Source organism: Pleurodeles waltl, chromosome 3_1 (assembly GCF_031143425.1).
Source record: "Pleurodeles waltl isolate 20211129_DDA chromosome 3_1, aPleWal1.hap1.20221129, whole genome shotgun sequence".
In the NCBI taxonomy this organism is placed as follows: domain Eukaryota; kingdom Metazoa; phylum Chordata; class Amphibia; order Caudata; family Salamandridae; genus Pleurodeles; species Pleurodeles waltl.
In genome coordinates this window covers 147,332,258-147,404,346 of record NC_090440.1, presented here as the reverse complement: position 1 = coordinate 147,404,346, position 72,089 = coordinate 147,332,258, and positions in this window count along the sequence as shown.

Sequence of the window (72,089 nt, the reverse complement as noted above, 5' to 3'; positions counted from 1 at the left end):
GTAACAAATCACCATTACTGATTGTTTATGTGCAGGAAGGTGCCCCTTCCTGCACATAAACAATCATTCCCTGCAACGCAGGCGCCCTTGCACAATGGTGCAAGGCTGCCTGGGTTGGCGCTAGGTACCCTAATTGATGACAGTATGCTTTACAAATACACAATACATAATATAAGAACAACAAAACCTCCCTTTTGGAAATAATTAATCAAAATACAAATCTTGACTTTAGTATATTGGGCAACTGCCCCCTCCATTTGAGATACAGGACCAATCGTCATAGGAAATTAAGGATTATTCATTTGGTAATTTGATAAACACTATGGGCCTGATTCTGACCCCGGCGGTAAGGAACCGCCGGGGCCAGGGTCGGCGGGAGCACCGCCAACAGGCTGGCGGTGCCCCGCAGGGCATTCTGACCGCGGCGGTTTTGCCGCGGTCAGAAGTGGAAAACCGGCGGTCTCCCGCCGGTTTTCCGCTGCCCAGTAGAATCCTCCATGGCGGCGCAGCTCGCTGTGCCGCCATGGGGATTCTGACAGCCCATACCGCCATCCTGTTCCTGGCGGTTCTCCCGCCAGGAACAGGATGGCGGTATGGGTTGTCGTGGGGCCCCCGTAAGAGGGCCCCACAAGGAATTTCACTGTCTGCATTGCAGACAGTGAAATTCGCGACGGGTGCAACTGCACCCGTCGCACCTTCCCACTCCGCCGGCTCAATTCTGAGCCGGCGTCCTCGTGGGAAGGGAGTTTTACACTGGGCTGGCGGCCGGCCTTTTGGCGGTCGCCCGCCAGCCCAGTGTAAAACACAGAATAGCCGCAGCGGTCTTCCGACCGCGGTGCGGTATTCTGGAGGGGGGAAGTCTGGCGGGCGGCCTCCGCCGCCCGCCAGACTTAGAATGAGGCCCTATCTCATTTGGGCCCTCATTACAACACTGGTGGTCGGTGATAAAGCGGCTGTAATACCGAATATGAATTATGACCACGGCGGAAACTGCCCAGGCAGACAGCCACTTTAACACACCGACTGCCATGGCGGTAGCAACAAGTACCATGGCGGTAACTGCCAACAGCCAGGCAGAAGATAATGTACCACTCACACTATTACAACAGACCTATCCTCCACCTTTTCCGGGGCAGTCCCAACAACATCAAAAGCATGGCGGAAACAGAACACAAAAGGCAAAGAATTGTATACCTCCTCATTCACTACAAACAGCAACGCCGGCGAAGATGACCATGGTGAGTACTGCTGCCTAGCACACAAGGGAGGGGGAGGAAAAAAGAGTGCCACACACATGCAACACACAACACCCCCACCCCCACCGCTAACACCATACACACAAACAGATGCAGTAACATTACATTTACCCCTCAGGAATAATGCAAGGACAACAGGAATTGATTAAAGTGAGTGTAATAAGATAAAATACGAGAAAATCATGATTCTAAATCAAAACAGTATATACATATATACAAATGGAGGGGCACTGCCCAGTCCTCAATGTCCATGGGCCACAGGGCCACATCACATAGGCCAAGGCCCCACTTGACTCCTGCAACAACACCAAGAGAACACTGCAGGGGCATCCGGTCGAAAATACACAGGCACCTCAGGGGAATCGGGGGGCACCTCAGCAGGAAGATGGTACAACACCACTGGTCCTGGAGGGGGCTACATGCTCTGTGCGATGTCCTGGGGAGTGCAAGGCCACAGTCTCTCAAGTGGGTGGTTTGCCCACTGGTTGGTCCTGGGGAGTGCAAAGCCACAGGCTCTCAAGTGGGTGGTTTGCCCACTGCTTGGTCCTGGGGAGTGCAAAGCCACAGTCTCTCTAGTGGGTGGTTTGCCCACTGGTTCTGGAGGGGGCCTTGTGCCCAGTGTGCTTCATCCTGGCAAGGAGGGAGTGAGTGGATGGCTTCTTCCACTGGTTCTGAAGGGGGCTTTGTGCCCTGATGCAGATCTTGGGGAGTGTAAGGTCACAGTCTCTCACCTGGGTGTCAGATCCACAGGATTTACAGGGGCCAGGACACACTACAGCCCATGGAGGTAGGACTACACACTGCACGCCGGCGGTGATGGCTGCACAGTGGTGGCAGTGGCGTGGCTGCTGTCGGGGCTGGCAGTGGTGGGGGGAGGCTCCAGCCCTTCCCCTGCAGCCTCGGACGGCTGCCCACTGGGGCTGCTGCTGGCAATGGTGCTGATGGCGGTGCAGGCAGTGGTGGGGGGAGGCTCCAGCCCTTCCCCTGCAGCCTCGGACGGCTGCCCACTGGAGCTGCTGCTGCTGCAGTGGTGCTGGTGCCGGTGCTAGTGTCAGGGATGCCACTGGTGGGGGTAGGCTCCAGCCCTTCCCCTGCAGCCTCGGATGGTTGAACCACCATGGTTGGTGGTGGGGGCTCAGAATCAGTCCCAGCATCGTCCTGCCTGAAGGTGCATGCCCTTTGCCCTTCCCCTTGGCAGGTGGTGGTGCCTCCCTGCCCTTCCCCTTGGCAGCTGGTGATGCCTCCTTGCCCTTCCCCTTGGCAGCTGGTGGTGCCTCCTTGCCCTTCCCCTTGGCAGCTGGTGGTGCCTCCTTGCCCTTCCCCTTGGCAGCTGGTGGTGCCTCCTTGTCCTTCCCCTTGGCAGCTAGTGCAGGCACACTGTCAGTGCTGATGGTTGGTTCCCTGGAGCCTCTCCCACCTGCAGTAGCTGCCGACACTACTATGGCCGTGGACTGGGTGGCTGAGGTGCTAGCCTGGGTTCTGACCACCATAGCCCGACGTGAAGGATGGAGGGGAGGGGTAGGGAAGAGGTCAACGGCGGAGAGGAAAAGCTTCTTAGGGACACTGGGGCGGGAAGAGAGTGAATGTTTGGGAGTGGATGAACAAGGAGTGGTTGTTGGAGGTGTCTGTCTGCTGTGTTTGGGTGCAGGCGCATGGGCTGGATGCTGTTGTGAGGTGGATGGCTGTTGGGTGTCTGAGTGCTTGGTTTGTGTAACTTAGGAGGAGGGCACAGACACATTGGGAGAGGACACAGGGGATGTGTGCATGGATTCGGGGGTGGTGACTGACAGTGAGGGGTGTGTAGTGATAGGTGTGCTGGTGAAGGTGGTAGTGGATGAGGATGTAGTGCATGCAGGTGTGAGTGGAGACACTACTGGGAGGGTGGTGGACGAGGAGGGGGACACAGAGGAGGCAGTGGGTGTTGTTATGTCTGCATCTGGATGGTGTTTGTGTGAGTGCCTGTGGGATGATGTGTGGTGCTTGTGTTTGCCTGAGCCACTCCTGTGTGTTGTCTTCGGTGCATGCTGGTCTGCATGTGTGCTTGGGATAGGTTGGGGTTGAGGGGAATGGGGCTGGGCAGAGGAAGTTGGAAGGGGGAGGATAGAGACAGGGACAATGGCTGCCATCAGGGAGGAGGCCAGAGCCTGAATTGATCTCTGTTTGGCCGCCATGTCAGAATGAATGCCCTCCATGAATGCATTTATTTGTTGCAAATGGGCTGCCAGCCCCTGGATGGCATTCACTATGGTTGACTGCCCAACAGAGATGGATCACAGGAGGTCTATAGCGTCCTTACTCAGGGCAGCAGGGCTAACTGGGGCAGGGCCTGAGGTGCCTGGGGCGAAGGAGATGCCCACCCTCCTGGGTGAGCAGGCACGGGAAACTCGCTGAGGGCTGCTGGGAGGGCGGTGCTGGTACGGGGGTGGCGGCTGTACCTGTGGTTGGGGTGGGCACAGAGGTGTCCGCCACCACCAGGGAGCTTCCATCGGAGGAGGTATCACTGTCCGAACTGTCCCCTCCTGTCTCCGCCGTGGTGCTCCCCTCGCCCTCCATCCCACTGGTGCCCTCACCGTTGGTGGATTCGGCCCCCTGGGCCCTATGGGTTGCAGCTGCCTCCTTCGCCAGTGCCTCTGCTCCTCTGCCAGATTATGCCAATGCACAGAAGGACAGGGTGACAAAAGAAAAAGGGGGGGAAGACATAGGATACACTTGGTCAATGGCAGCAACAACACCACCATTGGCGTACGTGACACACACACACACAGGGAACAGCCCTACACATTATGCAATGCACTACCAGTCACAATGCTAGTCACCAGACCATGGACAGGAATACCTAACGCCAATTGCAGCATATCTGAGACCCACACACCCTGCCCAGTAGTGGATGCCTACTAGCTTGGTTGGAGGTGGTGTTCATCAGCCCCTTCCCAACATGGAACCTACCCTGCAATGGCCTGGCCTAGGGGCACCCACATGCCCACATCCCCCACCCGGAGACCACCCCACCACGCACAAATATAATAATGTGAAACTGTACTCACCCCCTTCTGGCTGCTGTGATGCCCTCAAGCGCCCATCCAGCTCTGGAAAGGCCACCGCCAGTATGCAGGCCATCAGGGGGGTCAGGGTTCGACGGTGGCACCCTTTCCTCGTTGGGAGGCCATCCCCAGCTGGGCCTCCGCCGTCCTCCTTGCCCAGCGTCTCAGGTCCTCCCCCCGTTTGCGACAGTGGGTGCTCCGCCTGTCGTAGATCCCCAGGGTCCGCACGTCCTTGGTGATGGCATGCCATATACCCTTTTTCTGATGGGTGCTGACCTGCAGAAAAAGATACATTGGAAAAGGTATCAGTCACACCGTCCGGCCTGTTACACTCATGGACCACCATAACCCTCACATCCCCTCACGCACAGACATTGCCCACAATACATGCATCACGCTGCCCAGAACCCTTCCACCAATCCCCCCACGTGAGGCCCTCACACACAGCACTCCATGCATCCATGCCCCTTGCATTGTGCTCACAGGATACTCACCTGTTGGTCTAGAGGCCATACAGCATTCCGTACTGTGGGAGGACCCCATCCACCAGTCTCTCCAACTCCACGGCGGTAAAGGCAGGGGCCCTTTCCCCAGTGACTCGAGCCATGGTCGATTCCAGACACAGGTCACAGCAGCACTTGCAGTTTAGGTTGTCTCCTGCTGAAGGTCAGGTTGCAAGTGAGTGAACAGATAGAAAATGGCGGTCATGCCCACGCCGGTGCGTACCATCACCACCGGCATACATCACCATTGCCCACTGTAACCCATAGCGCCCATAGACAACCCATGAGGTTTTGCACAGCGGTACCCGACCGCCTCCCGCAACAGTGCACAACGTCAGCGGAATTTACCTCATTTCCATGTCCCTCCAAACAGAACAGGTGGATGCCATTTAAGGGGGGGGGGGGCAGGCCATGGCACATAACTGCATCACATAACACATAGGCACCATTTGGGCCTATCTAATGACATACTGTTACAATCACAACATGCAATGCAGTGCAGTGTTTGGAAATGTGCAATACTGACCAGCTGCTCCCCATGTTGCCCCCTAGATTACAACCGCTGCGGATGAATAGGAGATGGAGACATCCCACCATGTACAGACCGCTGGTGGACTTGGCAACACTGGAGGACAGGCACATTATCCTCACCTATAGACTTGAAAGGGTCACAATCACAGAGCTGTGTGCCCAATTGGAGCCTGACCTGACATCTGCAATCTGTCACCCCACCGGGATCCTCCCTCTTGTGCAAGTCTTATCTGTGCCTCATTTCTTGGCAACTGGCTCTTTCAATGTGACAGTGGGCTTGGCAGCAGGAATGTCACAGCCAATGTTCTCAATAGTGCTAACCAGAGTGATCTCTGCTCTGATTAAACACATGTGCAGCTACATCGTTTTCCCCCAGGAGGAGGATTTGGCCACAGTGAAAGCTGACTTCTATGCAATGGGACATATCCCCAACATTATTGGGGCAATTGATGGTACACATATTGCATTTGTTCCCCCCACCCTGGAAAAATGAACAGGTGTTCAGAAATCGAAAGAGCTTTCACTTGATGAATGTGCAGATAGTGTGCCTGGAGGACCAGTACATCTCCAAAGTCAATGCAAAGCATCCTGGCTCTGTGCATGATGCCTATATCCTGAGGAATAGCAGCATCCCATATGTGATGGCTCAGCTCCAGAGGCACCGAGTGTTGCTAATAGGTGAGCCCTGGTTCCCACCCAGTGGATGTTGGTGTATGGGTATGATGTGGGCCCTAAGGGTTAGTGTGTGTCTAACAGGTGTCCCTCAATATTTGCAGGTGACTCTGGTTACACCAACCTCTCATGGCTACTGACCCCTGTGAGGAATCCCAGGACAAGGGCACAGGAACGTTACAATGAGGCACATGGGCGAACAAGGAGAATAATAGAGAGGACATTCGGCCTCCTGAAAGCCAGGCTTCGGTGCCTCCATCTAACAGGTGGATCCCTGTGCTACTCACCCAAGCAGGTGTGCCAGATTATCGTGGCATGCTGCATGTTGCAAAACCTTGCCTTGAGACGCCAGATGCCTTTACTGCAGGAGGATGAGCCTGGAGATGGGCGTGTGGCAGTAGTGGACCCTGTGGACAGTGAAGATGAGGAGGCAGAGGACGAGGATAAGGACAACAGAACAGCTATTATACAACAATACTTCCAGTGACACACAGGTAAGACACTGTAATTTCACTTTGCATTGACAGTTTTGTATTTGACATTTTACATGGCATGCAGATTTTCCTACTTCTATGGCCACATACTGTACCCTTTGGCACCTCTATTTTCAGATATCTATGCCCCACTCTGACACCTGCTATGTTGACATTTCTATGTATACATTACTGTACAGTTGTATTGCAGTGTTTAAACCTTGTTAAAAGAATACATACTTAAATCATTTGACATACTCCATACTTGTATTTTTTTCAAAGGGTGTTTATTTAAGTGCTAAGAGGAAGAAGGGGATGTGCAATGTGCTGGGGGATGATGGAGGAAAGTCCAGGATAGAGCCCAGTCTATTTGCATCACAGGTGCATTGTCCAAGAGGGCATAGGAAGGGGAGCAAGGGCAGTTTAACGTGGACAGGGTGACAGAGTGGGACACAAGGGTGACAATCAGGAGAGCCTTGTCTCCTGGGAATGGTGGTATGCTCCCAGGATGTTGGTGAGTGCCTCGTGGAGAGTCGGTTCCCTGGGCCTGTCCTCCCCCTGTCACACAGCAGTCCTCCCAGCTTCCCTGTTATCCTGTGTCTCTGTTCCCTGAACTGTGTGCCCAATGCCACTGACCCCAGGTCCCTGATCATCCTGTGTTTGTGGGGTTGCCTGAGTCCCTGTAGTGGTGGACACACTGCTGATTGATGTGTCTTGGGGACAGAGGTATGGGCCCGCTGGGTGGGTGCTGTGGTGGGAGGGAGGAGGCTTTGTGGTGGTATGGGACTGTGCCTGGGTAACTGACTGATCCCTGATGGGCCAGGTTGGTCATCCAGATCCAGGCGAGCAGAGCTGTTGTCATCACTGTGGGACTCTTCTGGGGGGGACTGGATGTTGCTGGCACCTCCTCTCCGGTGACGTTGGGTGGGAGACCTGTAGGGATGTAAATACAGTGTTATGCTTTCTGCGTGTGACATCTTGTGCATGGGTGTGTTGCCCTGTATGGTTGTGATTGCCCTGTCAGCTTTGTCTTGTGTGAGTAGTGATTTTGTGGGCTAAGTGATTCTCTCTAATGTGCATGTGTTAGTGATGTGTGTCCATGCAGGTCTGTGATGGGGGTCCTTGCATTGGTGTTGCATGCAGGGCTTGGTATTTGGATGGGTGGGTTGTGATGGTGGGGAATATGTGAGGTGGTGGAGTGATGGGGGTGAGTTTTGTGATGGCATGCAGGTAGGAGGTGTGATAGTAATAGAGATTGTGTATGGGTGAGGGTGTCCAGTGGCTCTGATTCTGTGGGTGCTCTTGGTTTCTCTCTCTCTCTCTCTCTCTCTTTCTCAGTTGTCAAATTTACTGAGTCGTAAAGGATTATGGGTAATGTGTGTGTGTGTTTTATAGTGGTGTGGATGTGTGGGTGTGGTGTGTGTATGTGTGTCAGGTGTGTGTAGTTTGAATTGTCCAATGTGGTGTTGTTTTGTATGTGTGTGTGTGTATTTTGAGCGTGGCAGTATGTACCGCCAATGGTTTATCATGGTTGAATGTCCGCCGTGGTGATTCGTGGGTCATAATGCTGTGGGCGTAGTTCTGTTGGCGTATTGGTGTGGGTTTTTGTACCGCCAGTTTATCACTGACCTTTGGGCTAGCGGAGCTGTGTGTGTGTGTCTGTATAGTATAGTGTCTGTATAGTGACAGATTGCTATGTGTGGGTCATAATATGGGTAGCGGTACACCACCGCGGTGGCGGTATGTTGGCGGCAGACGGTGTGGTGGTAAGTGGGAGTTACCGCCAATGTCATAATGAGGGCCTTAATTTCTTAACTTGACTAACACCAAAGCCGGTTAACAGGTTAAAGTTTGCAGGTGAAAAAAGCCAGGTTTTCGATGCGACTTTAATTTAAGTAACTAATGATGTATATTATTCCATGTCTCCAAATCTTCTAGGTCCAGTTTCAGAGGTTCAATGTTCCACAGAAGCAGATTGTAGGATGCAGAATTGTTTCCACAAAAAAGTGCTTACCCTCCGGCAGCTGTGGTTATTTTGTTTATTTATCCAACTGTTGGGGCCCACAGCAGTATGGTTGCTTGAGCTTGAACCTGTAGGGGCACACACATGGTACTGTAATGCTATTAAAGTATTTGAGAATTGATAATTTACTATGTTCTTTTCTGGCAGCAGCATTATTGGGAGGAGGGAGTCATCAGCCCACATGGATTTGTATGTCTGGCTTCACAGTGCACCTGTCACCTGACCTTATGTCATAAAAAAATAACTTTCAGAGTCCTACTGCGAGAGGGACTTAGGCTTCACTGACATACTGGTCCCTCTGAGTACAGGATTTGATTGGGTACACTTTGTGCTTTTGCTAACAAGACTGCATATATTGCACTTTTTTGGTTGTGGCAAAGTTTATACTCAAGGCAGCAGGACTGAGTTTGTTATAGTGGCAAACTAATGATCATGGCTGTAGGCCTGATCTGTTTATTATGAAATGTTACAATAAAGGCACAAGGCCTGACATATTTATTGTGAAAAGCACATGATAAGAGTCCATAAGCATTTACGTGTGAATAGTTAATACTCTACATTAAAGCCTACACATAGTTATTTTGTTGCATGGAATATCACAGATTAGTATAGAAATCAAAGGTTTTGACATTGGCCACCCACTCTGACAAACTTTGGGGGGGGGGAGGGGTGGTTGTTGAAAGGTGGGGAATTTCACTGTGATGATTCTTGAAGTGCTTAATTTTTACTATCATGACTGCCTGCCGCCCGTAGCACTGCCCAAAATATATTGTCCGTTGCTATTAGATGTTCCTGGGCCAAATACAAAGGCGGCCTAGTCCTCAATCTACCTAATTTCTCCTTAAGCCATTGCCAGACACTCCCTGCCCCTTCATTTCACCCTGACAGGCTCCTGCTTTCTTCATTATTGATGTTTTTTCCATCTTCTCTTCCTTCTTTCCCATTTGTGTGTTTTCTCCTACTTGCTCTTCAGGAATGTCTGATAATGAAAAATAAATGCCAGTGAACCCCACTCACCCCAACTATGAGTGCCTGTGGGCCTTATCAGTCACCAAAGGTTAAAATTAACTACTGGATTCTTGTTAGACCCTGTTTGGTGGGATTGTTTATTGTTTTGCAACCTGTATTTTATAACATATGTGTAGTTTTATTTAGGGGTGGGTTGGCAGAGCTAAGAGTGTTTTTGGTACTCCACGCTCTGCTTGGGGCGCATAGTCCAACCAAAAGCTCTGCAAGCCCTTCTAGCGGAGCAGAGCTCACTGCATGCGCACTGCAGCCTAGTTATCGACCAGACAGCGCAAGTGCAGACAGTCTCCGCTTGTGCTATGGGACCCATAACTGGGCTGCAGTGTGCAGACACTGCTTCTAGGTCTCCCTTGGACAGTGACCGCCAGTGCCAGTCTGGGCGCAGGGGGCAGAGAGCTGGCAACGAGGACCCTCTGGGAGAACCCAGGTAAGTTCTCATTTTTTCTCTTTGTTGTGCACACTGATGCACAAGAGGCCTGAAATGAAAGCTTTCTCTGCCGACAGCCCTGGCCTGAATTAAGGGCCAGAGGCAGTGAAAGCTGCAGTTTCTGGCCTTTTGTGCACCGGCCTGCACAGGCCTCTTGTGCTCCGACCTGTCCTGTGTGCACTGACTGCACATGGGGCAGGCCGGTGTACAAGAGGCCTGAAAACTGCAGCTTTCACTGCCGCCTGCCCTGACCTGAATGCGCCCGATCTCAGAAACACTAAGCAGGGCCGGCCCTGCTTAGCAGTTTAGAGATCGGGCACATTCAGGCCAGGGCAGGAAGCACTTTTTCAAGCGAGGAAGTCTGAGGAATTTCATGGAGTTGTTTACTAACTCTGCAGAATGCCACAAAGTAGAGCTCCGTGAGCTCTGCCTACCTGTAGTTTTATTACTGTATGCATGAGAGTTGCCAATTTATGGGCACTTGAATAGGCAGGTGTTCAGTGAACTGTAAAGCTAATGTTTAAGGGTAAAGGCTCAACCGGGTCATTGAGTAAAAGCATACCAGATTTCATATGTTTGGTCTGTTTATTATGACTAGGCCAATAGGCCACATGGTGACTTCCTCTAAACGGAATGCTATTGTCCAGAGAGTATCATTGTTTTATCATTGCAAGATGGCCAACACTTTGGTTCTAAATGTGTTGGTCATACTTGAACTTTAAAACAATAATAGATCATTTACAATACCGTTATACCGTTGTAAGATGGACATCCACTGCTATGTTTAGTTTTGCCATTGCAAACATATGTCCTCCATGTTTAAAAGGCACCAATATTTATTTTTCTACTTGTATTCATTTACTTTATCTTGCATATGTTGTTGATTTGTTTACGTTTTATTGGTGGCCTGACTGTTGGAACTGGCCCTCTGTACAGGGACACCCCAGCTTTATGCCTTTCTCTTCCTACTTTTTGCTGGATTTTTGCTTATTGGCCTTAGAATTATTTGCACCTTACCACTGCTAACCCATGCTAAAGTACTGGTGCTCTCTCCCTAAAAAATGGCTTTATTGGCATATACCTCAATCAATCAGTGCTTGTAAAGCGCAACTACTCACCCGTTAGGGTCTCAAGGTGCTGGGGGGCTAGGGGGAGGGGAAGAGTAGTATATACCAATGAGGTGGTTATTGAAAAAGCCATGTCTTCAGTTCCTTTGTGAAGCTGAGGAGGGAGGTGGTTTGTCTGATGTGGAGAGGAAGGGCGTTCCAGGAGGTGGCTGTGAGGTAGGAAAAGGAGCGTCCTCCTGTTCTGGTTTTCCTGATATGGGGTACTTCTGCGAGAGAGAGCTGGGCTGAGCGTAGGGCCCTGTGGGGTACGTGGAGGTTGAGTCGCTGGTTCAGGTAGGCTGGTCTGGTGTTCTTGAGGGCTTTGTGTGCGTGGGTGAGGATCTTGAAGGTGATTCTTTTTTCTATGGGAAGCTAGTGCAGTGTACGCAGGTGTTGACAGATGTGGCAGTGTCGAGGTAGGTCGAGGACCAGTCTGGTGGTGGCGTTCTGGATGTTTTGTAGTTTGCAGGTGAGTTTCTTCTTGATTCTGGCGTAGAGTGCGTTGCCTTAGTCCAGTCTGCTAGTGATCAGGACGTGTGTGACGGTCTTTCTATGTTCAAGGGGGATCCACTTGAAGGACTTGCGTAGGGGGCAGAGGATGCAGAAGCAGGTGGAGGTGACTGAGTTGATTTGATGGTTCATGCTGAGGTTGGAGTCCAGGATGATTCTGAGGTTGTGGGCTTGGCTGGTGGGGGTGGGCATGTTTCCGAGGGTGGGTGGCCAGCAGGAGTCATTCCATGCATTAGGTTGAGGGCCCATTATGAGTACTTCTGTCTGAAGGCAGCTGTATCTCATCTAGTTGGTGACTTCTTCCATGCCTTTGTTGAAGTTGTGTCTGGCTTTGTCGGTTCGTTGGAGAGGGAGAGAATGAGCTGGGTGTCGTCGGCGTAGGAGATTATGTTGATTCCATAGTTTCTGACAAGGGTGGCTAGCGGGGCCATGTAGACATTAAACAATGTGGGGCTGAGGGAGCATCCCTGGGGCACTCCGCAGGTGGTGGGTGTGGGGTCTGGAGGAAGGGGACGAGTCTCACTCGTTGAGTTCTGCCGGAGAGGAAAGATTGGATCCAGTCGAGGGCCTTGTCTCTGATGCTGGCTTCATGGAGTCTTCTTATCAGGGTGTGATGGCAGACTGTGTCGAAGGCTGCCGAGAGGTCTAGTACGATGAGTGCTGCAGTTTCTTCCTTATCCAGCAGGGAGTGGGAAATGTTGAGGATCTTGTGGTCTTCTATAAATGTGGCGAGTTAGCTGTTGACTGCTTTTTTGATGACTTTCGCAGGAAATGGGAGTAGGAAGGTGGGTCTGAAGTTTTTGAGGTCAGTTGGTTCTGCCGAGGATTTCTTGAGGAGGGGGTTGATCTTGGCATGTTTCCAGTCGTCGGGGAAGGTGGCGGCAGCTAGTGAGCGGTTGATGGTGAGGCAGAGCTTGGGAGCGATGGTGTCTGCGGCTCTGTTGAAAATGTGGTGGGGGCATGAGTCCTTTGGGACCCCCGGGTGTATGGATCTCATTGTTCTCAGCATATCTTCGGTGGTGAGGGGGGTCCAGGTGGTGATTATTCGCTTGTTGGTGTCAGATTTTGGTAGAGGGGGTTCTGTGCTTAGGTTGTTTTTGTTGAAACGGTCTTGATTTTGTGGTGGAAGTCGGTGTTGAGTCTGTCACAGAGGTCCTGTGAGGGTGGGATGTCCATTGTTTCACCTGATTGGCATATTTAATTTGTGTAATTAAAAGGCAGGTATGTACTTTTAAGTTTTACATGTATTGTAGTGAATAACTACCAAGTTCGTTTTTAACTATTGTACAGCCTACCCCTCCCATGGGATCACATTGGGGTTTCCTTATTATATTTAATAAGCTGTAATTCCTAAACCAGAGGTGGTAGATATATCATGTTTGGTATCTATGAACTTACATAATGATAAACCTTCTTTAATGGTGAATTCAGATTAATAATTATAAGTTTGAAAATGCCACTTTTTTTAAAGTTGGGATTTTCCTGCCGTTTGCCCTCTGTGCCTGTAGCCTGCCTTAGGTCACATGACTGGGTGTAACTGACAGTTGAGACTTTGTGAACTCACCCCAGACAGTCACACAATAGTGAGATTAGCAGAGCCTGACTGGGCCAATAACTGTCTTGATGGGGGGCACAACTAAGCACCGTCCCACTTGCACTTGAATAGGGTGTGCTGTGCTACAACACAATAGGCTGTATTGTCAGTGCAGCCAGCTAGGAGCCAGGGCATGGGAGGCAAGAAAACTCCTGGAACTTCAAATACCCTTCTGGAAACATCTCCCATCTTCGAGGAGATGGGCACCAGGGTATAAAAATAGCACTCTCAGACCCACTGTTCATTGTACTACTCAACCTGCAGAAGGACTATCAGAGGACTGCTGGCTCCTGTGACCTTCTGTGCATTCTACCAGACTATTGATGTACCTGGAAGGATTTGTTTGCTGCCTGGAACCTGCCTTGAACCTTCAGAGGCCAGCCCTGCTGTGGAGCCCTGCATCTTCATCTGTACCCACGACTTCAGAAGTGACACCTAGGGCAGGTTTAGCTGGCCTCTTGTTCAGAGTCTCAGGGATATAACAGGCTCCCACCATTTTGAAACCATACCTGGACCCATCCACTCCTGGACACTTGCTTGTGGTGCTAAAGGTACCCAGGTGACTATTTTCAAAAACTGAGGACTTGTTATTTTGATCCTTAAACTTTAAAAATCCATATCTCCCGTTCTACTAGTTAGATTTTGATGGTTTTGGTGTCAAGTAATTTATTAAACTGTTCTCTATTTTCCTAACTTGTTTTGAGATTTTTATTTTGTTGTGTTTTTATTATGTTTTCTGTGTGCTGCATAAATACTTAATGCATTGCCCCTAAGTTTAGCCTGACTGCTTTTTGTGCCAAGCTACCCAGGGTTAAGCACAAGTTCAATTAGTGAATTTTGTGGGTTACACTGGAAGGAATTGTGGCTATTGCTTGACCAGGGCTCACACTCCAGTCAACCAACCAACTAATTTCTCACACTGACTTATTGTGAAAAGCATGACTTAAAGACAATCGGTTTTTAAGGATGGGTACTTATTGCACTGTGCTAAAAAGCTGTGGACAAATACTTTGTTAGATGGAATTTCACACCTTAGAGCAATAGGCAAGGATATTGGTGTTGGTGATTTACCTGAACAAACTGTGGTAACAGAAGATATACAGTACATTAATCCTTATTAGGCTCTCTTAGAAGACATAGGTGGTCATTACAACCCTGGCGGACGGTGTTAAAGCAGCGGTAAGACCGCAAACAGGCTGGCGGTAAACATTTTGGAATTATGACCGTGGTGGAAACCGCCAACAAAGACAGCCACTTTAACACTCCGACCGCCACAGCGGTACAGACAAGCAGCGCGGCGGTCACCGCCAACAGACAGGTTGAAGACAATGTACCGCCCATAGTATCACAACCCGCCAATCCGCCACCTTTTCCGGGGCGAATTCTCCGTGGATAAAAACACGGCGGAAACAGTTTCTGCAATGGGAAAACGCTCACCTGAACACATCCCACGAGGAAGGAGGACTCCATGGAGCCGGAACTCCAAATCCTACCGGCCCTTGTATTCCTACTCATCTACGAAGACCAACGCCAGCGCCGGCGACGACAACGGTGAGTACTGCACCTATGACATAGGGGAGGGGGGAGGCAAAAGTTAGGGACACACACACGCAACACCCCCACCCCCACCCCACCCTCGCATATTACAACTTACACACCAAAGCATTCACAAAAATCACATCAACAACCCACAACCCCCCCGGAAGAAAGCAAAGACAAAACGAAATCAGTCCAAACATTGTAATGTATCAATATACGTGTCTCAAAAATATACAGATATATTAGCAAACCATACAAAAGTACATACATTCCGAGAAGTAGTGCAGATATGCACATATAAATGTCCGTGCACCACTAGTCCAAAAATGCATGGGCGAGGCCCACAAAAGATACCTGTCCACACACGGAGAGAACACTGCCAGGGCATCAGATAGAAATACTACAGGCACCTCAGGGGGAAGGGAAGGGAGGGCACCTCAGCCGGAGGAGTGCAAAGCCAGATCCACGACGTGGGTCCATGCCCACTGTTCCATCCTGGGGAGTGCAAAGCCACAGTCTCTCAAGTCTCTACAGTGGGTGGGTTGCCCACTGAACCATCCTGGGGAGTGCAAAGCCACAGTCTCTAAAGTCTCTACAGTGGGTGGGTTGCCCACTATTCCATCCTGGGGAGTGCAAAGCCACAGTTTCCAAAGTAGATAACAGCCTCCACTGGTTCTGGAGGGGGACTGGTGCCCAGACTGGATTAGTCTCCCCGTGGAAGTTCCTATACCGTTCCTGTCCCACCCGCACATGGGATAACGATGCTTGATGTGGCGGACATTTCATTCTTCCCCGGTGCATGCCCTGTTCAGCTGTGCTTTGCCATGGCGGTCTCTGGACTGTTCAGCGGTGCTTTGCCATGGCGGTCTCTGGACTGTTCAGCGGTGCTTTGCCATGGCGGTGCATGCCCTGTTCAGCGGTTCTTTGCCATGGCAGTCTCTGGACTCTTCAGCGGTGCTTTGCCATGGCGGTGTCTGGACTCTTCAGCGGTGCTTTGCCATGGCGGTGTCTGGACTCTTCAGCAGTGTTTTGCCATGCCGGTCTCTGGACTCTTCAGCGGTGCTTTGCCATGGCGGTCTCTGGACTCTTCAGCAGTGCTTTGCCATGGCGGTCTCTGGACTCTTCAGCGGTGCTTTGCCATGGCGGTGTCTGGACTGTTCAGCGGTGCTTTGCCATGGCGGTGCATGCCCTGTTAGCGGTTCTTTGCCATGGCGGTCTCTGGACTCTTCAGTGGTGCTTTGCCATGGCGGTGTCTGGACTGTTCAGCGTTGCTTTGCCATGGTGGTCTCTGGACTCTTCAGCGGTGCTTTGCCATGGCGATGTCTGGACTCTCAGCGGTGCTTTGCCATGGCGGTCTCTGGACTCTTCAGCGGTGCTTTACCATGGCGGTGTCTGGACTGTTCAGCGGTGCTTTGCCATGGCGGTCTCTGGACTGTTCAGCGGTGCTTTGCCATGGCGGTGCATGCCCTGTTCAGCGGTTCTTTGCCATGGCGGTGTCTGGACTCTTCAGCGGTGCTTTGCCATGGCAGTCTCTGGACTCTTCAGTGGTGCTTTGCCATGGCGGTGTCTGGACTGTTCAGCAGTGCTTTGCCATGGCGGTCTCTGGACTGTTCAGCGGTGCTTTGCCATGGCGGTGCATGCACTGTTCAGCGGTTCTTTCCATGGCGTTGTCTGGACTCTTCAGCGGTGCTTTAACATGCCGGTTCTGGATTAGGCATTGGTGTGTGGCATGACGTTCTCTGGACTGGGCATTGGTGTGTGGCATGACGTTCTCTGGACTGAGCATTGGTGTGTGGCATGACGTTCCCTCATTGCCCAGCGGGGCTGTGGCAGCCGGGGCCCTCCTGGGCACTGACTCCGGCGGTGGCGGTGGTCTCCTGACCAGTGACGATACTTGGGCCCTTCTGGGCACTGACTCTGGCGGTGGTCTCCTGACCAGTGACGATACTTGGGACCTCCTGGGCACTGACTCTGGCGGTGGTCTCCTGACCAGTGATGATATTTGGGCCCTCCTGGGCACTGACTCTGGCGGTGGACTCCTGACCAGTGACGATACTTGGGCCCTCCAGGGCACTGACTCTGGCGGTGGTCTCCTGACCAGTGACGATACTTGGGCCCTCCTGGGCACTGACTCTGGTGGTGGCCTCCTGACCAGTGACGATACTTGGGCCCTCCTGGGTAATGACTCTGGCGGTGGTCTCCTGACCAGTGACGATAGTTGGGCCCTCCTGGGCACTGACTCTGGCGGTGGCGGTGGTCTCCTGAACAGTGACTATACTTGGGCCCTCCTGGGCAATGACTCCGGCGGTGGCGGTGGTCTCCTGACCAGTGAGGATACTTGGGCCCTCCTGGGCACTGACTCTGGCGGTGGTCTCCTGGCCAGTGACGACGGTGCTGGCGGTGGCGTCCCGACCGCCGGGAAGGATGCCGCCCTTCTCTGCCGTGCTGCTCACACTAGGCTGTGCAGACTTCCTCTGGCCCTTCCCCACCTTTGGAGGAGTCACAGCTGACTCTGCAATCCCCCTGGAGCCCCTGTGAGTTGTTTTGCCACCAGGAGTCTTCACAGGGTCCCGTCAGCCACTTTCCAATTTCAGAGCCTTTACAAGGGGTGGGCTGCCAGTGTCTTGGCTCCGGGTCACACTGCCAGTCCTGGTGGCCGGTGCACTCCACACACCTTGAACAGGCACCACTGGTATTGGAGGCTTTTTGGCTGAGGCGCTACGACGGGACTGATGAATTGGAGGGGGGGGGGCAAAAAGGTCAACTTTACACAAGGACAGTTTCTGACGAACAATGGGATGGGTAGTTGGAGGGGGTCTGGGAATGGAGGAAGAGGAGGTGGTTGTAGGAGGTGTCACTTTAGGTGTTTTGGGTGCAGGTGCAGGTACTGGAGGCTGTCTTGAGGTGGATGGATGTTGGGTGTGTGGGTGCCCGCGTTTGTGTACTTTGGGAGGGGGCGTCACAGACACACTGGGAGAGGACACAGGGGACGTGTAAATGGGAGTGGAGGTGGTGAGTGCAGGTGAGCGTGGTGTGGTCCTGGGTGTTGTGGTGCGAGTCCTGGTGCCTGTAGATGTAGTGCATGCAGGTGTGAGTGTAGACGAGACTGGGAGGGAGGAGGGAGACGACGAGGAGGGGGACACAGTGGAGGCAGTGGATGTTGCTGTGTCTGCACGTGGGTGGTGCTTGCATGTGTGCCTGTGGGTTGTGTGGTGCCTATGTTTGCCTGAGCTACTTTTGTGTGTAGAGGTGTGTGCATGCTGGTCTGATGGTGTGCTTGGGATAGGCTGGGGTACAGGGGATTGGGTCTGGGTGGAGGAGGTTAGAGGGGGCAGGCTAGACACAGGGACAATGGCTGCCATCAGTGCTGAGGCCAGAGATTGCAGGGTTCGCTGAAGGGCAGCCTGACCAGAATGAATGCCCTCCAGGAATGCATTACCGTGTTGCAACTCCCTTTCTACACCCTGGATGGCATTCACAATGGTAGACTGCCCAACAATGAGGGACCTGAGGAGGTCAATGGCCTCCTCACTGAGGGCAGCAGGGGTGACTGGGGCAGGGCAAGAGGTGCCTGGGGCGAAGGTGATGCCCACCCTCCTGGGTGAGCGGGCACGGGGCGAACGCTGAGGGGCTGCTGGGAGGGCGGTGCTGGTAGGGGAGGTGGCGGCTGTACCTGTAGAAGTGGGGCGCACAGATGGTGCCGCCACCACAAGGGAGCTCCCATTGTCGGACGAGTCCGTGTCGCTGGTTGGTGATCCGGTGGCCGACGTGAAGCTCCCCTCGCCCTCCGTCCCACTGGTGCATTCAGAGTCCGTGGTGTGGCCCTCCAAGGCCATGTGGGATGCAGCTCCCTCGTGCTCCGGTGCCACTGTACCTCCGCCTGATGATGCTGCTGCACAAAAGAACATGGAGAGCACAAAAAGGGGGGGGGGAAGACAGAAGAAAGACAGATTGAGTGCATGGCATACCGCGACCGTTGGCAGACACTACAGACACAGCAGCCCCCTGCACTATGCCCTGCTCCTGGCCTCTACAGATGCAATTCCTGGGATCTGGCCTACATGGCTATGGTGGACCTCTCCACACATGGATGCCACAGGGGCATCTATACCTGTACTTGGCACTCTACAGCGGCGGGGTAGGGAGCTACATGGCCTGCATTACGGAGGGGCCTAGTCTACCTATGTCTGCCTGGCCTAGGTACACCCGCAGGACTCCTCCCCCACCCAGACCCCTCCACTGCACGCAAAGTCCGCAGAATGATGTTGTACTCACCCCCTTGTGTCTGCTGTGATGCCCTCAAGCGCCCATCCAACTCAGGGTAGGCCACTGCCAGGATCCGGAACATCAGGGGGGTCATGGGGCGATGGGCACCCCTCCCACGTTGGGAGGCCATCCCCAGCTGAGCCTCCGCCGTCTTCTTGCTCCAGTGGCGAATGTCCTCCCATCGTTTACGGCAGTGGGTGCCCCATCTCTGGTGGACCCCCAGGGTCAGGACGTCCTTGGCGATGGCACGCCAAATGTCCTTCTTCTGGTGGGCGCTGACCTACATGACATGCGGAAGGAAAGAAGAGAAGTCATTAACAACCGCACCGTCAATGTACGTGGCCCCCCTCCCTACCCTAGCCATGTGGCACATTCATTCACATGCATTAATGTTCCCTGAACTCTGCCCCCTTCCCTCTTCCAACCAGCCCTCTCCACCCAGGCCTAGCCCATACAACGTGCTCCCAGTGTACTTACCTGTTGGTCTGGAGGACCGTAGAGTAGCGTGTACTGGGGGAGGACCCCGTCTACCAGTTTCTCCAACTCCTCAGCAGTGAAGGCAGGGGCCCTTTCCCCAGACGCAGCAGCCATCGTCGCTTCCAGACCGAGGGCACAGCAGCATTTGCAGTGTAGGTCCTCTCCTGTCGAAGATCAGGTATCTAGTGATTGAACAGATAGAAAATGGCGGTGACGTCCGCGGCGGTGACGTCCGCGGCGGTGCGTATCATCACCGCCGGTGCACTTCCTCATTGGCTCCTGGGACCCAAAGGGTCCAATGTTAACCAATGCAGCATTGCGCCACGGTCTACGACCGCCTACCGCAACGGTGTGAAACGCCAACGCAGTTGCCCCACAATCCCATTGTTCCTGTTTAGAGGTCAGGCAGCTGCCATTTCAGGGGCCCACATGGCTCCATTTACTTCTGCGTCACACATAGCTAGGCCTACACTCAACACACATACAAGAAGGGTTTTGTGTTTGGTGTCGTGTTCTGTGTAACTGTGGGTACATACCTGGTAAAAAGTTGACTAGATCCTCACTGTTGTCCTTCCTAGGCGCCGTCAGCTGGGACAATTGAGAAGATGGCGGAATCCTCCAGTGTACCGACCGCTAGTGGACATGTTGACAATAGAGGAGCGACATTTAATCGTCACCTACAGGTTTGACTGTGCCACTATCCAGGAACTATGAACCCAGTTGGAGCCAGACCTGATGTCACCAATCCGCCATCCCACTGGAATCCCCCCTGACGTGCAGGTGCTGTCAGTGCTCCATTTCCTTGCAAGTGGGTCTTTTCAGACAACAGTGGCCATGGCATCAGGGATGTCCCAGCCTATGTTTTCCAACGTGCTGTCCAGAGTGTTGTCTGCCCTGCTGAAACACGTAAGGAGATACATCATATTCCCTGAGGTGGAAGATTTGGCTACAGTGAAAGGTGACTTCTATGCCCTTGGACATATCCCCCAACGTCATAGGTGCTATTGATGGGACCCATGTGGCTTTGGTCCCCCGCCACAGGAGTGAACAGGTGTACAGGAACCGGAAGAGTTATCATTCGATGAATGTACAGATGGTATGTTTGGCAGACCAGTACTTCTCCCAGGTAAATGCTATGTTCCCTGGCTCAGTGCATTACGCCTACATCCTGCGGAATAGCAGCATCCCTTATGTGATGGGTCAACTCCAGAGGCACCGTGTATGGCTATTAGGGGACTCTGGTTACCCCAACCTTTCCTGGCTATTGACCCCAGTGAGGAATCCCAGGACCAGGGCAGAGGAACGCTACAATGAGGCCCATGGGCGGGCTAGGAGGGTGATCGAACGCACCTTCGGCCTCCTGAAGGCCAGGTTCAGGTGCCTCCATATGACAGGTGGTTCCCTATTCTACTCACCGAAGAAGGTGTGCCAGATCATCATCACCTGCTCGATTCTTCACAATCTTGCTTTGCGACGCCAGGTGCCTTTTCTGCAGGAGGATGGTCCAGATGACGGTGTTGTGGCAGCTGTGGAGCCTGTGGACAGTGATGAGGAGGAAGCTGAGGAAGAAGACAGCGACAACAGGGAGTCAGTTATACAGCAATATTTTCAGTGACACACAGGTGAAAACATTTTCATTTTTAACATTGCATTCACTGTCACACGTCTTACTCTATCCAGTGTGTAATTTAATGGGATTATTTGGTAACTGAGTTGTTCCTTTCCATTACGGTTTCACAGGTGTGGTTACCAACGTGTGTCATCTGCATGCATCCCTCAAGGACTTGTGATGTGTGACATTGGTATGTTGCCTTAACAACTAAAAAAGCATTTTGACACTGTCATTGATCATACATTTTACAAAATCATAGACTGACTCCAGAATGTTTTGTGGTTCAAGGGTGTTTATTTAAGCGCTCAAAAATGGAGGGGGGTTGTAAAATTGTGATGGGTGATGGTGGAGGAATCTCCATGGCAGAGTCCAGTCTATTAGTCTCACAGGTGCACTGCCCATAAGAAGTGGAGCTGGGGCAGTTTAACTATGGACAGGGTTACAAGATGTGACGGTGGGGGGACAATCAGGGTGGTCTTATTTGCTGGCGGGTGTCTTGCCATCTTGCTCTGTCCTGTTCCTGGATCTCAGGGACCGCTTGCGTGGTGGTTGTCCGTCTGCAGGTGGTGGGGTGCTGGTGTGGTGATCCTGTGGCGGGGCGTCCTGTCCACTAGCGCCGGCGGAGGTGGTGGGCAGTTCATCGTCCTGGCTAGTGTCAGGGGCCCCTTGGAGTGCCACGGTGTCCCTCAAGGTCTGCTGTATGTCCTTCAGCACCCCTACGATGGTGCCCAAGGCGGTGCTGATTGTCCCGAGCTCCTCCGTGAAACCCAAATACTGTTCCTCCTGCAGGCGCTGGGTCTCCTGAAACTTGACCAGAGCCGTCGCCATCATCTCCTGGGAGTGGTGGTATGCTCCCATGATGGAGGAGAGGGCCTCGTGGAGAGTGGGTTCCCTGGGCCTGTCCGCCCCCTGTCGCATGGCAGCCTTCCCAGTTCCCCTGTGTTTCTGTGCCTCCGTCCCCTGGACCGTGTGCCCACTACCACTGCCCCCAGGTCCCTGTTGTTGTTGGGGTGGTGGGTTATCCTGGATTCCCTGTAGTGGTGGACACACAGCTGATTGACTTGTCCTGGGTACGGAGGTTTAGCCCGCTGGGTGGGTGCTGTGCTGGTGTTACCAGAGGGTGGAAGGTCAGTGTTGGGCTGTGCCTGTGCAAGGGGAACCGACTGTCCCGAGGCCCACGATGGTCCGGGCTAGTCATCAGGCTCCAGTAGGGCAGAGCTGCTATTGTCACTGTGGGCCTCTTCTGTGGGTGGAGTGGAGATGTCTGGACCCTCCGGTGTGGTGACGGTCCTTCGTGATCCTGCAGGGGCATAAGAGCATGATTATTGCATGTGTGTGTGTCATGGTGTGCAATGGGTGGGTGAGCGTGTACCCCAGTGCTAGCATTCCTGTGTGGGGGCTTGTGTGATGATGGTTAGGGGGTTGTTCTGGGTATGTGCAGTGAGCATGCTTTGGTGAGGGTGACCATGCTTAGTTGTGTCATGCAGGGCTTGTTGTTGGGATGTGTGGTTTGTGTTCTTAGTACATTAGTGTGGAGTTGGAGCGATATGGGAGGGCGTGAGGGTGGGGGTGTGTGATAGCATGCAGGTAGGGTGGGGGATCTGATAGTTAAGATTTGACTTACCAGTGTCCATTCCTCCACCGACTCCTCCGAGGCCCTCTGGATGCATGATGGTCAAGACTTGCTCCTCCCATGTTGTTAGTTGTGGGGGAGGAGGTGGGGGTCCGCCGCCAGTCCGCTGTACCGAAATGTTGTGCCTGGAGACCGCTGAACGCACCTTCCCCCGTAGGTCGTTCCACCTCTTCCGGATGTCCTCCCGATTTCTTGGGTGTTGTCCCACTGCATTGACCCTGTCGACTATTCTGCGCCATAGCTCCATCTTCCTGGCTATGGAGGTGTGCTGCACCTGTGAGCCAAATAGCTGTGGCTCTACCCGTAGGATTTCCTCCACCATGACCCTGAGCTCCTCCTCGGAAAAGCGGGGGTGTCTTTGGCGTGCCATGGGGTGGTGTGTGTGATGTGTGAGGTGGTGTATGTGGTGATGAGTGTAGTGATGTGTAGTGGTGTGTGGTGTTTTGTGCATGGATGTTGTGTGGGTGATGGTGTTGTGTGCCTCTGTGTGGTGGTATTGTCTATTCTGTGCTCTCTCTCTGGCCTTCTTTCTGTATTTTTGGTCATAGGGGTTTGTGGGTGATGTGGGTGTGTGTTTTATATTGTGTTGGGTGTGTGGGAGTGGTGTGTGTATGTGTATCAGGTGTGTGTATTTTGAATTCTCCAATGTGGCGGTGTTTTGGAGATGTGTGTGTATTTTGAGCGCGGCGGTGTGTACCGCCAATGGAATACCGCGGTTGAAAGACCGCCGTGTGGATTCGTGGGTCGTAATAGCATGGGCGTGTTTCTGTTGGCGTGGAGGTGGAGGTGGAGGTTTTGTTTTCGCCAGTTTAACACTGACATTTGGTGTGGCGGAGTTGTGTGGGTGTCTGAGTTTCGGCGGATTCCGAGATGTGTGTCATAATGGCTATGGCGGAATTCCGCGGCGGTGTATTGGCGGTCTTCTGCACGGTGGTAAGCGGCTTTTACCGCCAATGTTGTAATGACCCCCATAGGCCCTCATTACAACCCTGGCGGTCGGTGGAATAGTGGAGGTATTACCTCCAACAGGCTGGTGGTACCTACCTCTACTATCATGACATTGGCGGTTTGGCCAAAGCCAAACCACCAATGTACCACACCGACCGCCACGGCGGAAATGACCGCCAGGCTGGAAACTTCAGTCTCCAGCCCGGTGGCTGTAACTAGGCCTCTCCTGGCATTATGACCCCACCCACCACAATGTTTTCAGTGGTTTCCGTACTGCCACTAAAATCATGGCAGTAGGCACTATCAGTGCCAGGGAACTCTTTCCCTGGCACTGATAGGGGTCTCCCTCACCCACCTCCCCCTCCCCAGAATTCTCCCCCACCCTCCCGCTCCCTCTCCCGACCCCCCACACATTTACACACATACACGCACAACAATACACACCCATACACACATGCATACACACATTCACCCACGCATTCATACATTCATACACACTCACAGCAACACTCACAAACATACATCCAGGCACAAACACAATATCATGACACAACATGCATGTACACTCACACCCACTCACACACACACGAATGCACGCGTTCACACACAGTCACGCACACCCCCACTCACGCACACAACACTCCCCACCCCTCTCTCCTGTCGGAGAACCCGACTTACCTGCTAGCAGGAGGTCCTCCAGCAGGAGACAGGGCGCGGCGCTGCTGCCAGCAGCAGCGTCCGCCAGCAAAACACTGCCAGGCCGTATCATGGAACATAACAGCCATCCGCAGCCATGACTGTCGTCGGAATTTTGCCAGCCTTCTGGCAGAATTCTGGCTACGGTTATAATGCCATGGACGGTCTGTAGCCACGGCGACGGTATGTTGGCGGCCGTCGCCGTGGCGATAGGCGCCATTTGCCGCCAAGGTCATAATGAGGGCCATAGTGCCAAGCTGTGTCGGTGGCGGACCCAAGAAGACTGTCAAGTCAGTGTTCGCTTGCCATATTTAGATGTTACAGCTCTGCAAGCGGAGGACAGGCAGGTGTTCGCTGATGGAGGGATACGACAGGTGGACCCAATGAGTATTGGACAATGTCGCAACTGATACAGAACAAAACTAACCTGAATGTTGCATGCAGCAACACAACACAACATACACAACAACATCAATGCCATATGCATGTTGCACACATACTGACACAACCACAGCACCCACACCATCTCCCTCCACCTCACCCAGCCAATTGCATCACATCCACACAAACATTACAAAAGCACAACATGACAGGTCCACTGGCAATGTGCACACATGGACACAGTTAACACGTGTGAATGTACCGTCATTGTGGTGGGAGCATTTATTTGGCAATGAATACTAGCAACATAATGACAGTTGTGTATGTGTGCGATATGTGTGATGTACCAGTGTGACCATATCCATGTCTGATCCACTTGTGTCCCTAAAATATGCATGTCAGAGTACTTTGATAAAATTGCTGTGACATGTACATGTCTGTAATGGTCCCAAGCTCATGTGCAGTGACCCCCACCCCCAACATAAACAGCCAATGCGGTTTTCCTACTTTCATGTTTAGCGATGGGGGGGAGATCACTAAATTATCCTACGATTAACTCTGGGTAGCTTGGACAACAAGCAGTCAGACAGTAATAAAGTAAAAATACAACACAAGAAAGATCCCAAGCTAATTTAGAAAAATTGAGTACATTTTTATAAAATATTTGACACCAAAATGACAAAAATTCAATAAGTAGAACTGGAATTATTAATTTTAACAGTTTTTGGCAAAAAGTAGCGACTGAAAGATCAAAGGGCCAACTGCAGACATCTAGTTGTGCAAGACTGGGTCCAAGTTGAAAACTATGGTGTGCTGCAATGGAACGCAGTTTGGATAAAAGAAATGTATTGGATCTGATCAGCTCTTACCTTCGTATTTAGAAGAACGTCTGAGAAAAAGTATCTGAGAAGGTAAAGTTTGGCCGGGCAAGGTTGCAGAAGGTGTCTGAAGAGGGAGGTTTGTCATTGGATGGAAGCTTTTGGCCAGTGCCATTAAATATTGGCACATCTAATGCCAAGGCTGCATCGTCTTGAATCCTCCTCATGCCTTTTTAATCCACTACCAGATACTCTCTGTCTTTTTATCTTACTTTTGCTCATCCTTGCTGCCTTCATTTATGAGAGGTTTTACTGTCTTTCGCTTCCATTCTTACAGCTTTGTTTGTCTTTCCCTCTCTTGATAAATACAGAAAAATATCCGCTGATCCCCAAAAATCAGTGCCGGTGGCCCCCCACCGTCAACCTCTGGCTCAAATTAAGCACTGGGCTGGGCACCAAAATAAATGTGGCCCCCAAAAGTGCAGTAGGTAGCTGAAAAAGTGGTCCATGTTTGCAAATTGGAGCAGTTTTGAGCAGGTAAAAACACATTAATAAACATTGAGTGAGGTATGGAAGACTGCATGGATTTGAGCTTGCTGCAGGCAATGTTTGTTATATTTTCAGGGAAATCAATATTAAATTTCAATCCAGCAGCCCACAAAAACAAGCCCAAAACAGCCAAAAAAAAGGCTCACACACTGACCTGCTAGACCGGCCTGTCTGACACCGTCTGCTTCCTCTGTAGGCCAGTCCAACTCTGTAAAATAATAAAGTAGGCATGCCTGAAAATTACAAAGGGCATCATATTTTTATGATATTCTCTTTAAATTTTAACTCGTTCTTTGTTGAATGTTTTGAAATGCAAAAAGAAATATTTTTTTACAAAAACAGAAACCTATACTTGTAACCGATCCTGTTCTTTATTGATCAAAATCCCCCTCATTCTCTTACAGTACCACTATGAAAACATGGTAGTAGCATGTTTACAGATATCCATATCACGCTACACACACAATCACACACCCTTATGCGTTATTTTTTGCGGAATCCAACATTTATTTACATTGCATGATGCTCTTTCAGTTTAACCTCTTTTTAAATCGAGTAGGAAACTGGAACATTAATTGCTTAAACAATTCTGATGGGACACACACTATGGACTGGTAATGAGGTGCCTAAAAAAAGCAGCCGAACATGTTTATACGCTGATGGCAGTTTATAAGTAAGGCATCCTGCACGCTAACTTGTACATGATGATATTAATGCGTCTATATACTGGAAGGGACATTTCTTGGCCATGTGGCAGCAGACACTTGGGGGGTCATTACAACCTCGGCGGTCTGCATGGCAGACCGCCGAGGTTGCGGGAGCCAGAATACCGCCATTGCTGGCGCTATGGCTGGCTCTCTATTTTGACTTTTCCGCTGGCCCAGCGGAAAAGTCACATCAACATTGACGCCGGCTCGTAATTGAGCCGGGGGCAATGCTGATGTGCAGCGGGTGCAGTAGCACCCGTCGCGCATTTCACTGCCCGAAATTCGGGCAGTGAAATGCGTGACGGGGCTCTGCCTAGGGGCCCCTGCACTGTCCATGCCAAGTGAATGGGCAGTGCAGGAGCCCCCAGGGGCCCCCTGAGTGCCCTTACCACCAGCCTCTTCCTGGCGGTGCAAACCACCAGAAACAGGCTGGCGGTAGGGGAGTCATAATCCCCAGGGCAGTGCTGCTTGCAGCGCTGCCCTGGCGGATTATCACCAGCCGGGGCTGAAATGGCGGTATACCGCCGGCCCCGGCGGTCCAAATATGCCGGGACGCACCTCCAGCCTGTTGGCGGTGCTCCCGTCGTTTTGGCCCTGGCAGTCAAAGACCGCCAGGGTCATAATGACCACCTTGATCTTGCCTGAACATCATGCAGTCAGCACGCTTGTCTCTCCCTCCTTCCATATGTAAACGGCTGCTTTAGGTCTTGTTTGAGGGTTTGAAATTGCCCGTGTGAGATGGATACAGCCAAGTGTTTCACTTCGTGCCTTGTAGGGGCCTTTCGGGATTGCCAACACAGGCTGAGAATGTGTGCTTCTCATACACTAGTTGCTCAAAGGCTCCAAGTCCAATGTTACATTCAGTCTTAGCTGAAGAACCACTGAATGCCAAAGTACATCACTCGCACTGACTGAATAGCAGCAAACCTATGTGATAAAGCAATAGAGTCGAAGAAAAATCTTAGATCCAAAGCAATATAAAAGAAAAAGTAATAATAGTTTAGTAAATAATACTCATTATAGCTGTATATCAGGTCCTTTTTAACTTGCACCAAAAACACTTTAGGGTTACGTTTCTGGAAAATAAAGTATTTTGCGGAGGGGCGCTGTAGCAGAAATGTTACTGCTACTTTGAGGTCACACTAATCATCTACATGTGACAGACTTTGCTTTTTGTTTAAAATACTAATAGATTAACTGCAAAGTGGTACACTAAAAGTCTGTGTTAATGTGCATTCACTGTAGACTACAGATTTTAAAGGGATGTGATGTAGCCCTAAAACTTCATGTATAACCTATTTATTCAATTTCATGTGATTCTTTATCATGTTAATTAATGGTTTTCAGTGCAACAATAATTAATTTCTGAAAAGTAATGTTTTAAATGTTAAATGCAAATGTCGAAAAATGCAGATCTGCATTATATGCAATGGAATGTATTTTGTTTTAAATCTATGATCACATGAACACTAACACAGCTTACTAATGATGAATTCATAGTTTTAAATGCTATCTGTGCCTTACTTGACACCAACTAATGTGCCATTTTAATTCACTTTACTTAGCCTAAGTGAGGCCTGCAACGCCCTGTTTCATAAATGTGTTGAAAAATGTTTCGTCATTCTTACTATCATGACTTTTTTTCCAGATTTTGGTCCCATGACATCTTAGCTTGGAAAAGATGTCCTATTGTATTACGCATAGTGAGCTTGAGAAAGTAACCTTGAGCCCAGTACATTGAGGAACTATGGAAATGAAACATATACATTTGTTTCAAACTGTACAGATAAGCTAAGATGGATGCCTTCCACATGATGGACTTGGGAATATGCCCCTATGTTGCAGTTTCATGTCGTATGATGGACTTTGATTGGATGTAAAGAATCGTTCGACGCACATGGGGTGGACCATGGAAAAATCTAATTGTACTTTAGATTTTAATATACCATTCGCCACTTGTATTAGTGGCATTTATTTCTGGATCACCTTGGACTCTGAGAGGTACAGACCTCTCTACTCTTAACCCTTCTTTCCAATGCTTTGCTGAGACTTAGAATTGTTCTCCTGACCTGAGAAGTAAAGTCTTGACCAATCTTCTAAAATGATGATGCCTTCCCTTTTACTTACTGTTTGTCAATTTTGGTTAGTGTCCTTTTACCCCAGATGTAGTTTCTCCACATTCTTTTTGTCTTTTTTCTTTTTACGTTTGCCCTCATGTATTTTAGCTCAGCACATGTTAACTTGTGACTTGCTAGTCTGTAGGGATTTCCTTTCCTCTAGCTAGTTAAAATTGGATGATTTTTAAATTGCCTTCATGCTTAAAAGAACTTAACAGCACTTGTCTTTACCCATCAAAGTATCCTATTGATGTTTTGTATTACCATTGTCAAGTGTTTAGTCCTTTTCATGTTTGTACAGTTGAATCCTTTTCATTGTCTTGGTCAACCCATGGTGATTTTGTACCTTTATGACCTTGTTTTCCTTGTGTAGCCACATGGGTCATCCTACCCTTCAATAGAGCTGACTATGAGCTTCTGAGCTAAACTCTTTGTGCCTGCCACTTAGGTGGTCATTACAACCCTGGCGGACGGTGTTAAAGCGGCGGAAATTCCGCAAACAGGCCGGCGGAACAAAAAAGGGAATTATGACCGTGGCAGAAACCTCCAACATAGACAGCCATTTTACCACTCCGACCGCCACGGCGGTACAGACAAGCAGCACGGCGGTCACCGTCAACAGACAGGCGGGAGACAAAAAGTACCGCCCGCAGTATTACAACAGGCCAATCTGCCACCTTTTCCGGGGCGGATTCTCCGTGGATAAAAACACGGCGGAAACAGCTTTGGCAATAGGAAACCGCTCACCTGAACACACTCCACGAGGAAGGAGGATACCATGGAGCCGGAACTACAAATACTCCCTGCGATTGTGTTCCTGCTCCTCTACGAACATCAGCAATGGCGGCGCCGAAGACAACGGTGAGTACTGCACCTACGACATAGGGGAGGGAGGAGGCAAAAGTCAGGGACACACACACGCAACACCCCCACCCCCACCCCGACCATCGCACACTACAACACACACACCAATGCTTAACCAAACATCACAGGAACAACCCCCAACCCCTCCGAAAGAATGCAAAGACAAAAGGAAATGAAGTACAACCATTGTAATGTATCAAAATACAGTAAGCACATATATACATAAATATATACACATTCCAAATATATACATCACGATTAGTAGTGCACTTATGCACATTTCAATGTCCGTGGACCACTGGGCCCAAAATGCATGGGCGAGGCCCACACACGATACCTGTCCAGAAACGGAGAGAACACTGCAGGGGCATCAGATAGAAATACAACAGGCACCTCAGGGGGAAGGGAAGGGGGGGCCCCTCAGCCGGATGACAGCACCACGCTAGATCCACGACGGGGCTCCATGCCCATTGATGTATCCTGGGGAGTGCAAAGCCACAGTCTCACAAGTCTTTGCAGTGGGTGGGTTGTCCACTGTTTTATCCTGGGGAGTGCAAAGCCACAGTCTCACAAGTCTTTGCAGTGGGTGGGTTGCCCACTGTTTTATCTTGGGGAGTGCAAAGCCACAGTCTCACAAGTGGATAACAGTCTACATTGGTTTTGGAGGGGGACTGGTGCCCACAGTGCATCACGCTCCCCGTGACGGCCCCAGTTCTGTCACTGCCCCTGCCGCACATGGGCTAACGATGCTTGAGTTGGCGGTGCTTGCCCTGTTCAGCGGTGCTTGGCCTGTTCAGCGGTGCTTGCCATGTTCAGCAGTGCTTGCCATGGCGGTCTTTGCCCTGTTTAGCGGTCTTTGCCCTGTTCAGCGGTGCTTGGCCTGTTCAGCGGTGCTTGCCATGTTCAGCGGTGCTTGCCATGGCGGTCTTTGCCCTGTTTAGCGGTGCTTGGCCTGTTCAGTGGTGCTTGCCATGTTCAGCGGTGCTTGTCATGGCGGTCTTTGCCCTGTTCAGCGATGCTTGACTTTGCTGTCTCTGACCTGTGCAGCGGTGTGTGCCATGGCGGTCCCTCATTGCCCAGCGGGGATGTGGCTGCCGGGGCCCTCCTGGGCACTGACTCTGGCAGTGGTCTCCTGACCAGTGACGATTGTGCTGCCCTCCTGGGCACTGACTCTGGCGGTGTTCTCCGGACCGGTGCCGATTGTGCTGCCCTCCTGGGCACTGACTCTGGCGGTGGTCTCCTGACCAGTGACGATTGTGCTGCCCTCCTGGGCACTGACTCTGGCGGTGGTCTCCTGACCAGTGACGATTGTGCTGCCCTCCTGGGCACTGACTCTGGCGGTGGTCTCCGGACCAGTGACGATGGGGCTGGCGGTGGCGTCCTGGGCAGCGGGGAGGATGGCGGCCTTCCCCGCCGTGCTGTACTTCCCAGACTTTGGCAACTTCTTCTGCCCCTTCCCCACCTTGGGAGGAGTCACAGCTGACTCGACACTCCCCGCGGGACCCTTGTGAGTGGCTTTGCCTGCAGGAGTCTTCACCCTCTCCCGTCGGGCACTGTCTAACTTCTGGTGCTTCACAGGGGGTGGACTGGCAGTGCTTTGGCTCCGTGTCACACTGGCTGCCCTGGTGCCCGGTGCACTCCACATACCTCTAACAGCCACCACTGGTACCGGACTTTTTTTGGCTGAGGTGCTACTACGGGACCTATGCATTAGAGGGGGGGGGGGTGGTGGGACAGAGGCCAAGGTTGCTCAAGAAAATTTTCTGACGAACACTGGGACGGGTAGCTGGAGGGGGCCTGGGAGTGGAGGAAGAGGAGGTGTTTGTAGGAGGTGTAACTTTTGATGCTTTGGGTGCAGGTGCATGTTCTAGAGGCTGTCGTGAGGTGGATGGATGTTGGGTATGTGTGTGCCCGCGTTTGTGTACTTTGGGAGGGGGCGTCACAGACACACACTGGGAGAGGACACAGGGGACGTGTAAATGGTAGTGGGGGTGGTGAGTGCAGGTGAGCGGGGTGTGGTGCTGGGTGTTCTGGTGCGAGTCCTAGTGGCTGTAGTGGTAGTGGATGCAGGTGAGAGTGTAGACGACACAGGGAGGGAGGGGGGAGACAACGAGGAGGGGGACACAGTGGAGGCAGTGGATGTTGCTGTGTCTGTATGTGGGTGATGCTTGTGTGATAAAGTGCCTGTGGGATGTGTGGTGCCTATGTTTGCCTGAGCTGCCCTTGTGTGTTGACCTGTGTGCAGGCTGGTCTGATGGTGTGCTTGGGATAGGCTGAGGTACAGGGGATTGGGTCTGGGTGGAGGAAGTTGGAGGGGGGAGCCTAGACACAGGGACAATGGCTGCCATCAGTGCTGAGGCCAGAGATTGCAGGGTTCGATGATGGGCAGCCTGACCTGAATGAATGCCCTCCAGGAATGCATTAGTGTGTTGCAACTCCCTTTCTACACCCTGGATGGCATTCACAATGGTAGACTGCCCAACAGTGAGTGACCTGAGGAGGTCAATGGCCTCCTCACTGAGGGCAGCAGGGGTGACAGGGGCAAGAGCTGCGGTGCCTGGATGAACCCCTCCTCGGCACCCGACATCGCCATAGCCATCCCCAACGGCTACAAAATCATCAGGAAAGACCGCACCAACCGCACCGGAGGAGGCATCGCCATCGCCCACAAGAGCTCCATCCGTATCTCAACCTACACCGACAACTCACTGCCCGACGCCGAGCACCTCCACTTCTCAATCAACAGCGACCCCAAGACCACCCTCAGAGGCACCCTGATATACAGACCACCAGGACCACGCACAAAGTTCAGCGAAGACATCGCAGACTTCATCAGCCCACACGCACTCCCGTCCACCAACTACATCCTCCTAGGGGACCTCAACTTCCACCTGGAGAATCGCACTGACAACAACACCACCGCCTTATTGGACAACCTCGCCAACCTGGGACTGAAACAACTAGTCAACACCCCCACCCACTACGCCGGACACACGCTGGACCCCATCTTCTCCTCCAGCAAACACATCTCTTTCAGCCACACCACTGTACTCTCCTGGACAGACCACAGCTGTGTCCACTTCAGCTTCAAGAAAACCAACGTACACCACCACACCCAACAACCACCAAGAAGACAGTGGAACCGAATCTCCTCGGAACAACTCATATCGACCCTCTCTCAGAACCCTCCCACCAGCACTACAGACCCCAACGAAGCCGCCAACAACCTCACGAGCTGGATCTCAGACTGCGCCAACCTCCTGGCCCCCCTGAAGACCCAAGCAAACAGAAACAGCCACAAGAAAAATTCCTGGTTTACCCCCGACCTCAAGGACTCCAAAAAAGAATGCCGCACCCTCGAGAAGACTTGGCGCCTCAACCAGACCGACGAAAACATGTCTGCTCTCAAAAACGCCACCCGCAAACACCACCAACTCCTCCGCGCAGCACGAAAATCAGCCTTCCAGAACAGACTAGACAGCAACGCCCACAACAGCAAGGAACTATTTGGCATCGTCAAAGAGCTCTCCAACCCCGACGCCGAAAACAACTCCATCCCTCCCTCACAGGACCTCTGCGACTCCCTCGCAGCTTTCTTCCACCACAAGATCACCGACATCTACAACAGCTTCACCACAACCAACTCGAACCCTCCACCGGAACCCGCCACCGACAACACCACCATCCACACCTGGAACTCAACCTCCACTGAGGAAACCACCCGCGTCATGAACTCCATCCACTCAGGATCACCATCCGACCCCTGTCCGCACCACATCTTCAACAAAGCTGACAACATCATCGCACCCCACCTCCGAGACATCATCAACACATCTTTTTCCACCGCCACCTTCCCGGAGAACTGGAAGCACGCTGAACTGAACGCCCTCCTAAAGAAACCAACAGCAGACCCCACCGAACTCAAAAACTTCCGGCCCATCTCGCTCCTACCGTTCCCCACCAAAGTGATCGAGAAAATCGTCAACGCTCAACTCACCACCGCCCTGGAAACCAACGACTCACTCGACCCCTCACAGTTCGGCTTCAGAGCTAACCACAGCACCGAGACCGCCCTCATCGCAGCCACGGACGACATCAGATCCCTGACCGACAAAGGAGAAACCGGAGAAACCAAGACCCCTCCACTGCGCGCAAAGTCATGAGAATGTGAGTGTACTCACCCCCTTGTGCCTGCTGTGATGCCCTCATGCGCCCATCCAACTCAGGATAGGCCACCGCCAGGATCCGGAACATCAGGGGGATCATGGTGCGACGGGCACCTCTCCCACATTGGGAGGCCATCCCCAACTGAGCCTCCGCCGTCTTCTTGCTCCAGCGGCGAATGTGCTCCCATCTTTTATGGCAGTGGGTGCTCCGTCTCTGGTGGACCCCCAGGGTCCGGACGTCCTTGGCGATGGCACGCCAAATATCCTTCTTTTGGTGGTCGCTGACCTACATGACATGTCCCTGTGAAGAAGAGAAGTCATTACCAACTGCACCGTCGAAGTGAGTGGCCCACATCCCTGCCCTTGCCATGTGGCACATACATTCACACTCCTTCATGCTCGCAGAACTCTGCCCCCTTCCTACTTACATCCAGCCCTCTCCACCCAGGCATAGCCCATACAACTTGCACCCTACGTACTCACCTGTTGGTCTGGAGGACCGTAGAGTAGCGTGTACTGGGGGAGGACCCCGTCCACGAGCTTCTCCAACTCCTGTGCAGTGAAGGCAGGGGCCCTTTCCCCAGACGCACGTGCCATTGTCTCTTCCAGACCGAGGTCACAGCAGCACTTGCAGTGTAGGTCCTTTCCTGTCGAAGATGAGGTATTGAGTGATTGAACAGATAGAAAATGTCGGTCACGTCCGCGGCGGTCACGTCCGCTGTGGTGCGTATCATCACCGCCGGCGCACTTCGTCATTGGCTCCTGGGACCCATAGGGTCCTATGTTAACCAATGCAGCATTGCGCTGCGGTCTTCGACCGCCTACCGCGACGGTGTACAACGCCAGCGCAGTTACCTCACATCCCATTGTCTCAGTTTAGAGGTCAGGCAGCCGCCATTTCAGGGGCCCACATGGCTTCATTTTCAACTGCGTCACACATACCTAGGCCTGGACTCAACACACATACAGACAACTTTTTGGATTATGTTTCGTGTTCTGTGTAGCTGTGGGTACATACCTCTGAGTTGCTTGACTCTGTGGTCGCTGTTGTCCTTCCTAGGCACCGTCAGCTGGGACATGTGAGGAGATGGCGGAATCCTCCGGTGTACCGACCGCTGGTGGACATGTTGACAATGGAGGAGCGACATTTAATCATCACCTACAGGTTTGACCGTGCCACAATCCAGGAACTGTGGCCCTCATTACAACCCTGGGGGTCCAAGACTGGTGGCCTGATTACAACTTTTTAGGAGGTGTTAATCCGTCCCAAAAGTGACGGATATACCACCAGCCGTATTACGAGTTCCATAGGATATAATGGACTCGTAATACGGCTGGTGGTATATCCGTCACTTTTGGGACGGATTAACACCTTCCTCCAAAGTTGTAATCAGGCCCTAAGTCTGAACGTACAAAGTTGACCGGGACCTCCCAGCCAGCGTATCCGAGGAGGGCTCCAAGGACGTCGAATCAAGATCCAGGTTTACCCCGGTCAAAGGATTTTCACCTCGAAAAAATGACTACGTCCGAAGCTAAAAATCTCCACTGAGGATTCCCACGATGCGTATCCGGAGCAGGGTTCCAGGAGGTCGGATTGGACTGGCAGGTTCGTCCCGCTGCAGAAAATCTTCAGAAAAACGACTAAGTGCGAAGGTAAACCTTTGACCGAGGCCTCCTGCGGCCTGTAGCCGAGCCGGGCTCCATCGCGGTTGGCCTTAAACTTTGACTTTGCCCCGGTCGAGGTGCAGCCAGATGACCCGATTGGCGCTTTTTGTTTCTAGGCGCTAAAAAAACAATAAGAGCCTCATTACAACATTGGCGGGCGGCGGCGCCGGGCGTCCGCCAATGCGGCTGCCCTCCCGCGGTGCCCATTTGGACATCCCCACCGGCCCAGCGGGGATGTGGGCCGCAACATGGGAGCCGGCTCCAAATGGAGCCGGCGGTGTTGCGGCCGCGCGACGGGTGCAGTTGCACCCGTCGCGCTTTTCACTGTCTGCTGTGCAGACAGTAAAAAGCCGCATGGGGCCCTGTCAGGGGCCCCCAGGCGCCCCACGACTCCCCGTACCGCCAGCCTCTTCCTGGCAGTGCAAACTGCCAGAAACAGGCTGGCGGTAGGGGAGTCATAATCCCCAGGGCAGCGCTGCTTGCAGCGGTGCCCTGGCGGATTATCACCGCCGGAGCTAAAATGGCGGTATACCGCCGGCCCCGGCGGTGCGACCGCGGCGGAAGCGCCTGGAAGCACCGCCAGCCTGTTGGCGGTGCTTCCGTCGTTTTAGCCCTGGCGGTCCCGTACCGCCAGGGTCAAAATGACCCCCTAATTCTTAAAAAAATCATATCTCTGGTTCCCCTTATCCGATTTTGTTCGTTTTCGTGTCATTTTAAATATAATCTATTTTTATTAATTGGTTTTGGATTTTTAAACTGTTTTCCGTGTTTTATTTAATTACTGTTTTGTGATATTTGAATGCTTTACACTCTGGGGGTCATTTTGACCTCAGCGGTCTTTTTTAAAGACTGGCGAGGGACCGCAGTGCGGAAGACCGCCATTGGTGGCGGTTTGCCGCTCGGCCTATTATGACCGTTGGCAGCAGAAGAAGGAAGAGCCAGCAGCTGCGCCCATTGAAGTCAAAGAAAGTCTGTAAAGAGCAGGAGTGCCAGCGCCGAGGGATCTGTTCTCAGGTAAGCGGGAGGTAGACGAGCACAAGCACTGGGTGAGGCTCGGGGGATGCCTTTTATAGACAGGGCTGGGTGTGGTTCGAAGAGCTGGGTGTGGTTTGAAGGGCTGGGTGTGGTCCTCACATGCTGCACATGTTCTTGGAAGGTGTGCAGAGCTGGGTGTGGTTTGAAGAGCTGGGTGTGGTCCTCACATGCTGCACATGTTCTTGAAAGGTGTGCAGAGTTTCAGTTATTATGCAAATGAGTTGGATTAACACATGGCCTAGGGAGGAGTGTTTTAAAGAAGCCTTGGTAAAAGCAAGGCCCAATGTGTAAACAAAACAGCACATTAAACAACATACACAGAAGCCTAGGGGGGGGGGGGGAAGGTGAGATAACAAGAAAGGCTTTCAATAGTAAGTTTAAAAGGGAGCTATTACAGAACCCACTAGTGCAGTGAGAGGGGACATGCTCTTTGCTGTGTACAAACCCTAACAGTTGCCCCCCTCAAAGGCCCTCCTACAGGACGGTGTTTAACTAATTTTATTGTTACCGGGTTTACTATGGCAGTTATACTAAAGGGTCCAATGAAACGTGGTTGCAGCTTTCGGGATCCCTCTATGTTTAGGTTTTTTGTGGAGAGCCATACCTTGTCACCAATTTTATACATTGGGGCCTCAGACCTGTGTTTGTCTGCTTGTCTTTTCATGCTTTCCTTGTAGTTTAATAAATGTTTCCTGGTTTTGTCTTGTATGTCACCTAACCTCGTTAGTCTATCCGTTACTGTAGGCAACAGGGAATCTTCTAACAAAATGGGTATAGCTCTTGGATGATACCCCTGCAAGAAATAGAATGGTGAGCAAAGTAGAGCTGAATGCTCAGTATTATTATAAACAAACTCTGCTACAGGAAGAGCTTCCAACCATTCACTAGAATAATCAGCCAATAAACAACGTAGCGTTTGAAGTAAGGTTTGGTTCAGTCGTTCAGTCTGTCCATCTGTCTCTGGGTGGAAAGCAGTGGATAAGGCCACATCTATTTTCAGTTTTTCACATAATTTTTTCCAAAATCTGGAGTTGAACTGGCTCCCTCGGTCTGACACCACTTTGCTTGGCAAACCATGTAAACGCACAATTTCCCTTATAAAAATATCGGCAAAATCTGCCGCCGTGGGTAATTTCCGTAATGGTACAAAATGTGCCATTTTAGATAAAAAATCCACTATAACCAACACTGTTGTGAAGGATTTTACAGGTGGTAAACCTACAATAAAGTCTACGCTCACAGTGTGCCAAGGTTGTTTGGGTGTTGGCATTGGTATTAACAAGCCGTCAGGAGCCTTATGAGAAGATTTATGTCTTGCACAAATTGGACAGGTAGTGACAAATTGCTTAATGTCCTTTCTTATAGTGTCCCACCAAAAGTGTTTTTGCACATTTTCCAGGGTTTTTACCCAACCAGGATGACCTGCCAACGGTGAGGCGTGATGCCAAATTATCACCTGTGTTTGTAATTCAGAGGTGGGCACTAACAGCATGTTGTCGTGATACAATAAACCTCGTTGTATTGTGTTATGGGAATCCTTTAACCAATCCTGAGGTGCTATTTGCATGTGTGCATTATATAGATCTGTGATGAAATCCTTCTGTTGTACTGGTGCCAACAACTTTTGGGGAGGAATAATGGGTTCTCCTATTTTATCTTGTTTCATGTCTGAGGTATGTCCGTATCTAGATAACACATCAGATTTAATTTGTTGTGCACCTGGTCTATAGGTTATAACAAAGTCAAATGTGCTAAAAAAATTTAACCAGCGCATCTGACGTGGTGTTAGTGCTTTAAGTGATCCAAAAAACTGTAGGTTCTTATGGTCAGAAAAGATTGTAACTGGGTACTTGGCTCCCATTAAATGGTGCCTCCATTCTGAAAAGGCTACTTTGATAGCTAGTAGTTCCCTTTCAGCCACAGTGTAATTTTGTTCAGCTGGCAATAACTTTTTGGAATAGAAGGCTATAGGATGTAACTGGCCATCTACTGCATCTCGTTGAGAGAGAACTCCTCCTAAAGCTACTTGTGAAGCATCCGCTTCAACAAAAAAGGGCAAGTCAGGATCAGGATGTTTCAGAATTGGGGCTGAAGTGAACTTTTGTTTTAGGAGTTGAAAGGCGTGTGCCGCCTCATCAGTCCAAAGAAATCGTTGCCCTTTCCGCAACAAGGTAGTTATTGGGGCCGCAATGTCTGCAAAATGTGCAATAAACCTCCTATAAAAATTTGCCAAACCCAGAAATTTCTGAATATCTTTTACAGAGGATGGTTCTGGCCAATCAGCAATAGCACTGATTTTCTTTACATCCATAGTTATTCCTTGAGGTGACAGGCAGTATCCTAAAAAGTCCACCTTGTTGACATTAAAAGTACACTTTTCTAACTTAGCAAAAAGATGATTTTCTTTTAACTTTGATAATACTGCACAAACATGTTGGGTATGTTCTTCTGAGTTCTTAGAGTAAATGAGGATGTCGTCTATGTATACTCTGACACAAACGTCCAGGAATTCGTGTAGGACCTCATTTATAAAGAACTGAAAGGCCGCAGGGGCATTACATAACCCAAAGGGCATTACTGTGTACTCAAATAAACCAAACTTTGTCTTGAAAGCTGTCTTCCACTCATCCCCCTCTTTTACTCGGACCAGGTGGTAAGCTCCCCGCAGATCTAGTTTAGTGTATACAGTAGAATGTCTTAATTGATCCAACAACACAGGTATTAGAGGAAGAGGATATTTATTCTTTATTGTAGCCTTATTTAGTCCTCTATAATCGATACACGCGCGCAGGGATTTATCCGGCTTCGGGATAAAAAAGAGTGGAGATGACACTGGAGATGTGGAATGACGGATGAACCCAGACTGTAGTAGGTCATCTAGGTAGGTTCTTAAGTATTTGGTTTCTTCGTCAGTCAAAGCATATACTCTGTTATTAGGTAAAGGGGCCCCTGGGATAAGATCTATACGGCAGTCATAAGACCGATGTGGGGGCAGCACACTAGCCTTTACTGGATCAAAGACGTCTTTAAAGTCAGAATATTCAGGAGGGAGACTGGTTCATCTTGTGTAACACTAGCACAGTGTAATACTGTGCTCTGTTCTGTACCTGCTTCTTGATAGCAATTGGTTCTACAGAAAGAGGAATCCAAAGTAACAGTTCTATTCACCCAATCAATTTTTGGGTTATGAGTTGTTAACCAGGGTACCCCGAGAATCAAACCAAAATTAGGAGTATCTATCAGATCAAAGCTAATCACCTCTGTGTGCCCGTTCTGACAGACCATAACAAGTGGACTTGTTTGTTTTGTGATTAATCCAGAGGTCAATTCTGACCCATCCACTGCACATACTGCTTCTGGACAAGGCTTTAGGCACATAGGAAGTCCTAAGATTTCAGCTAACTTAATATCCACAAAATTTCCTGTCGCGCCTGAGTCCAGTAGGACAGGGAGAGAATGCCTCACTTGGGTAGTAACAATTAAAACGACCTGAATTATGAAATGTCTAGGTATGTGCGGTACCCTGAAGGCTGCAGCATTAGAGGTTTGATTAAGATGTTTTCTCGAACAAGTAACCTCTCCCCTTGTCGAGCTTAATCGTTTCCCGATTCAGTTGAGGAGGTGGAGGAAACAGCACCCTTTCGTGGAGTTTTAGGCTTTACTGGACATTCTCTGGCAAAGTGACCTGCCCTGCCACAATATAAACATAATTGAAATTTTCTCCTTCTTTCTTTTTCCTCTGATGTGAGTGGACCTCTGAGTGTCCCTATTTGCATAGGCTCTGGTTCAGGGAGTTTATTATCTGTGTCTTTCTTCTCGTGTCTAATAAAAGTTAACCGTGATTCCAGTTTGTATTTATCTCTCTTTCTTTCTCCTAGTCTATGTTCTAATTTCACAACTAAATCTACAAAGTCCGAATAGTCTTTTGGCAAATCAACGATATGAGCCAGCGCGTCTTTTAACTCGTCTCTCAAACCTTTATAAAAAAGGGAGACACGCTTTTCTTCTGGCCACTGTGTCTCGGTGAGTAAACGATTAAAACTAGTGAGATAGGTCAATAAATCCTTGTTACCTTGTTTAAGATTTAAAAGCTCATTATCACTTGCCTGCATGAAAGTGTGTTTTGCAAAAAGGCTGGTCATGGTACGTTTAAATTGATTCCAATTATGGAGGATGGGATCATCTCTATCCACGAAAGGAATTGACCAATTGGCTGCTGTGCCACCCAAATAAGACAAGACGAATGCCACTTTCGTATCATCAGTAGGGAACTGTTGTGGCTTACAAATGAAGTGTAATTGACATTGATTGATAAAAACATGGAATTTGTTACTATCTCCATGAAAACGTTCAGGTGCTGCTAAGGGCACAACATTAGGAACATTAACAGTAACCTCTACTGGGGAAGGCAAAGTTGTATGTTTTGATGGCGCCCCTGTCTCTGAGGAGGTTTTAAACAAAGGTGTAGAAGCTGTGTTCCACTGAGATCCCCTAAATTTATACCTGCTTAAATCCTGTTTTAAAGAGGTATTCTCCATCTTTAATCTCTCTATTTCCTCTTGCATATGTTGCAAGATGCCAGACACTGATTCATTATGAGCCAAGACCTCATTTAGGGCCTGCGCCATATCCGTGACGTCAATGCCCTCTATTTCTTCCCCGGTATTCATCGTCCACCAGAACTGAAATTTTTTAAGGCTTGTGCTTCTGTCAAAGCCCAGCTCACCTGAGTTCTTGTTCAGTTCTGATGGAGGTTGAAGACAATCCGACCCCACCCTGAAACTGCTTGTTCCAGCACACTAGTTTTTAAAACAGTGCACTAAGAACAGAAGCTCAAGGGAAGGGGGGAAGTGGATAAAATAAAAAAAAAAGAGACAACACCGTTCTTGCGTTTCCACTGTTGAAGTGCTGCACAAATCTGCGGCCCTTTCTGACTTCTGTAGAAACTGGTGCCTAATGAAACATAAACAAAGAACAGATAAGTGCAACCTATTCCTAAATGGGTTCCTAACTATCCCTTTATTTATTAGAAATTCTCTTCTAAAAGTACCTCTTGGATCCTGGTCTCTAGTTTCCAGGTTTGGAATGTGTTACTGCTCTGGGATGTGTTTTCTATTACTGTAAAGCTTCTAAAACATTAAACAAATACCATTATCAGAATTACCAATATCAAACATTCATCATAATATAACTAAAGCCTAAATTCCCAATAGCAGACTCACTTTTCGCATATTTCCAGAATCTTTTATAAAACAAATACTGTACTTTTACATCAAAATACAGCATGTAATTTGTGCAAGTCCTTGATTTACTGTTTGCCTTGCTGTCAATGGTTTCCACTGTTCGATTCCCAAAAGTTCCATGAAAAAAAACAATGTCCGCTTCACAAAGTCCTGCAAAATACTCCTGCAACAAAGAGCCTGAATCACAATGCTCGTGGAAGGCACTTCGCCTCAAACTGTCTATACACGAATCCAGAAATTGCCGTCAAAGCTCCCTCAGGTAATAAAAAGTTTTGCACTTACTTGTTGCTGGCAAGAGATACTGATCAGTCTAACCTTGTCTTCTTTCTCTTTTGCAGGTTACTCGTAGGAGAGAGGCTGAGGCAAGGAGGAACCGGAAACCAGAAGAAGGAAGAGCCAGCAGCTGCGCCCATTGAAGTCAAAGAAAGTCTGTAAAGAGCAGGAGTGCCAGCGCCGAGGGATCTGTTCTCAGGTAAGCGGGAGGTAGACGAGCACAAGCACTGGGTGAGGCTCGGGGGATGCCTTTTATAGACAGGGCTGGGTGTGGTTCGAAGAGCTGGGTGTGGTTTGAAGGGCTGGGTGTGGTCCTCACATGCTGCACATGTTCTTGGAAGGTGTGCAGAGCTGGGTGTGGTTTAAAGAGCTGGGTGTGGTCCTCACATGCTGCACATGTTCTTGAAAGGTGTGCAGAGTTTCAGTTATTATGCAAATGAGTTGGATTAACACATGGCCTAGGGAGGAGTGTTTTAAAGAAGCCTTGGTAAAAGCAAGGCCCAATGTGTAAACAAAACAGCACATTAAACAACATACACAGAAGCCTAGGGGGGGGGGGGGAAGGTGAGATAACAAGAAAGGCTTTCAATAGTAAGTTTAAAAGGGAGCTATTACAGAACCCACTAGTGCAGTGAGAGGGGACATGCTCTTTGCTGTGTACAAACCCTAACATTTACGGACGGAGAGCCGCCAACAGCCATACTGGCGGGAGGCGGGGAAGTGGAGGTTGCTCCACCTCCACCGCCACGCCAACAGAACACCGCCCAGCGAATCACGTCCTGTGATTCGCTGTGGCGATGTTCTGTTGGCGGTGTGGTGTCGGCAGAGCTGCTCCCATGGCTCCCGTCCCCTCCCGGAGGATCGTCGGACCAGGTAAGTCGATCGTCCGTGAGGGGAGGGGGATGAGGAAGTGTTGTGTGTTTTGTGGGTGCATGGGGGTGTGTATGTAGAGGGGTTGTGTGAGTGCGTGTATGCCTGCGGGGGTGTTGTGTGTATGTCTGAGGGTATGTCTGTATGGATGTGTGCGTGTATGTTTGAATGTGGGTGTGTGTGTATGACTGTGTGTGTGGATGTAGGTATGTATGTCGGCGTGTGTGCGTGTAAGTATGTAGGTGGTGCCTGCGTGCGTGTCGTGTGGGTATGGGTGAAGTGATGTTGGGGGTCGGGGTGGGGAGGGGGGCCCTGCCACCTTTGGGAGATGGCAGGGGTGGTGGGGGGGTAGGGGAGGGAGTCGGGGTGGAGGTGGGGGGTGGGGGTGGGGGAGACCCCTATCAGTGCCAGGGAAGGAATTCCCTGGCACTGATAGTGCTTACTGCCATGGATTTCATGGCGGTTCAAACCACTGGAAATCCACGGCGGTAAGCCGGGTCCAAATACCGCCGGCTGTATAGTGACGGCCGCCGGGCTGGAGACCCAGGTCTCCAGGCCGGCGGTCGTCTCCGCCCTGGCGGGCGGAACGGTAACCGCCATGGTCATAATTCCACAAGGTAAGACCGCCAGCCTGTTGGCGGTCTTACCGCCGGTTCTCTGCCTTCCGCCAGGGTTGTAATGACCCTCTCTGTCTCTTAAGCCTTGTCGCTCATTGCCAAGCTACCAAGGGTTGAGCTGGGTTTAATTTACTGAGACCTAACTGGACCTAAGTGGAGGTTAGTGGCCTATTGCTAAGTGTAGGTACCTACCTGCCCTTACCAATAACACATTTTCCAACACCCTAGCACTCTGTCATTATAGAACGTATGGTGCAGGTGACATATTTGTTTCATTAGGATTGGAAGCTATCAAATTGAAGTATCACATAGACAGCTGCAGTAGGTGGATTCACCCACTTTTCTCAGCCTGTCATTAAAACTTGTGACCAACGTGTCACGCATAAATCCCTGCAGTTGGTGTGTTAGCAACTGAGGTCCCTTATGTGAATGAGAAACTAAGATACAAATTATGCACATTGTTCTTTGAAGTGGGTGCCTTTACTTTCAGCTTTGGGTTGTGAATTTGGCTGTTTTAAGCAGGCTAAACATGGATCTTTGCACTTAGTTATTAACCTACTAAACTATATTTGGAGAATCAGAACAAGTGACCTGCACTTATAAATACAAATAGAACTTTTTCAAGATACGGTCTTATTAGTGTTTTCCCTTGTTTGCTGATGTAGTTTTTTTTAGTTAATTTAATTGTTTTCTTCTCCCTATGTTTCTGTCAATGCATGCTGTCATTTCTTACCACCTGTCTACTTCTTACTTTGTGTCCTTTAGCTATATATGCTGAATATATGCGGAATATATGCTGATAAAGTGGTGAGTGCAGTAGACTCATCTGCAACAGCTGAACACGAAGCTAGGTCAGTAACACACTGTTAGAAATGGGGTCTTTGGTTGGCAGTCAGGTTACCCCCTGTCCAAGCAAGGACCCTCATTCTAGTCAGGGTAAGTCACACACAATCCAAATTGTCCTGTGGCCACCCTCTGGTAGCTTGGCACTGAGCAGTCAGGCTTAAGTTAGAAGGCAATGTGTAAAGTATTTGTGCAATAAGTCATGTAATAACACAGTAGAACACCACAAAAATACACCACACAGTGTTTAGAAAAATATTAAATATTTATCTGGTAAGATGCAGGTCAAAACGATCAAGATTCAATAAGTATACGTTGAGACATCACTGTAAAAATGATACAAAGGGTCTTTAGTCTTTAAAAAGCAACAAATGTCTCCTGCAAGCACAAAGTACCTGGTTTGCGTTCAAATTTTCTGCAAGAGACCGCAGAGGAGGAGTTGCGTGGAAAACGGGGAGGTGTGCGTTGATTTTTCCAGCGCACACAGATGATGCGTCATTGAGTTTTCACGCAGGGCAGGCTTTGTGTCGATTTCCGGCACATAGACTAAGATCCTCTTCGGGTTTCAGGGTTTTTGGACGCTCCGGGGGTGAGGTGTTGAAATCCTGGGCGTGCAGGGTGAAGTCACAGGGGCTGTGTCGATCCGGTGGGCAATGCATGGAAATTTCTGCCACATGGCAGGCGCTGCGTCGATTCCTCTCAGGAAGTCGGGCTGCGTCGTTCTGGCTTGGCTTTGCGTAGATCCAGTGTGGTGTGTGTTGAGTTTCCGCTCGCTGGCGCTGCGTTGTTCTCCTATTTGGGAAATCGGGCTGCATTGATCTGGTTCGGTGTGAGGTGAATTTCTCACCGCAATGCAGGCTGTGAGTCATTTCTTGGAGGCTGTGCATCAACTTTCGCGGCACAATGAGTTCTTTTGCAGGAATGAAGTCTTTTTGGTCCTGAGACTTCAGGGAACAGGAGGAAAGCTCTATCCAAGCCCTTGGAGAGCACTTCTCAGCAGAGCCAGAGGACAGCAAGGCAGCAAGGCAACATCAGGGCAGCAGTCCTTTGCAGAAAAGCAGTCAGGTGATTCCTTTGGGCAGCCAGGCAGTTCCTCTTGGTAGCTTGCAGGTTCTGGTTCAGGGTTTCTTCTCTAGTGGGATCTAGTCCAGAAGTGTCTGAGTTGGTAGGGTCAGAGATCCTGTTTGAATACCCAAATGTGCCTTTGAAGTGGGGGAGACTTCAAAGAGTGGCTTAGAAGTGCACAAGGTCCCCTTTTAGTTCCATCCTGTCTGCCAGGGTCCCAGTAAGGGGTGTGGCAGTCCTTTGTGTGAGTGCAGGCTACTGTCCACTTACATGTAAGTGTCAGGCCCTCCGCCCTCCCAGCCCAGGAAGACCTATTCAATATGCAGATGTGTGCAAGTGTGACTGAGCATCCTGTGTTTGGGGTTTGTCTGAGTGGAATGCACAAAGGAGCTGTAAACTAACCCAGCCTGACGTGGATTGTAAGGCACAGAAGGATTTAAGTGCAGAGAAATTCTCACTTTCTAAAAGTGGCATTTCTAAAATAGTAATATTAAATCTAACTTCACCAGTCAGCAGGATTTTTTATTACCATTCTGGCCATACTAAATATGACCTTGTTACTACTTTCAGATCAGAATCTACCACTCAAACGGTATATGAGGGTAGCCTTAATGTTAGCCTATGAAAGGAGCAGGCCTCACAGTAGTGTAAAAACAAATTTAGGAGTTTTACACTACCAGGACATATAAACTGCACAGGTACATATCCTGCCTTTTATTTACACAGCACCCTGCCCTATGGGTTACCTAGGGCCTACCTTAGGGGTGACATATATGGAGAAAAAGGGGAGTTTAAGGCTTGGCAAGTACTTTTAAATGCCAAATCGAAGTGGCAGTGAAACTGCACACACAGGCCTTGCAATGGCAGGCCTTAGGCACGGTTAAGAGGCTACTTATGTGGGTGACACAATCAGTGCTGCAAGCCCACTAGTAGCATTTAATCTACAGGCCCTGGGCACATGTAATGCACTTTACTGGGGGCTTACAGGTAGATTAAATAAGCCAATTGGGTATTAACCAATGTTAACATGTTTTAAGGGAGAGAGCATATACACTTTAGCACTGGTTAGCAGTGGTAAAGTGCGCAGAGTCCTAAAACCAGCAAAAACAGTGTCCAAAAAAGTGGAGGGAGGCAGGCAAAAAGTTAGGGGGGACCACCCTAAGGTTGTCAGGTCTAACACACACCTATGTGATCCTAAACAAGATAGGCAAACATATTAACAGGGGCGGCTCCTGAGTGGGCAAAGTGGTGGGGTGGGGAGCACAAAAAACATTGCAAAAAAGAAAATAATTAAAGAAAGCTTACCTGACTCTGCCATGCTGCTCCTCGGTCCCAGTCCTCACTCACAGCAGGTACAGGCTCCCATACTGCCCAATGGCCATTCCTAATGCTGCTCTCATGCTGCTGGCAAAATGAAAGCAACATTAGCATTGGCTGGAGGCCTGGCGCTCTGAGGCAGACTGGGAGCCTCTTTCTGCTGTCTCCAACCTGGCAACACAGTGGCAAGTTGGAAAGAGCAGAGTGCGCATGTGTGTTTGGCTGGCTCAAGACGACCAGCCAAACACACATGCGCGCTGACTCCCCTCAGTGTTCATCATCCCCCATGTCTTGGCCCTTGAAAAATGAAAAAGGATAATAAATATTGTTTATTATTGTTTTTATTTTTCAATTTGCAGCTGCTGCTGCTGCTGGCGGGGGGGGGGTGTGACACTCCTCTGCCATAGCAGAGGTGCTGCCCACACACACACACACACACATATCGTCCAGACACAGGTATGCATCCTGAATGTTTGTGCACTGATAGCACAGACATGTCCTCTGCAGACACAGCGTTAAGATACGCTCACCATGCATAAACAGACACTCAAGACATACAGAACACACACACTACAGAAACATACACAGGCCCTCCGTATGCACACAGACCCTGGAGGAACATGCATAGGCCTGTGGGGGACCCACACCCTGCAGACAAACACTCATTACAGCGGAAAGTTATCCCCAGCAGACATAAACACTCACAGCCCCACTAGTGGAGGCTGGTGCCTAGATCTGGATATGTGCAAAGATGCTGATGGTTAGAAGCAGTGAAGACACTGCTTTCAAAGGAGTAGAGAGGGAGTGCTGTGTAGACAGGAGCAAAAAATGAGTAGCTCGGCATTCAGGAGAGGTAAGTGGGAGTGTGCTACAAATCCTTCATGGAATAGAGAAGAGTGCATGATCAGTGCGATCAAAGGATTAAGACAGGAGAGATCTGATTTACAGACACTTGCAGAGTGAGTTAATGCCTACAAAACGGCTAAGAGTGGATTGACAGTCAGACTATGACTCTATCTGGAGAACCGGGGAGAGGGGAGTGGCCCCACACAGTATGGGAAATAAAGCCCAGGGGACCCTGCTGCTAAGTGGTTATTGCAGCATAGAAGAGAGAAAGGTAATCCAAGCCAGTCAGTTTCAAACCGTGCAACAGTGTGACCCACTCTAGCATTAGGCCATAAAGCAGAAAAAAGGGACCAGATTTTAGGCTTCATACATTGTGCTTAGTCTGTGGTATGGTCCTAAATAGTCTCCAATTTTGAATTCCCTTTCTTATCAATATTTTACTTCCCTTTCGTTGTAATGTTAGATATGGCCCAATTAAAATCAAGCTTGAAATTTGGCCTAATGGTGTTTTTTTTTAAGTAAGCCGCATGTGTTGAAGATGCATAATGAGACCATTAAACTGCTGAAAGGCAGAAATTCAACCTTCTTTGCTTTACGTTATTCTTGCAGCAGACCTAACAAGAAAGTCCCACATTTTAAAGTTTGCTTGATGATTGAAGAGCAAGGAATTTGCATGTTGTTGAGAAAACCCTCTTAAGGTTAATATTTGACATTCTGCATCCTTATGATTTATATCAGCCTATATGATGTCTTGAGAATTCACCATGATAAAAGAGCATTTATTGCCACTTTCGCAACTCTCACTATTTTGCTGAATGGCAAGGGGCTTGTTTTGGAGTTTGGCAGATGGGTTAATGTTCATCAGAACAATAGAATGCTTTACTCTATGACTCTGGCAGACATCCCATCCAACAAATTGTCCAACAGCCCCATGAGCATCTGTAAAAATTCGCGGGAACTGCTGTCATGGCTATTCCTGTCAATGTAGGAAAGGTGTGACGATCAGTACCATCAGATATGGCAGCCGGCCGTCAAATTTTTCTAACAATTTTTGATTTTCAAAAACAAACTCTCAAAATGGAGTTTGCTGGAGTTTTTGTTGAAAAATAAAAAACAATACTAATGTCCTCGAACCCTGGGAGTTTTCTCCCAGAACGTAAGGGTCATTATTATTTTTTTCTGTCTGTCATTGTCAGGTTTACCTGCTGGTGACTACAGGAAAAACAGACAGATAATGCTGTGTACCTCAATATGGCAGATGGTGTTCTGTGCTTCCTCTGATGGCCTCTAGGCTCGGATAAAGTATTTAGTCAACAGAGTTGACGAGGCTACGTCAATGGAATACTGATGGTCGGGCGACTCTAAATCGGCCTGACCAAGGGTTCGGCAACAGGCTATTCTGTTGTGTTTCTAATGGAGTACCCTGGAGAGGAGGGGCAGGAGCCCTTAAACATTGGTCACGCTCCCGCGTCGCAGGAAGCGCGTTTTGCGTGGAGAGGAGGGGCAGGAGCCCTTAAACATTGGTCACGCTCCCGCGTCGCGGGAAGCGCGTTTTGCGTGGAGAGGAGGGGCAGGAGCCCTTAAACATTGGTCGCGCTCCCGCCGTCGCGGGAAGCGCGTTTTGCGTGGAGAGGAGGGGCAGGAGCCCTTAAACATTGGTCACGCTCCCGCGTCGCGGGACGCGCGTTTTGCGTGGAGAGGAGGGGCAGGAGCCCTTAAACATTGGTCGCGCTCCCGCCGTCGCGGGAAGCGTGTTTTGCGTGGAGAGGAGGGGCAGGAGCCCTTAAACATTGGTCACGCTCCCGCGTCGCGGGACGCACGTTTTGCGTGGAGAGGAGGGGCAGGAGCCCTTAAACATTGGTCGCGCTCCCGCCGTCGCGGGAAGCGCGTTTTGCGTGGAAAGGAGGGGCAGGAGCCTTTAAACATTGGTCGCGCTCCCGCCGTCGCGGGAAGCGCGTTTTGCGTGGAGAGGAGGGGCAGGAGCCCTTAAACATTGGTCACGTTCCCGCGTCGCGGGACGCACGTTTTGCGTGGAGAGGAGGGGCAGGAGCCCTTAAACATTGGTCGCGCTCCCGCCGTCACGGGAAGCGCGTTTTGTGTGGAGAGGAGGGGCAGGAGCCCTTAAACATTGGTCACGCTCCCGCGTCGCGGGACGCACGTTTTGCGTGGAGAGGAGGGGCAGGAGCCCTTAAACATTGGTCGCACTCCCGCCGTCGTGGGAAGCGCGTTTTGCGTGGAGAGGAGGGGCAGGAGCCCTTAAACATTGGTCACGCTCCCGCGTCGCGGGAAGCGCATGTTGCGTGGAGAGGAGGGGCAGGAGCCCTTAAACATTGGTCACGCTCCCGCGTTGCGGGAAGCGCGTTTTGCGTGGAGAGGAGGGGCAGGAGCCCTTAAACATTGGTCACGCTCCCGCGTCGCGGGACGCGCGCGGGCCAAGGGCGGGCCCGTCCTTGCCCGTCATTGCCAGGAAGAGGCAGGGCAGGGCCACCCCCCTGACATCCATCTAAAGACGTCTGGTTCAGACAGCCCATATATACATGGCCGCCTGAAGGTACTGTGTCGGTGATAACTCCCCAAAATAAAAGAGGGTCCTCGGGAAGTGCTTTTTTGGTGCCGCTGTAAAGGAATACTGATATCTAAATTGAAGGACGCACTCCCGCTTTGCGCAAGGGCTGACATAGGCGAATTACGCATAAGGCGTAAGTCAGGCCTATTACTCTAAAACTGCAGGGGACCCGGTGTGGCAAAAGGCTGTGACTGGACATTTGAACCAAGTAGGGTCTGAATATAATTTTGGTTCTTATTCTGATATATCCATTAAAGAAATATACGGCGCCCTATTTTGGTTAAAGGGACTAGCCTGTCAAAATGGGAAAACGTAAGGGAGACAATGGGGGTAGGGAACCCATTCAGGAGGCCCCCTCACCCAGGTTAATAACAAGTTATCTAACGTCTGTAATGGGCGCCATTGAGACAGAGATAGGGAGGGTAGAAGCTACTCTAGAGTCTTCTCTTGAGAAAGCAGGAAAGGCTGGGGAGGAGGGAAGGACTCAGCTGGCAACATCGCGGCCGAGTAAGACTAAGAAAAGAAACCCTTGTGTAATAACAGAAATTGATTTAATTACTCCTATAACTCCAGAGAGTCCAACCTAAAAAAAAGCAGGCAAATAATTCCCCCCCATACGGCAGTAACCCCCATACACCTAGTGGGATCCCCTGTAGACAGAGATGGCTTTGGAGAGTCCTCATCAGGAACTAAGAAGACCAAGAGCAAATGTCTTTCTAAACCCCAAAAATTAAGACAAACTATAGGGAAACAACCAAAAGACTGTAAAAATTCGGATTTATTTAAAACTTGTTTTTTGCAAATTGAAGATCAACTCAGAGACATTAAAAAGTTATGCTCATCAGTTCTGGAGAGAGTGGCCATTCTCGAGCAGAAGGTTGAATTTATAACAAATATAAAACCTAAACCATCGAAGGAAGAATCTCAGAACATTCATTCCATTCCTGAATGTTTACCAGCCCCACCAACTCCTCAACATCAGAACCTTAGAATATCTCATGCCCAGAACCCAACCCAAAAACCCCTGAACGTAGAGGCTTTACAGGATCCTACAAACTTACAGTATTACTGGGGTACAAACAACCGGGAAGGCCGGCTGGGCCAGAAGACTATAAGTACTCAGGTAGCCTGCCCAAGGATACCATTGGCATGTGCCCCCTATGTTTTAATCTTGGAAAATGCCCCTACATTGGAAAGCACCCACCCCGAGACCCACATGTCACTGTTGAATAAGGTGACTCATTGGGTAGGAAAACACACAGGAGGGCGGGTTGATTTCCATAGGGACATTCTAACTGTAAGAAGGGTACCTTGGGTTGGCTCATCCCCTAAAACATCACTTGGAGACTGTATTATAATAAACTTTAGGTCCCCTTGGACTGTTAATGCTCTGTATCACCACCTCTCAACTATGAGATCATCTGTTGGGCCTATAAGATCCAACGTCTGACTAAGTTTATCCCTCCGTTATTAAACCCATGCTATCCTGATTCAATCCACCCTGGGAATCAGAATCCAAGCAATCCTGGTCTCTCTAACCCCCCTGACGCTGCTTTGACATTATCTAATAGGTATGAGACCCTGACCTCACTAGAGCAGTTAGATTGACCATTAGTAACTGAGTCATCTTTGCAAGGCCCCTTGGAGACAAACGCACTCCCACAGTCCCCCTTAGAACCCAAAGGAGTCCTTGATATACGCAATATACAGGGTATGACATCCCTAGGAATTATTTCATGGAATGTTGCAGGTCTAAAATCGAAAATTGGAAACCCTGATTGGATAGATTTAGTGATGGGAAACCTTATTATTTGTTGTCAGGAGACCTGGCTCACAGAATCACCACATATTAATGGCTATACCACATATTTTGTTCCTGCAACCAAGGCCCCCGCAGGTAGAGCTAAGGGCGGTCTGGCCATCTTCTTATCTGTGGAGGCTGGAGGGACGGTTGCACGTGTTGTGGGCATATGGCCTTTTTTTCTAGCCTTATCTCTGAAACTAGAAGAGCCATTCGATATACTACTGATCAACTACTATAACAACACCTTTGATAACTCGGACATTAGCGTGGTCGGTAGTCTGGAGACCTTAATACATAAGGTAACAGTCTCCAGTAAAAAGGACATAAGAATAGTCTGGGTTGGTGATTTTAATGCCCATCTCTGCGAGCCAGAGTTCCTTGACTGCTGTGGACTCCTGGACGAGAGTGACAATCCCATTCAACACTTCAAACATTCCCCGTATGGGAACGCCCTTAATTCTTTGATAACAGTAAATTCTCTTTCCTTTCCCACACCCGCTATAAGAGGGATACCAACATTTGTAAGGGGGGACACTCAAACCACTATTGATTATATTATTTACTCTAGAAAATTGTCCTCTATCACAGGACAATTCAGGGTTACCCCGACCTGTTTTAGTGACCATAATCCCTTGTCCATTGTGATTAACTTAGATCTGACAAGTGATTCAAGAAGAGGGAAGCGACACCCTGCCATGAAGCTCTCATCCCAAAAAGGGCTTACAATCAAATGGGGGAAGATAAACAGTAATAATTTTTTTAGAGATTTATTTTTTAATAAATGGCCAGACGTCATGACATCTCTGGATGAAAATAAGGCCCCACATGAAATTATCTGTGCATTCTCCTCTCTGACAAGATATATGGCGGAGAAACTACAGCCTCAACGAGCTAATAAAGTCCATGGCCCAAGATGGTTTAACCACGCATGTACTGCATCCCTAAGCAAGCTAAAAAAAACAATCAATGCATCTCCCAAAGATCTACAAGCAATTAAGATTGCCAGGAAAAACTATAAAGAAGTTCTTGCCAAAAGGAAAGTTGAACTAAGTGAATCTGCGTGGGAGGAATTGATGGCTGCAAGTAAAATCAAAGATACGTCTGCATTCTGGCGTGTGGTTAACTCTTCACTATTGAGCAACAAATATGAGACGCCCATGGACACTGTCATTCCAGCTAAGACTTGGGTTGACTACTTCAAAAAAACTTTCGCCATAGAGACAAACATCCAATCAGAAATGCTAAACTGTCCAAAACCTGCAGGAAATGATCAGCTAAGTTTGGCTTTTAGTAATACCATAAGCGTGGATGATGTCAAACAAGCAATTCAAGATAGTCCATCTGAGAAAGCCCCGGGTCCAGACAGAATTCCTGCTGACTTATATAAAGCACTTCCAGATTTCTGGGGTCCACTGCTAACCAATGTCATGAGATCGGCTGTGGTAGGCCCTCTAGTAGACTCTTGGAAAGAAGCGATCATCGTCCCGATTTTCAAGAAGGGAGATAGGGCAGATCCCCTGTGCTGTCGCCCAATCTCTTTGCTGGACAGTTCAGTCAAAATTTTAGGCCGAGTAATTTTAAATAAGCTAGAAGAATGGGCAACCGATACTCACTCCCTCTCAGAAATACAATTTGGCTTTCGCCCAGGGGTGGGCACAGTCGAACAAACTCTTAATTTGACACTTATAGTCCAGAAATATACTAAAGCTAAAAGGGGCAGTATACACTTAGCATTTATGGATCTCTCCTGCGCCTTTGATACAGTTAGTAGGGAGAAATTGTGGAAGGTAATGCTGGGTATGGGCGGGGATAAAAACATAGTTATATTACTTAGTAAACTTCATGCCTGCACAGAGGCCCGGGTCTGTTACTCCCGGGAGGGAGGCCTGACAGAGAAATTCCCCTCACAAAAAGGGGTCAGACAGGGTTGTGTTCTTGCCCCTTTCCTCTTTCTCCTGTATATAAATGGGCTGGAGATATTTCTCTGTGAATTAGGGAAAGATTCCGCAGTTATCAATAACTCTCCAATCCCTGTACTATTATATGCAGATGATGCAGTACTAATCTCAAGGACAGCAAATGGCCTCCAGATTTTATTGAGTGCTTTTAATACTTTTATGAGGAACCTTGGTCTTAAAATTAACAGAATTAAGTCATTTGTTATGAAGTGTGGTCCTAAATTAGCAAAAACGAAAGAATTTACTTTAGATGGGCATGAGATACTCAAGGTCCCACATTTCACGTATCTGGGGGTCCCTATTGATGTAGATTTTAACTGGAAGTTTTTAGTTAATATACGCTCAATACAATTCCAAAAAACCATTGAAGCTGTTTTTAGGGTTGCAAGAAATCTCCGGCATAAACCTGTTAAGGAAATGATGACTGTTTTCACTTCCAAATGCCTCTCTACCGCGACATTTGGAGCTGGGGTCTGGGGGCTCGCAGAATGTACAGGGCTCCAGATTATAGAAAATAAATTTCTAAGAAGGCTGCTATCAGTCCCCCAATCTACACCAGTAAAGTTCTGCCATAAAGAAGTAGGTTTAAGATACATATCTAGCTATATAAAACTTCAACCTCTTATACTATGGGTGAAAATCTGGACTAAGCCTGAAGCGCTTCTAAGTAGAAAGGTGATACAGGACTGTCTTCTCCTGTCACGATTTCTAGATATACCCTGGCTTAGATATGTTTATCTCTCTCTCCTATCATTAGGTTTAGGAGATTTTTTTCTCAAACCAGATACTTTAACAAGACAGGACATTAAGAAGGATAAAGATATTTTCTGGCAGAAAAATCAGGACATGGACCCAGTGTCTAGATCAACGAGACCATGGACAATTTATGAGACACAACAACTTCAACCAAAGCTGTATCTGACCATCATTAACCATGAGCGACAAAGGTTTTTACTCACAAGACTACGCCTAAATACCTTACACTATCTGGTAGCATTTCCAGTTGCTGGAACTTGGTTTAAGAACCTTCCTCCTTGTCGCTGCGATGGAAAGACATCCCAAAGCACATTACATTTTATGCTTTTCTGCACTTTACAGTATACACTGCTCCAAGAAAAAGGTTTTTACGTCCGCTATTTCTGTCTAACAGTATTAGAACTAGCCAACTTGCTTACTCCCACTTACATGATTTGGGAAATATGGACATAATCCAGGTTGTGCTAAATTTTATACATGCTGCTTATGGTGTTCGGAAAATATAAATTTTTTATGACTGTGAAATCTGTAATGTTATTTATTTATTTTATGTCTTTTATGGTCTTTTTGCACCGAATAAAGTAAACTAAAGAAAAAGAAAGAAAGAGTACCCTGTCCACCAAACTCTAAATCACCCACTTAGTGGCTTATGATGTTTCTCACGTTTAATAAGTGAGCTCTCTTATCTTTTGTGACATAACAAGAACATGCACTTGGTTAATTTGATTAAATGTTCATTTTTGCAGAGGGATTCTTGACGAATGGGAAAATTCAATGAAGCACATCCTTCTCCTTTCGAAAGTCCACATTGCATCCAAATGTGCATTTTTTGGTGGTTCTAAAATGCTTTGACTTTTTGGCAAGTGTAATTTAAAACTGAAGTATATCCACATACATGTACAGCGTCTTTGGGGGTCTGACAAAATAAATGATATGCTGCAAGGTACTCTCTCGTTTTGAAGACTATTCTTTATACTGCTGGTCTAAGCAACCTTTGAAGGGTTGGACCAGCACAGAAAATAGGCCCGGGACAGTGCTTAGTTAGTTAAATAATGAGCGCCGGTGCCCAAACTTCTGATCAGAAGCTTTTGGCCAGTGCCATTAAATATTGGCACATCTAATGCCAAGGCTGCATCGTCTTGAATCCTCCTCATGCCTTTTTAATCCACTACCAGATACTCTCTGTCTCTTTATCTTACTTTTGCTCATCCTTGTTGCCTTCATTTTTTAGAGGTTTTACTGTCTTTCGCTTCCATTCTTACACCTTTGTTTGTCTTTCCCTCTCTTGATAAATACAGAAAAATAACCGCTGATCCCCAAAAATGAGTGCCGGTGGCCCCCCACCGTCAACCTCCGGCTCAAATTAAGCACTGGGCTGGGCACCAAAATAAAAGTGGCCCGCTAAAGTGCAGTAGGTAGCTGAAAAAGTGGTCCATGTTTGCAAATTGGAGCAGTTTTGAGCAGGTAAAAACACATTAATAAACGTTGAGTGAGGTATGGAAGACTGCATGGATTTGAGCTTGCTGCAGGCAATGTTTGTTATATTTTCAGGGAAATCAATATTAAATTTCAATCCAGCAGACCACAAAAACAAGCCCAAAACAGCCAAAAAACCGGCTCACATACTGCCCTGCTAGACCAGCCTGTCGAACACCGTCTGCTTCCTCTGTAGGCCAGTCCAACTCTGCAAAATAATAAAGTAGGCATGCCTGAAAATTACAAAGGGCATCATATTTTTATGACATTCTCTTTACATCTTAACTTGTTCTTTGTTGAATGTTTTGAAATGCAAAAAGAAATATTTTTTTACAAAAACAGAAACCTATACTTATAACCGATCATATTCTTTATTGATCAAAATCCCCCTCATTCTCTTACAGTACCACTATGAAAACATGGTAGTAGCATGTTTACAGATATCCATATCACGCTGCACACACAACCACACACCCTTATGCGTTATTTTTTGTGGAATCCAACATTTATTTACATTGCTTGATGCTCTTTCAGTTTAACTTCTTTTTAAATCGAGTTTGAAACTGGAACATTAATTGCTTAAACAATTCTGATGGGACATACACTATGGACTGGTAATGAGGTGTCTAAAAAAAGCAGCCGAACATGTTTATACGCTGATGGCAGTTTATAAGTAAGGCATCCTGCACGCTAACTTGTACATGATGATATTAATGCGTCTATGTACTGGAAGGGACATTTCTTGGCCATGTGGCAGCAGACACTTGGGGGCATATTTATACTCTGTTTGCGCCGGAATTGCGTTGTTTTTTTTGACGCAATTCCGACGCAAAACTAACTCCATATTTATACTTTGGCGTTAGACGCGTCTAGCGCCAAAGTCCATGGAGTTTGCGTCATTTTTTAGCGTGGACACCTACTTTGCGTTAATGATCTGCAAGGTAGGCGTTCCCGTCTAAAAAAGTGACTCCGAGGCATGTGCGCCGTATTTACACTCCCGGGCAAAATTCACGCCCGGGAGTGGGCGGGTCAAAAAAAATGACGTCCAGCCGCTTTGCGCCGTTTTTTAGCGCCTGGACAAGGCAGGCGTTAAGGGACCTGTGGGCTCGGAAGGAGCTCAGAGGTGCCCTCCCATGCCCCCAGGGACACCCCCTGCCACCCTTGCCCACCCCAGGAGGACACCCAAGGATGGAGGGACCCATCCCAGGGAACTTAAGGTAAGTTCAGGTAAGTATTTTTTTTAATTTTTTTTTGTGGCATAGGGGGGCCTGATTTGTGCCCCCCTACATGCCACTATGCCCAATGACCATGCCCAGGGGACAGAAGTCCCCTGGGCATGGCCATTGGGCAAGGGGGCATGACTTCTGTCTTTGCTAAGACAGGAGTCATTTCAATGGGGGTTGGGAGTAAAAAAAAAATGGCGCAAATCGGGTTGAGGCGAAAAATTTGCCTCAGCCTGACTTGCCCCATTTTTTGGCGCCCAAGCTCCATATTCCCCTACGCCGGCGCTGCCTGGTGTACGTCATTTTTTTTCACGCACACCAGGCAGCGCCGGCGGCTAACGCCGGCTAACGTCATTGAATAAATACGGTGCCCGCATGGCGCTTCAGAATGGCGTTAGCCGGCGCTAATTTTTTTGACGCAAAACTGCGTTAGCGCAGTTTTGCGTCAAAAAGTATAAATATGGCCCTTGATCTTGCCTGAACATCATGCAGTCAGCACGCTTGTCTCTCCTTCCTTCCATATGTAAACGGTTGCTTTAGGTCTTGTATGAGGGTTTGAAATTGCCCGTGCGAGATGGATACAGCCAAGTGTTTCACTTCGTGCCATGTAGGGGCCTTTCGGGATTGCCAACACAGGCTGAGAATGTGTGCTTCTCATACTCTAGTTGGTCAAAGGCTCCAAGTCCAATGTTACATTCAGTCTTAGCTGAAGAACCACTGAATGCCAAAGTACATCAGTCGCACTGACTGAATAGCAGCAAACCTATGTGATAAAGCAATAGAGTCGAAGAAAAATCTTAGATCCAAAGCAATATAAAAGAAAAAGTAATGATACTTTAGTAAATAATACTCATTAGAGCTGTATATCAGGTCTTTCTTAATTTGCACCAAAAACACTTTAGGGTTTCGTTTCTGGAAAATAAAATACTTTGCTGAGGGGTGATGTAGCAGAAATGTTACTGCTACTTTGAGGTCACACTAATCATCTACATGTGACAGACTTTGCATTTTGTTTAAAATACTAATAGATTAACTGTAAAGTGGTGCACTAAAAGTCTGTGAAATGTGCATTCACTGTAGACTACTGATTTTGAAGGGATGTGATATAGCCCTAAAACTTCATGTATAGCCTATTAATTCAATTTCATGCGATTCTTTATCATGTTAATTAATGGTTTTCAGTGCAACAATAATTAATTTCTGAAAAGTAATGTTTTAAATGTTATATGCAAATGTCGAAAAATGCAGATCTGCATTATATCCAATGGAATGTATTTTGTTTTAAATCTATGATAACATGAACACTGACACAGCTTATTAATGATGAATTCATAATTTCAAATGCTATCTGTGCCTTACTTGACACCAACGCATGTGCCATTTTAACTCACTTTATTTAGCCTAAGTGAGGCCTGCAACGCCCTGTTTCATATATGTGTAGAAAAATGTTTAGTCATTCTTACTATCGTGACTTTTCTTTCAGATTTCGGTCCCATGACATGTTAGCTTGGAAAAGATGTCCTATTGTTTTGCGCATAGTGAGCTTGAGAAAGTAACCTTGAGCCCAGTACATTGAGGAACTATGGAAATTAACCATATACATTTATTTCAAACTGTACAGATAAGCTAAGATGGATGTCTTCCACATGATGGACTTGGGAATATGCCCCTATGTTGCAGTTTCATGTCGTATGATGGACTTTGATTGGATGGAAAGAATCGTTCGACGCCCATAGGGTGGACCATGGAAAAATCAAATTGTACTTTAGATATTAATATACCATTCGCCACTTGTATCAGTGGCATTCATTTCTAGATCACCTTGGACTCTGAGAGGTACAGACCTCTCTACTCTTATCCCTTCTTTCCAATGCTTTGCTGAGACTTAGAATTGTTCTCCTGACCTGAGAAGTAAAGTCTTGACCGAGCTTCTAAAATGCTGATGCCTTCCCTTTTACTTACTGTTTGTCAATTTTGAATAGTGTCCTTTTACCCCAGATGTAGTTTCTCCACATTTTTGTCTTTTTTCTTTTTACGTTTGCCCTCATGTGGTTTAGCTCAGCACATGTTAACTTGTGACTTGCTAGTCTGTAGGGATTTCCTTTCCTCCAGCTAGTTAAAATTGGATGATTTTTAAATTGCCTTCATGCTTAGAAGAACTTAACAGCACTCTCTACTCTTATCCCTTCTTTCCAATGCTTTGCTGAGACTTAGAATTGTTCTCCTGACCTGAGAAGTAAAGTCTTGACCGAGCTTCTAAAATGCTGATGCCTTCCCTTTTACTTACTGTTTGTCAATTTTGATTAGTGTCCTTTTACCCCAGATGTAGTTTCTCCACATTTTTGTCTTTTTTCTTTTTACGTTTGCCCTCATGTGGTTTAGCTCAGCACATGTTAACTTGTGACTTGCTAGTCTGTAGGGATTTCCTTTCCTCCAGCTAGTTAAAATTGGATGATTTTTAAATTGCCTTCATGCTTAGAAGAACTTAACAGCACTCTCTACTCTTATCCCTTCTTTCCAATGCTTTGCTGAGACTTAGAATTGTTCTCCTGACCTGAGAAGTAAAGTCTTGACCGAGCTTCTAAAATGCTGATGCCTTCCCTTTTACTTACTGTTTGTCAATTTTGATTAGTGTCCTTTTACCCCAGATGTAGTTTCTCCACATTTTTGTCTTTTTTCTTTTTACATTTGCCCTCATGTGGTTTAGCTCAGCACATGTTAACTTGTGACTTGCTAGTCTGTAGGGATTTCCTTTCCTCCAGCTAGTTAAAATTGGATGATTTTTAAATTGCCTTCATGCTTAGAAGAACTTAACAGCACTTGTCTTTACCCATCAAAGTATCCTATTGATGTTTTGTGTAGGAAAGTCCTTTTTTTTTGCCTGATCACCCCCACTCTTTCTGGATAGGTACTGGTGGTTACTGACTCTTGGCTGTGCCCTGGGTACTGCTTACCAGTCCAAGGGCCAGTGCTCTGTGTAAAATGGATATGCAAATTAGGCTAATTATAATTGGCTAAGTTAACCTACCTATAAGTCCCTAGTATATGGTAGGGCATGTAGGTTTAGGGACCACAGCATAGGTGGTGCACACCTAGGTGCACTGCTGAGGTGCCCAGTGTCATTTTAAAAGCAAGCCTGCCTTGCTGGCTGCTTTTAAATTAAAGTTATATGCAAATTCGACTTTGGAATTAAAGGTACTTCCAAAGTCTTAAACTACCTTATTTTTACATATAAGTCACCCCTAAGGTGTGCCCTATGTGCCCCTAGGGCTGGGTGCCATGTAACTATAAGCAGGGACTTTATAAAAATAGATTTATAAGCCCTGGTGAGGTAAAAACAGCCAAATTTGTTTTTCCCTCATTGAAGTAAATGGCCTTCATAGGCTAGAATGGGCAGACTTTATTTTAAATTTTAAAGTCTCCTTAAATGTTACATACCAAGAATTTGGTATCAGATTAATTGTTGTAATAAATCCCACAACTTCCAGTTGTTGGATTTAATATAACTTGTTCAGGTAAAAAGTTTAGACATTACATAAAAAGTTGCCAATTTTAGCTCTGCATTGTTTTTGCTGCTGTGCTCTGATTGGCCAGCCTGCAGCAGCTTCTGCCAGGCTACCTTGATGAGGTGTGAAGTGGCCTGACTTCACACAAAGGAATGTGCTTGGGGGAGAGAAATCTCCCCTCAGCAGATGGTGAGGCAGGAAGGGGGAGGGCGGCCAAACTGGTCTGCAAAGGCAGAGAAGGACATTTGGAGCACCCAGCAACACCCCCACATCCTGCAACCCCAGACAATTAGGTGCCCCCTTAATTAGATTAGGAGAGGGCAGGAGAGGGGTGTGTTTATGATTTTTAGCCACACCAGTGGGTGGGCTCAGCCAGATCTATCCTCCAAAAATCAGATTCATCCATTTTGGATTTTTAGAGACTGTTGCCTTCTGGGATGGATTTTTGCCACACTTCCCAGGAAGTGGTCATCACAGGGGGACGACCCTGTCCCTGATTGGAGAACCAGGACCCCCCTGCTTTTCACCCAGGAGCAAGGATAAAAGTGGCAGACCTGCACCCACACCTCAGATCCCCACCAAATTTCAAGAAGAAGGAACTACAAGGAGAAGAAGGACTGCCCTGCTGGACCCCTTACCTGCACCTGGACCCTGCACTCAGAAAGACTGCGCCAGCTGCACACTTGGGCTTCACCACAAGAAGGACTTTGCCTGGCTTCAACTGGTTCAAGGAGGGACTCCCTGTTTGCTACAGGTGAAAAATTGCTATCCAGAGTCCCCTGCACCAACTCCTGAAAAAGTGACCAGCTGACCACTGTCCAGTGGCCAAAAAGGAGTTTTGCGCCAGGTGCATTCTGGGAGTTGAAGTCTGCACTTCCAAAGGACCATCACAGAACTTCTGGACCCTTGGGGTGAGCTGTGGACCCGAAAAGAACCTTAAAAGAACATCTGGGTGAAGCCCCAGAAGTTTGGAAAAGATTGGAGAATTTTTGAAAAAAAGCTCCATAAAGTGACTGACCCGACGCGGAAATTCTAGCCGGCTTGCCTCAACCGCGACCCGGCCTGACTTCGTGGTTCGTCCCGGTAAAGAAAAACATCCAAAAAAGAGACTAAGTCCGAAGGTAAAAAGTTGACCGGGACCTCCCAGCCATCGTATCCGAGAAGGGCTCCACGGACGTCGGATCAAGATCCAGGTTTACCCCGGTCGAAGGATTTTCATCTCGAAAAAACGACTAAGTCCGAAGGTAAAAATCACCACCGAGGAAACCGACTTCGCGTATCCGGACAAGGGCTCCAGGAGGTCGGATTCAACTGGCAGGTTCGTCCCGGGGAAGAAAAACATCAAAAAAGAGACTAAGTCAGAAGGTAACTTTTTAACCGAGGCCTCCCGCGACTTGTAGCCAAGCAGGGCTCCATCGCGGTCGGCCTGAAAGTTTGACTTTGCCCCGGTCCTGGTGCAACCAGATGACCCGATTGGCGCTTTTTGTTTCTAAGCGCTAGAAAATAATAATACTTTAAAAATTCATATCTCCGGTTCCCCTGAACCGATTTTAATCGTTTTTGTGTCATTTTAAAGATAAAAATATAAGCTATTTTTATAAATTGGTTTTGGATTTTTAAACTGTTTCCTGTGTTTTATTTAATTACTGTTTTGTGATATTTGAATGCTTTACACTTTGTCTCCTAAGTTAAGCCTTGACGCTCGTTGCCAAGCTACCAAGGGTTGAGCTGGGATTAATTTACTGAGACCTAACTGTACCTATGTGGAGGTTAGTGGCTTGTTGCTAGGTGTAGGTACCTACCTGCCCTACCAATAACCCATTTTCCAACATTTTGTATTACCATTGTCAAGTGTTTAGTCCTTTTCATGTTTGTACAGTTGAATCCTTTTCATTGTCTTGGTCAACCCATGGTGATTTTGTACCTTTATGACCTTGTTTTCCTTGCATAGCCACATGGGTCATACTATCATTTTGAATTGTGCTGTTTGAGAGTTGATGCCTAATTTCTCCACCCCTTCATACTGACTGAAAAGATTTATTGACCTTGTTTTAAGCATATCTAAAAAATGCTTTGTCATTAGTCACAACAAACAAGGCACCCACTCCTCAAAGTTCACAGCAATTCAAAGCCTTCACTGCACTCACCACAATGATAATTGAAATGAAGGCTTTAGAGATTCCATCCTAGTGGGCTGGAGTCTAACTACAGTGAACATTCGTTTGCCAGGGGAGCAGAGACCAACAGCTTTCATTGACCTAGCATCTGGCAGGCCATCTGTTAGGCTATGCATGAGCTGGTTATACTCCTAGTGCCACTTGCAACTTTACCACCACATATATTTACACTGCAGGACTGTCAGAAAGGGTCCCATTTTGTAGTACCCCACCACCCATTTTCCTGTGTAAATTTGCATGCTTTAGGACTGCCTGCAGTGTGCCTTCGCACCACTCACCTGTATAACAAAAATGAATAACTCCAGTAAGCACGATTGTGTTGTGGCTGGGCTTCAGTTTTAAAACCAGTGTGGTGACATATGGGAATGAAAAGTGTTTTTCTATGTAGGGAAACCTGTTTATTAGTTGTCACCTTTAGGAGTCTCTTGTAGGTCCACAGGGAAATGTGCTGTAAGTGCAACATGATTAATATTAAGAAAAAGTGTGTTCCCTCGGTGGACAGTTACAAACAGCTATTTTTAACAGTGTAGGCGAAGCAACATTTTCCTTGAGCAGAACTACCTATAAATAAGAGTCTATGGGGGTCATTTTGACCTCGGCGGTCTTTTTTGAAGACCGCTGAGGGACCGCCGTGCGGAAGACCGCCATTGGTGGCGGTTTGCCGCTCGGCCTATTATGACCGTTGGCAGCTCTCCTTCCTTTTACGGACGGAGAGCTGCGAACAGCCAGTGGAGGTTGCTCCACCTCCACCGCCACTCCAGCAGAACACCGCCCAGCGAATCACGTCCTGTCATTCGCCGTGGCGGTGTTCTGTTGGCGGTGTGGTGTCGGTGGAGCTGCCCCCCATGGCTCCCGTCCCCTCCTGGAGGATCGTCGGACCAGGTAAGTCGATCGTCCGTGAGGGGAGGGGGGCGGGGGGTGTTGTGTGTAGTGTGGGTGCATGGGGGTGTGCATGTGTGTATGTAGAGGGGGTGTGTGAGTGCGTGTATGCCTGCGGGGGTGTTGTGTGTATGGGAATGAGTGCGTGTATGTCTGTAGGTATGTCTGTATGGCTGTGTGCATGTATGTTTGAATGTGGGTGTGCGTGTATGACTGTGTGTGTGAATGTAGGCATGAATGTCGGCGTGTGTGCGTGTAAGTATGTAGGTGGTGTCTGCATGCGTGTCGTGTGGGTATGGGTGAAGTGATGTTGGGGGTTGGGGTGGGGAGGCGGGCCCTGCCACCTTTGGAGGGGGGGTAGGGGAGGGAGTCAGGGTGGGGGTGAGGGGTGGGGGAGACCCCTATCAGTGCCAGGGAAGGAATTCCCTGGCACTGATAGTGCTTACCGCCATGGATTCCATGGCGGTTCAAACCGCTGGAAATCCACGGCGGTAAGCCGGGTCCAAATACTACCCGGGGGTATAGTGACGGCCGCCGGGCTGGAGACCCAGGTCCCCAGCCCGTCGGTCGTCTCCACCCTGGCGGGCGGAACGGAGAACCGGCGGATACCGCCATGGTCATAATTCCACATAGTAAGACCGCCAGCCTGTTGGCGGTCTTACCGCCGGTTCTCCGCCTTCCGCCAGGGTTGTAATGACCCCCTATTTGTTGTAACTTTGACTGGGGAAATAATGAAACTTTTTTCCAAAGTTATTTTTGACTTGTTATTGAAAATATATAATTCAGTGGTGAAAGAAGGTTTTTGTTAATTGGGAGTAAAAACAACATTGGGGACAAACGGGTTAGTAAATATTTATGTAGCAGTTGAAATATACCAAAGAGTTGGTGTTAATGAGCAGCTTCGTAGAAGACAGTGGGACTGCCTCTGGGAGTGGGGAGGCTGAAATAAGGTCATAAGTGACCACTTAGCAGGGATTATTTATCTGGGACGGAGTCAGCACCAGGTGGCAACACAAAGGGCAGAAACTGTTCTTTTTAAGTTAGAGATCTCATTGGTGGGGGAGGGGCATCAGGAAAGGAAGCTATTCATGCTTAGTCCTTTTGCCTGCACTCCAGTGGGACAGAAATCTAATTGCAGCCCTAATAAAGTGAGGGACACCTCATCTGCATATGTAAGTGGTTGACATTTAAGTTAGACAAGGTCCATCGTCTTGCGGAAAGTAAGGGCCATCTTTAATGATGGACTTTGGGCAGGTTTGCAATAAATGGGGTATGCAAGTGTTAAACTTATATATGATAAGACGAGATAAGAAACAATGTAACATAACACAACGGAACATAACAGAGTACAAGCCATATTTCTGACATACTGTGAGGCCAAATGGTGACAGATTTTCTGCAGTAGATGTATTGTCCCTTCGCTAAATCCTATTTCCTTATAACTCTAGACTGACAGGCTCATTAACTAAAAACCAGGATGTGCCCAACCAATCAATAGTGACCACCGACAATGTACACACATTTCCTCGCTGATATTTCAGTTGTACAATTCTGCATTGATGAAATGCTCCATATTTTTGCTGTCTTTCCCTCATTTTGTATTTTCATGTTCTGGGCCACTGAAGCAGTTAAGGCCTGTGAATCAGACCCCAGGTAAATGTGTTGTCCCTAAAAATAATTTTTTTTTGCATTTAAATTGACTTGTTTAACATATGGGTGAGCCAGTTGTACACGTGCACAAGGGTTTTGGGCAGCTGCATACAGTTAAAATAAGAGATGCATGAGAGAAGAACACATTTTCCCTTCATACACCCACAAAATCCTCAAAAGTCAGCTTTTAAACATGTAATATTGACAAGAACCCCTAATTTGCAAACATCTTTAAGCAAAGTCAACAAACTTTAGCTGAGATTTACTAACACTTTGCGCCCGGTTTGAGTCACACAAGTGAAACAAACTGAGGCAAATTATTTTTTTGATAATTACTTTTTACTCACCAGAAATTTGTCCTAAAGTAATGTAATATAGTGGTGTGCCCTACTTGTCATTGCTTTGCATCAACAGGGTGTACCATGGATAAGCACGGCAGCCTAAAGGACTTCAGCACTAGGGGAGAGAGCAACAGTGCCATATGTTAGAAGGTTGTATGATGCTCTCCCCCCTTTTCACACAACTTAGAGCAGTGTAGCAAATCTGTCTGCTGCACTGCTTACATTTTTTTTAAATCCGTGTAATGGTAAGCACATTTGACAACATCAATGTACCCCACAAATTAGATTGGATTCATTTAACTACATGGCTAGTTCAAATAGACAAGTTTGTCATATTGACTGCTTGAAGCTGAGTATAGGTGGTCATTACAACCCTGGCGGACGGTGGTAAAGCGGCAGTAAGACCGCAAACAGGCCGGCGGAAAAAAAATGGGAATTATGACCGTGGCGGAAACCGCCAACAAAGACAGCCACTTTAACACTCCAACCGCCACGGCGGTACAGACAAACAGCGCGGCGGTCACCACCAACAGACAGGCGGGAGACAAAGTACCGCCCACAGTATCACAACCTACCAATCCGCCACCTTTTCCTGGACGGATTCACCGTGGATAAAAACACGGCGGAAACAGCCATTTTAATGGGAAAACGCTCACCTCTACACACTCCACGAGGAAGGAGGACACCATGGAACCAGAACTCCAAATACTCCCTGCGATAGTCTTCCTGCTCCTCTACGACCATCATCAACGCCGTCGCCGAAGACAACGGTGAGTACTGCACCTACGACATAGGGGAGGGGGGAGGCAAAAGTCAGGGACACACACACGCAACACCCCCACCCCCACCCCGACCCTCACCCACTACAACACACACACCATTGCATATCCAAACATTATAGTAACAACCCCCAAACACCCCGGAAGAATGCAAAGACAAAAGGAAATGAATTCAACCATTGTAATATATCAAAATTCAGTAACCAAATATATACAGATGTAATTTCACATTCAACAAAATATACATCACGATTAGTAGTGCAGGTAATGCACCATTCAATGTCCGTGGACCACTGGGCCCAAAATGCATGGGCGAGGCCCACACACAATACCTGAGCAAAATGGAGAGAACACTGCTAGGGCATCAGATAGAAACACAACAGGCACCTCAGGGGTAAGGGAAGGGGGGGCACCTCAGCCGGATGAGTGCAGCATGCCAGATCCACGAGGGGGCTCCATGCCCATTGATGTATCCTGGGGAGTTCAAAGCCACAGTCTCTCAAGTCTCTACAGTTGGTGGGTTGCCCACTGAACCATCCTGGGGAGTGCAAAGCCACAGTCTCTCAAGTCTCTACAGTGGGTGGGTTGCCCACTGTACCATCCTGGGGAGTGCAAAGCCACAGGCTCTCAAGTCTCTACAGTGGGTGGGTTCCCCACTGTTAAATCCTGGGGAGTGCAAAGCCACAGTCTCTCAAGTCTCTACAGTGGGTGGGTTGCCCACTGTACCATCCTGGGGAGTGCAAAGCCACAGTCTCTCAAGTCGATAACAGTCTCCACTGGTTCTGGGGGGGGACAGGTGCCCAGAGTACTTCATCCTGTTAAGGACAGACGGAGTGGATGCTGTTCTCCACTGGTTCTGGAGGGGGACTGGTGCCCAGAGTGCATCACTCTCCCGTGACGGTCCCAGTTCCGTCACTGCCCCTGCCGCACATGGGCTAGCGGTGCTTGAGTTGGCGGTGCTTGCCCTGTTCAGCAGTGCTTGCCCTGTTCAGCGGTGCTTGCCATGGCGGTCTTTGCCCTGTTCAGCGGTGCTTGCCCTGTTCAGCGGTGCTTGCCCTGTTCAGTGGTGCTTGCCATGGCGGTCTTTGCCCTGTTCCGCAGTGCTTGACTTTGCTGTCTATGACGAGTTCAGCGGTGTTTACCCTGTTCAGCGGTGCTTGCCATGGCGGTCTTTGCCCTGTTCAGCGGTGCTTGACTTTTCTTTCTATGACCAGTTCAGCGGTGTTTGCCCTGTTCAGCGGTGCTTGCCATGGCGGTCTTTGCCCTGTTCAGCGGTGCTTGACTTTGCTCTCTATGACCAGTTCAGCGGTGTTTGCCCTGTTCAGCGGTGCTTGCCATGGCGGTCTTTGCCCAGTTCAGCGGTGCTTGACTTTGCTCTCTATGACCAGTTCAGCTGTGTTTGCCATGGCGGTCCTTCATTGCCCAGCGGGGCTGTGGCTGCCGGGCCCCTCCTGGGCACTGACTCTGGCGGTGGCCTCCTGGCCAGTGACGATGGGGCTGCCCTCCTGGGCACTGACTCTGGCGGTGGCCTCCCAGCCAGTGACGATGGGGCTGGCGGTGGCCTCCTGGGCAGCGGGGATGATGGCGGTCTTCTCCGCCGTGCTGCTCTTCCCAGACTTTGGCGATTTCTTCTGCCCCTTCCCCACCTTCGGAGGAGTCACAGCTGAGTGGATACTCCCCCCGAGACCCTTCTGAGCGGCTTTGCCGGCTGGAGTCTTCCCCCTCTCCTGTTGGGCAATGTCCAACTTCTGGTGCTTCACAGAGGGGGACTGGCTGTGCTGTGGCTCCGTGTCACACTTGCTGCCCTGGTGCCCGGTGCACTCCACATACCTTTAACAGGCACCACTGGTACGGCGATATTTTGGCTGAGGTGCTAGTACGGGACCTATGAATTGGAGCGGGGGGTGGTGAGAAAGAGGTCAAGGTTGCTCAGGAAAAGTTTCTGACGAACACTGGGATGGGTAGCTGGAGGGGGTATTGGAGGGGAGGAAGAGGAGGTGGTTGTAGGAGGTGTAACTTTTGTTGATTTGGGTGCAGGTGCATGCGCTGGAGGCTGTCGTGAGGTGGATGGCTGTTGGGTGGTTGTGTGCCCGCGTTTGTGTACTTTGGGAGGGGGCGTCACAGACACACTGGGAGAAGACACAGGGGACGTGTAAATGGTAGTGGGGGTGGTGAGTGCAGGTGAGCGGGGTGTGGTGGTGGGTGTGCTGGTGCGGGACCTAGTGACTGTAGTGGTAGTGCATGCAGGTGAGAGTGTAGACGACACTGGGAGGGAGGAGGGAGACGATGAGGAGGGGGACACAGTGGAGGCAGTGGATGTTGCTGTGTCTGTATGTGTGTGATGCTTGCGTGAGTGCCTGTGGGATGTGTGGTGCTTATGTTTGCCTGAGCTTCCCTTGTGTGGTGAGGTGTGTGCATGCTGGTCTGATGGTGTGCTTGGGATAGGCTGGGGTACAGGGGATTGGGTCTGGGTGGAGGAAGTTGGAGGGGGAGGCTAGACACAGGGACAATGGCTGCCATCAGTGCTGAGGCCAGAGATTGCAGGGTTCAATGAAGGGCAGCCTGACCAGAATGAATGCCCTCCAGGAATGTATTTGTGTGTTGCAATTCCCTTTCTACACCCTGGATGGCATTCACAATGGTAGACTGCCCAACAGTGAGTGTCCTGAGGGGGTCAATGGCCTCCTCACTGAGGGCAGCAGAGGTGACAGGGGCAGGGGCTGAGGTGTCTGGGACGAAGGTGATGTCCACCCTCCTGGGTGAGCGGGCACGGGGCGAAGGCTGAGAGGCTGCTGGGAGGGCGGTGCTGGTAGGGGAGGTGGCGGCTGTACCTGTAGAAGTGGGGGGAACAGATTTAGCCGCCACCACAAGGGAGCTCCCATCGGAGGAAGAGTCCGTGTCGCTGGTTGCTGATCCTGTGACCGCCGTGAAGCTCCCCTCACCCTCCGTCCCACTGGCGTATTCAGAGTCCGTGGTGTGGCCCTCCATGGCCATGTGGGATGCAGCTCCCTCGTGCTCCGGTGCCACTGTACCTCCGCCTGATGATGCTGATGCACACAAGAACAGGGAGAGCACAAAAAGGGGGGGACGACAGAAGAAAGACAGGTTGAGTGCATGGCTTACCGCTACCGTTGGCGGACAATACAGACACAGCAGCCCCCTGCACTACGCCGCGCTGTTGGGCTCTACTGATGCAGTTCCTGGGATATGGCCTATATGGCTATGGTGGACATCAGCACACATAGATGACACAAGGGCATGTATACCTGTACTTGGCACTCTACAGAGGTGGGGTGGAGTGCCACATGGCCTGCATTACGGAGGGGCCTTGCCTACGGAACTCGCCCTGGCCTAGGGAAACCCACAGCCCTCTTCCCCCACCCAGACACCTTCACTGCGCGCAAAGTCCGCTGAATGAGAGTGTATTCACCCCCTTGTGTCTGCTGTGATGCCCTCAAGCGCCCATCCAACTCAGGGTAGGCCACCGCCAGGATCCGGAACATCAGGGGGGTCATGGTTCGACCGGCACCCCTCCCACATTGGGAGGCCATCCCCAGCTGAGCCTCCGCCGTCTTCTTGCTCCAGCGGCGAATGTCCTCCCATCTTTTACAGCAGTGGGTGCTCCGTCTCTGGTGGACCCCCAGGGTCCGGACGTCCTTGGCGATGGCACGTCAAATATCCTTCTTCTGGTGAGCGCTGACCTACATGACAAGTACAGGGGAAGAAGAGACGCCATTACCAACTGCACCGTCAAAGTGAGTGGCTCACATCCCTACCTTTGCCATGTGGCACATGCATTCACAGTCCTTCATGCTCGCAGAACTCTGCCCCCTTCCTTCTTACAACCAGCCCTCTCCACCCAGGCATAGCCCATACAACTTGCTCCCTGTGTACTCACCTGTTGGTCTGGAGGACCGTAGAGTAGCGTGTACTGGGGGAGGACCCCGTCCACGAGCTTCTCCAACTCCTGTGCAGTGAAGGCAGGGGCCCTTTCCCCAGACGCACGAGCCATTGTCTCTTCCAGACCGAGGTCACAGCAGCACTTGCAGTGTAAGTCCTCTCCTGTCGAAGATCAGGTATCGAGTGATTCAACAGATAGAAAATGGCGGTCACGTCCGCGGCGGTGATGTCCGCGGCGGTGCGTATCATCACCGCCGGCGCACTTCGTCATTGGCTCCTGGGACCCATAGGGTCCAATGTTAACCAATGCAACATTGCGCCGCTGTCTTCGACCGCCTACCGCGACGGTGTACAACACCAGCGCAGTTACCTCACATCCCATTGTCCCAGTTTAGAGGTCAGGCAGCCGCCATTTCAGGGGCCCACATGGCTTCATTTTCAACTGCGTCACACATACCTAGGCCTGGACTCAACACACATACAGACAACTTTTTGGATTATGTTTCGTGCTCTGTGTAGACTGTGGGTACATACCTCTGAGTTGCTTGACTCTGTGGTCGCTGTTGTCCTTCCTAGGCACCGTCAGCTGGGACATGTGAGGAGATGGCGGAATCCTCTGGTGTACCGACCGCTGGTTGACCTGTTGACAATGGAGGAGCGACATTTAATCATCACCTACAGGTTTGACCGTGCCACAATCCAGGAACTGTGTACCCAGTTGGAGCCTGACGTGATGTCAGCTATCCGCCATCCCACAGGGATCCCCCCTCAAGTGCAGGTGCTATCAGTGCTTCATTTCCTTCCAAGTGGGTCTTTTCAAACAACAGTGGCCATGGCATCAGGGATGTTCCAGCCTATGTTTTCCAACGTGTTGTCAAGAGTGTTGTCTGCCCTGCTGAAACACATGAGGAGCTACATCGTTTTCCCTCAGGTGGAGGATTTGGCTACTGTTAAAGGTGACTTCTATGCCCTTGGACATATCCCCAACATCATAGGTGCCATTGATGGGACCCATGTGGCTTTGGTCCCCCCCCACAGGAGTGAACAGGTGTACAGGAACCGGAAGAGTTATCATTCGATGAATGTACAGATGGTATGTTTGGCAGACCAGTACTTCTCCCAGGTAAATGCTATGTTCCCTGGCTCAGTGCATTACGCCTACATCCTGCGGAATAGCAGCATCCCTTATGTGATGGGTCAACTCCAGAGGCACCGTGTATGGCTATTAGGGGACTCTGGTTACCCCAACCTGTCATGGCTACTGACCCCAGTGAGGAATCCCAGGACCAGGGCAGAGGAACGCTACAATGAGGCCCATGGGCGGACTAGGAGGGTGATCGAACGCACCTTCGGCCTCCTGAAGGC